The sequence below is a fragment of the Taudactylus pleione genome, unplaced genomic scaffold, assembly GCF_031769625.1.
Source record: "Taudactylus pleione unplaced genomic scaffold, aTauple2 ptg000032l, whole genome shotgun sequence".
In the NCBI taxonomy this organism is placed as follows: domain Eukaryota; kingdom Metazoa; phylum Chordata; class Amphibia; order Anura; family Myobatrachidae; genus Taudactylus; species Taudactylus pleione.
Window position 1 is genome coordinate 30,847,208 of NW_028284434.1, and position 72,089 is coordinate 30,919,296.

The 72,089-nt window shown below is 46.2% G+C and overlaps 2 protein-coding genes across 2 annotated transcripts; one reads left to right on the plus strand and one right to left on the minus strand.

Annotated features, from left to right (window-relative positions):
* Positions 1-41,836: 41,836 nt before the first annotated feature.
* On the minus strand, positions 41,837-43,558 carry LOC148538997 (uncharacterized). The gene is made up of 2 exons (XM_088451919.1): positions 43,448-43,558; positions 41,837-42,775 (listed from the first exon to the last, which is right to left on the minus strand). Exons 1-2 carry the CDS (start codon positions 43,556-43,558, stop codon positions 41,837-41,839), a joined length of 1,050 nt encoding a protein of 349 aa, XP_088308045.1.
* Positions 43,559-53,390: 9,832 nt separating this feature from the next.
* Positions 53,391-60,085, plus strand: LOC148538998 (uncharacterized). The gene is made up of 5 exons (XM_088451920.1): positions 53,391-53,424; positions 54,912-55,247; positions 56,014-56,113; positions 58,688-58,800; positions 59,833-60,085. Exons 1-5 carry the CDS (start codon positions 53,391-53,393, stop codon positions 60,039-60,041), a joined length of 792 nt encoding a protein of 263 aa, XP_088308046.1. The 3' UTR covers positions 60,042-60,085.
* The last annotated feature ends 12,004 nt before the right edge of the window (positions 60,086-72,089 follow it).

The following is a 72,089-nucleotide window of genomic DNA, read 5'->3' on the forward strand; positions in this document are numbered from 1 at the left end:
GTGTGCTCTGGTAGTTTTTGCACCAACCAGCTGCGGCTCTGGAAGAACGTCTGTAAGTGTACTAGAGCAGCTGTCTACGGCAAAGGTGCTATTGCAAAAGATCTATCCAGTGTTGTGTGGTCAGGTGAGGCAGAGCCTTTCCCGTCATACTTAGGTATACTCCACAGTTTTTGCTATAAAATATAATAAAAGTTTAAAGAAAATATAAATATCTTCTTTGTATTATTCTAATAATTTTTATTGTCAAAACTCTGGAGTAAATAGTGTATGGCAGGTGAGGCACTGCCTCCCCTGTCTACCTTTCCTACACATCCCTTAATAAAACACACCAAATTTCCAGCACTATATACTAGAGAAGAGTGGGTCCGGTTTTCCAAGAAATGATCCCACCCAAACATAGTGGAACCGTGTAGGATCCAAGTCCGGCTCGGGGGTTTACGGCTTAACTCTGAATCCAAAACAAGGCAAAACATCATCATCCCGCTGTCGGGTTTTGGATTGTATAAAGGTCCCGGCGATCAGCACTATTTTCATTCCGTCTGTGGAGTGACAGAGCACACATGCTCTGTTCTTCTTGGGTGCATTGTGTGTTGTCAGTGACTTGCCACTATTTGTTCAAGGGTGCAGTGTTGTCAGGCTGGGACTGCAGTACATAAAGTGGGGGGTACACTGCTGTGTCACTCACTGTTGTCCTGTCAATCAAGGGGCAGGGGCTGCAGTACATAAAAGGCTGCTGCTGTGTTGTCCATAAAGGGCCTGGGGCTGCAGTACATAAAGGGGTACTTCTGTGTTGTCCAGTCCATCAAGGGGCTAGAGCTGCAGTTCATAAATGGGTGCTGTGTCATCCAGGGGTGCTCTGTCAATCCAGGGGTGCTCTTCCCCAGTGTATAAAAAATAAAATTAAAATCTTTTTTTTCTTCCTTTTTTTGTGTGTGTGTGCTAGCCAGGTAGTTACTAGTTAGTAACTAGTTACACTATTATTGTTCGGTGACACTGTCGGCCAGACAGCAGTTTATCATCCATGTATTTGTGACTCTGCTGGTGGTCTGTCCACACTCCGCTGCTCCGCAGGGGTGCTTTGTTGTCCATAAAGGGGTGCTCTGATGATCATCAAGGGGCTGCTGCCTTGTCCAGAGTTGGTCTTCCCCAGTGTAAAAAAAATAAAAGTGAAATATAAAATTAGCAATCCTCAAAAAATAAAAAAAGATCTTTTTTTATTTTTTTTTGTGAGTGTGTGTGTTAGCAACTTAGCTACGCTGTTACTGTTCGGTGACACTGCCGGCCAGACCGCAGTTTATCATCCATGTATTGTGACACTATAAGTCGTAGCGCAGTGTGATTCTTATTCATAAAAAATATTGTGACACTGTAACTGGTAGCGTAGTTTTTTACTCATAAAAAATCTTGTGACACTGTAAGTGGTAGCGCAGTGTAATATTCAACTTTTCACCTCTTTCCTCAATCGTGATTAAATTATTAGTCTACATGCCGACTACAAGACCACAACAAAGTGCTAAATAACATAATATATAAAACATAATGACATCACTGTAAGTGACAGGGCAGTGTGTTATTCTTTACTTATTTATAAAAAATCTTGTGACACTGTAAGTGGTATCGCAGTGTGTTATTCTTTTCATATTCATAAAAATTCTTGTGACACTGTAAGTGGTATCGCAGTGTGTTATTCTTTTCTTATTCATAAAAAATCTTGTGACACTAAGTGGTAGCGCATTCTTTTCTTGTGACACTAAGTGGTAGCGTGTTATTCTTTTCTTGTTCATAAAAAATATTATGACACTGTAAATGGTAGCGCAGTGTTTACTCATAAAAAAATCTTGTGACACTGTAAGTGGTAGCGCAGTGTGTTATTCTTTTCTTATTCATAAAAAAATATTGTGACACTGTAAGTGGTAGCGCAGTGTTTTACAGTACTCTTAAAAAATCTTGTGAAACTAAGTGGTAGCGCAGTGTTTTACTAATAAAAAATCTTGTGACACTAACTGGTAGCGCAGTGTGTTATTCTTTTCTTATTCATAAAATATATTGTGACACTGTAGGTCATTGATACCGCAGTGTAATATTTAATATTGGTACAAATTGATGTGTGTGTAACCCACTTCATTTGTGTTTGATGATATGGAGAACAATCAGTTGAGAGGAGAGTAGGAACCACATACTAGGGGTGGAGCTGCTGTCAAATATGCCTTTCACCACACAAAGTGGCAAGGAAAGGCTAAGGCCTAGGTCTTTATTTATGACTGGTGGTTCTGCCTCTTATGATGATGGAAGCCCTTCTCCCTGTAGACGTTTCAAAAAAATGAAAATCGTTAAGGCACAGGAACCAACTGTGCGCTCAGAAATATCACAAATTCCTGAGGAGAGTCTAAGTGTGTTTGTGGGTGACATGTGTGAGCCTGACCATTCCAAAACTATACTCGAAGAAGAGCCTCCTTCCACAACTTGTGCATACTCTGCAAATGTGTGGATGAGCAGCACAAGTCAACATGCTGACAGAGAGATTGAGGATGCTTCTATGGATGAGGATGAGGAGGATATTTGTGTTGCTGATGCTAATAAGGATGTTGATGATGAGTATTCTGATGATGAGGTGGTTGTTGATGAGGATGTTGTTTTTGTAAATCAGGCCCCAGTGGAAACATTTGTTGCCCATGATAAGGAAAAAGCATTGTCATGCCTGGGCAGAAAACCAAAAAATCCACTTCTTATGTGTGGAATAATTTCTACCCAAATCCGGACAACAATTGTCAAGCCATCTGTAACCGGTTGTCATGCCAGAGTAAGTAGAGGTAGGGACCCTAACAATCTAGGAACCTCCTCCCTGTTACATCATCTACAGTGAATCTATCAAAAGTGTTGCAAAATTCCGAAACTTTGGCTAAAAAAGTAACAACAAGCAGTCCAGCGTCATCTAGCTCCCTTCTCTCTGCTAGATCCAAGCACCTGGCATCTTCACCACCAACACCTTCATCAACAAAATTCTCAATCATGATCGGAAGTAGTCCTGCATCCAATTTAATAAGGCTAACTCAGTCCTCCCATATCCTGGATTCCTCAGAAGAATCCTTGAGTGCTACGCCTGCTGCTGCTGGGAGTGGATCTTCATCTCAGAAGGGGACCAAAAAACAATTGCTTATTAAACAATCCTTTGCGAGGGGGAGCAAGTATGACAGCAGTCACCCAATTGCACAGCAGATTACTGACACCATAACATCTATGCTGGTATTATATGTGCATCTGATATCCACCATTAGTGCAGTGGGTTTTAAACAGTTAATTGAGGTCCTATGTCCCTGCTACCAAATCCTGTCTAGGTTCCACTTCACTAGAAAAGCAATTCCCAGCCTGTACAGGGATGTTAAAAAGAACTTAATTAGTGTCCTCTAAAATGCTGTTGTACCCACTGTCCACTTAACCACAGATATGTGGACAAGTGGAACAGGAGACAAATGCAAGATTACATGACTGTAACAGTCCACTGGGTGGGTGTATTGCCTCCAGCGCCACCAACAGCAGCAGCAGCATCTAAGAAACAGCAGTTCATTCAGAGGCAGGCTACTCTATGTATCACCGGTTTTACTAAGAAGCATACCACTGACAACCTCCAGGGAAGTCATTGCAAATGTCTTACCTCGCTTGGACTCTCCACAGGATTTGTGATTTCTGACAACGCCACCAATATTGTAAGAACATTACAGCGGGGTGAATTCCAACACATCCCATGTGTTGCTCACACAATCAACTTAGTAGTGCAAAATAATAAAAATAATTACAGGGCCATGCAGGTGATGCTCTCTCTGGCCCGAAAAATTTCGGGACATTTTTTGCCATTCAGCAGGTGCATGTAGAAGATTGCAGCACATGCAAGAAATGTCGAATTTGCCCTGTCACCAGTTGAAGCAAGAGGTAGTTACAGTGGAACTCAACCCTTTATATGCTTCAGCAGATGGAGGAACAGCAAAAAGCCATCCAAAGCCTACACAACGAATTATGACATATGAAGAGAAGGGGGGATGTAACTTACTCAAGCTCAGTGGAAAATACTTTCCGTGTTGTGCAAAGTGCTGAAACCCTTTGAAGTAGTCACCTGTGAAGTGAGTTCAGACACTGCCAGCTTGAGTCAGGTAATTCCCATAATTAGACTATTGGAAAAGCAGCTTGATAAACTGAAGGAGGAGCAAAGCGATTCCGCTAAGCATGTTGGACTTATAGATCAAGACCTTTATTTGCTTCACCAGGATCCAAGGGTTGGCAGGATCTTACAATCGGATCAATACATTTTGGCGAACATGCTGGATCCTAGGTTTAAGTCATATGTCGTGTCTTTCTTCCCAGTGGACACAGGGCCTGATTCAGCAAGGAACACTCGCAAGCAGATGTACACACCCGTTCGCTGCAAGAATATGCTAATTAATGCATAAGCATGGAGACCGCAGCACAAGGTGCAGATGCCCAGCCCCATATTAAGCCGCCCATCTCCATTTACTCACAGCCTTATCAGCGTGCAAGATAGCATAAACATCGGTAATATCAAGAACCATCTGGCCCATTAGCATAATAGTGGTTGACCTGACCTGCCGCTGGAATTTGGCCGCTTTCTGTGTACAGCTTACGGTATGGCTACATATGATGCCGCACTGCCTTAAGTATGCATTCCCCTATAACGGCGTTATAATGCCCGAGTTCGCCTGACCACTCCCCCCTCATTGCCCCCCACAAACGGCACTTCCTTCAATCATTTTCAGAAGGGTCTGTGTACACACTGCGTGTAGTCTGCGGACCATAATCTAATTGCACTTGCAAGTTCGCGCACGTGCAGTGCAATGCATATGCATGCACAGAGCAAAAACATTGGCCAAGCGCATGCGTTCTCTCCTGTGCATACCTTGCTGAATCAGGCCCATAGATCTGAAGAGATGCAAAGAGCTGTTGGTAAGGAAATTCTCAGTTCAAGCAGCACGTGATGCAGCGATGGCTCCTCCTTCAGTTTCTCCAGTGCGGCTGCTAGGAAAAATCTTAACTTTCCCAAAAAGAGAACCACTGGTGATGCAGATGAGTCAAAACAATCTCGTTTTGACATCTGGTCGGGTCTAAAATAATTGCCTACAATTAAAGAGACCTCTACCATGACTCCATCTGATACGGTCACCATTCAAAGAATGGTTGAGGACTATTTTAATGATAGCATCCAAAGGGGGGCTGTCGCCGAAGCCAGCCGGTTCCCAGCACCTGCACAATGAATTTGTCAGTCGCCAGGACCGACACATACGCATGACCACCGGTGGCGCCGCACATGTGCATAACACCGGCTTCTGGGGACTGCATTGGTTGCAGCCCTGAGAAGCCCTCTGGGGCTGCCCGAAAGGCAGAGCAGCAGCTTCCACTGGAAGTCACCCTCTGCTAATCGCAGCAGCAGCAGTCCCAGTGGGCGGAGTCACTTTCCCCTGGGGCTGCCTGTCCTTTGCATGACTGGCAGGTGGTGCTTCCAATGGGAAGCCACCTCCAGTCACAGTGAGGCCAGTGCAGTCACGGGCTGCAACTGGCTCACTGAACAAAGTAGCAGATTTTACTGGTAAAGTAGCCCCTAGGTAAATCTGCCACTGGTCTCATCCCTTACCCTGGGAGGGTGGGGTTTAGACTGTGCACTGGTCTGAGCACCTTAAAGTCTGATGAGCCAAAGATGTGGTCAGCCAGGAGAGAAGAAGATAATAAGTAATCCAGTGCAGCGATTGGGGAGATCTTGTTGGGGTCAGTCAGATGTGCAGTAGGTGGCATTTAGACACAATGGCCCCGATTTATCAACAAGTGATATTCTCACTCGTTACTAATCTTAAATGGTGCTCCAACCAGTCAGCTCCTGTCACGTGTTTGAAAAAATGACAGGAGCTAATTGTTTGGAGAACCATTTAAGATTAGTAACCTAGTGATAAAAAGAATATCACTCATCAAAAAAACTGGGCCAACATTAGTTAAAAGTTTAGTTAAATTGAGAGAGATGATCTAAAATGAGCTATTTAGTACTCTGATCTTTTCTCAGTCATGTCAGGTGGCATAAGACACCCACTGAAACTCTATATGAATTACATGTGTTACTTATAAAGATTAATCATCAAACATAGGTCTGTGACAGTAGAAACATGATTCAAAGTAAGTCTGGAAGAAGGTCCTTCAAGGGGCCTGATTTATCATGAATAAAACCCGGGAGAACAATAAATCAGGACCCTGGCCTCTATATCACACCCCTGACAGTCCACAGCTTTATATATACACCGCATAATAATAGGAGCAGCCAGGATGACACTTCCTAGGTGGGGCATTATTTCAAGGAAATTCATAGATCTAAAGACAAATGTTCTATAGCAAAACAACATGAACGTTTTCAGACACTTTTGGATGTTTGTAACCTCTAACACACATTGGCCATCAAACTGAAATGCTGAATAGGGCTCTGTGGGTGGCACCAACCCTGCCCCACTGTGCCTGCATGGGGCTAGCAGGGTGCCTGAAGTGGTACCCTGCAGCCAGAGTCACTGCTGCAGCGCCACTGGGGTGTCCTTTAGACACTCCAGACATGCCACTGGCAGCCTGTACAGCATCCCAGAGCATTCTAAGGATGCACCGGCACTGCTGCTGTCCTTACCGGCACTGGTGGTCCTGTCCCTTGGAATGGTCATGTGGTCGGGGGGATGGCCGGCACAGGGCACCATAAAGCCCTGTTATGGGCTCTGGCTGAAACTTAAAATTAACTTTAACTATGGTTTACAATTAAAAATGATTGTATTCCAGATGTGGATTTGGACTGTCCAAGTATGTAGCTTATTACAGAGTGCTCTTTGAGGTGGATAATAAACTAATTACAGTTAATTTTCATTTTTGTGTTGTCTGTAGGGCAAATTTATTTATGAATTACATTTGAATGCTATTAATTTTAATTTGGAAACTTGTTGCAATTATGGAGTCAGAGGTTCTTTAAGAGAGGAGGGGCCCCGTGTACAGGCTCCAATCGGGCCCCCTCCTCTCCAGCGCTGCAGTAGACTCTGGCATTGTGCACAGAGCTCCGGGAACATGGTGCCCATGCCGTGTTCCCGGGACATCTTTACTGTTCATTCACGAATCACCGGGAAATGGCTGCGGTGGCCATTTTCCTGGTGATTTCTGCAGCACTGCAGCCAGCGCCAGGCTGACGGAGAGGTAAGTATATGATATTGGGTGGAGGGTGTGCAGTGTGTGGGCCCCCCTGGACCCATTATAAATACTACTCTGTATGGAGTACTGTTTATGAAGTACTGTATGGGTGCTGTTGATTAGTATGACCCCTCCCTTTCATGCACCTGGAGAGTATTCCCAAACTGATTTGAGCAGCTTCCACTTTGTTATGTATGCTGTTGATGTATTGTCAGGGCTAGTTTGGAGAAGGAGCCTAGTCATATTTCATGCACCTATCACTTTTTCCAAGTACTATTACTATAGAGAGGGTCAGTCTGCCTACTGTCCTGATTCTAGTGGCCAGACTACTCCGGGGACACCTAGCAGTAGTGTATATAACATTACCCCTGTACTTGAAGTGTCTGTGAAGGGTTTAGTCAGCAGCCACACACTGGCTAAAATTATACCCATGCCCCATGCACTGTGCCAAAATAAAAGTAGAATCTCTCAGGTGGGGTTACCGGGGTATTTATTCTTTTTTTCTTCCAACCAAGTAATGGTTGATCACATACTCTCAGGCTGCTGTCCACAAACATTCAGCGGTGTGCCACCCTTCAGTGATCCCCTAGCATTGCATTCTTCTTGTGAGCCCTCAATGCCCCAGTCTGTCACTGTATCCACCTTGCACCGTCTATTTTCAGTCCAACCATAGCACATTACCAGTAGCTGTAGAGAAATGCCAGTCACCAATGGATGAATTATTTTTGGCAGCTGTTTGCACTTTGCCTAACAGACGCTACAATGTATGAAGTGTTCCCTTCACCTTTAGATTGTGAGCTCAAGTCACAGCCTCCACTCCACCCTCATTCATTTGTGTCTGATCCCAATGATTTCCAATACTAGTAAATATTGATTCTGGCAAACCAGGGGTTATAGTGGTTCCTCAGACTTCGCTTGTAGCTCTAAACTCCTTGCTTTTTTTTTTTATTTTTTATAAAAAAGTAGTCAAAGTACTGATGCCATGTAATTAATACAATTGTGAAATGTATCAAAAAGGGAGAGTAGTACCATCAAAAGTAGAAAGCAGTGTGTGGTTTATAAAACAGGGACCCAGAGTCATAACCCGCTTTCATTGATAGGTCAAAATGTAAATTTACTGATGTTGTCTACCAATGATCACATAGTTACCAAGGATCCGATAGACTGAAGCTACAGGGTGAGCAGGGCATGGAATAATCACTGTGGTTGACAGAAGCCAGGGAAAGTATCACTAATAAGTTAACACTGATGCACAGAAATAGGTAACCCTGAAGGAGGGGTGGTTCGGAAAATAGAAACAATAGTAATCTCTTAAACAAATGGTTATCTGTGTTTGTTAAGTAGAACTGCTCAGGGTAAAATAACGCATGGCAAAGTGAGCCAGTTGGTATGATGTTATTTCAGAAGTGATACTAGATGAATAAGCTCAGCTGGATTCCTGCAGCATATTCCAAGTTCTTATCAGGCAATGACATTTGCAGCAGTTTCTGTTATGACATGACTCCAGCAGACCAGTTCCTCCCATATAACTGGCTTCTATTCACAAGTCCTCCTATATCTAATTAATTGGATAATTGAAACTGGCAGGTCTGCATAGCAAGTCAGTGATATCTCGGGTACTGGCAAGTCTCCCATTCATACTTTGTATGTACAATACATGGGTTAATTTTTTATTCTCAAACAAAAAAGGAAAGCATTGATTGCTGCATGCACAGAAAAGTTAAATCAGAGCACATAGTCACCCAATAAACACCTATGTGTTGTACATTCATTATGTAGTGTTTCAGCAATGGTGTACTGTATGTCAAAGCACACAAGATGGGTGTCTTCATTGTAGAGTAGAGGTTAGATGGCATATATCATGGCTATGCTATGGTTTTAGGTAGGGATGTGCGCCGGACCATTTTTGCCGGATTTGGATTTGGTTCTAATTCATCGTCCGGCTTTGGATTTGGATTTGCCTAACTGCGGTGACTGGCTTTGGATTTGGATTTTTTTGCCAAAATTGGCAAAACAATCTAAAATGACATAAATTGGGCTTTTTTTTCTTCCTAGAGTGTTATTTACCTCAATAACATTAATTTCCAGTCATTTACAGTCAATTTAGACCACCTCACAGCTTAAATTATTGCTTTCACCATTATTGGCCAAGGGTTGCAGTGAGCTGACTGGTTACCAAGCGTCAGAGCAGTGGCGCAGTGGCACAGACACCACAGTTTAAAGCACATCTATGAAACTATGCCACACAGCAGTGGCAGAAATGAAAGGTAGTGCTAGATGGAATTGTCCTTGGACCCTCCCACCCACCCTTATGTTGGATCTTAAAAAGGACATGCACACTTTAACAAACCAAGCATTTCAGCGACAGGTACTGCCACTTTGTGGCTGAAGTGCTTGGTTTGTTTGGGCCAACACAAAAAAATCTTCCAATCTACTAAAGGCAACAGGTCTACAGTGGCATGATGTCACCATCATTGCCATCCTCACCCTCATCAGTGTGTACATCATCCGATTCCTCACACAATATCAGTTCATCCCCGCTGGAATCCACCATTACAGAAGTATCTGTACTGTGACGTAATTGGCAGGAAAGGTTTTCCTCGTGAAATTTCCAGTTCATTTTAATGAACATCATTTTTTCTACATTTTTTGGAAGTAGCCTCCTTTGTCGTTCGCTCACAAGGTTCCCGGCTGTACTGAAAACTCTCTCTGAGTACACACTGGAGGGTGGGCAGCTTCAGTAATGCAAAGCCAGTTTATACAATGGTCTCCGAATTGCCTTTTTTTTCTTCCAATATTCGAAGGGACTCTGTGACATGTCTATGTGTACGGTGTCCTGAAAATAATCCTCCACGTATTAGATGGAGTTATGGTAGAGGTGTCACTGGTGTTGGGCAAATCTTTTAGACCCGACCAGATGTCAAAATGTTGATTTGACTTATCTGCATCACCACTGGGTCTTTTGGAAAAGGTGATTTTTTTTTCTGGCTGCTGCTGGAGAAACCGAAGGAGGAGACGTCATCGTAGTGCCATGTGTCACTTCAGCTGCCAACTTGCTCACCAGGAGCGCTTTGGTTCTTTTAAGATCTGGGTCAGTTGTAAAGAAAGACACAGCATACGACTTGAACCTAGGATCAAGCATGGTTGATAAAATATAATGATCAGATTTCAAGATCTTGGCCACCCGTGGATCCTGGCGAAGTGAACAAAGGACTTGATCTATCAGTCCAGCATAATTTGCGGAATCACTTTGTTTAATCTCATCCTTCAATTTCTCCAGCTGCTTTTCCAAAAGCGAAATCATGGGAATCACCTTACTCAAGCTAGCAGTGTCAGCACTCACTTCACATGTGGCAACTTCAAATGGTTTGAGCACCTTGCACAAGACAGAAAGTACTCTCCACTGTGCTGGGCTATGGTACATTCCCCCTCCTCTCCCAATGTCATGGCTTGTCATATAGATATGGATGGCTTTTTGCTGCTCCTCCATCCGCTGAAGCATATACAGGGTTGAGTTCCACCTCGTTACCACTTCTTGCTTCAGTTGATGGCAGGGCAAATTAAACTGCTCTTGCAGGTGCTGCAATCTCCTGCACGCTGTTGCTGAATGCCGAAAATGTCCCGAAATTTTTCGGGCCACAGACAGCATCTCCTGCACGCCCCCGTCGTTTTTTAAAAATCCCTGCACCACTAAGTTTATTGCGTGAGCAAAACAGGGGATGTGTTGGAATTCACCCAGCTGTAATGCTTTCACTATATTTGTAGCGCTGTCAGAAATCACAAATCCTGAGGAAAGTCCAAGTGGGGTAAGCCATGTTTTTATGACATCTCTTAGTTTTTCTAAGAGGTTGTCAGCGGTATGCCTCTTATTGAATCCGGTGATGTACAGAGTTGCCTGCCTCTGAATGAGCTGGTGTTGTTTGTTAGATATTGCTGCTGCTGAAGGTGATTCATCCACCCAGTGGGCCGTCACAGTGATGTAATCTTTAGTTTGTCCACTACCGCTTGTCCACATATCTGTGGTTAAGTGGACAGTGGGAACAATAGCATTTTGCAGGCCAATAATTAGGTTCTGTTTAACGTCCTGGTGCAGCTGAGGAATGGCTTTTCGGGTAAAATGAAACCGAGATGGAATTTGGTACCGGGGACACATGACCTCAATTAACTGTGTAAATCCCACTGCATTAATTGCGGATATTGGATGCAGATCTAATATTAGCATAGCTGTCATGGCGTCAGTGATCCGCTGTGCGACAGGGTGAGAGCTGTCATACTTGCTTCCCCTTGCAAGAGATTCTTTAACAGTCAATTGTTTTTTTTGGTATACTACTAGTAGTCTTCTTGGTCCACTTCTGGGATGAAGATCCACCAACAACAGCAGCAGGCCTAGCGCTCAAAGATTCAGTTTCTTCTGAGGTGTCCTGGAAAGTGGAGGAGTCACGTGACTTAGCATTAACAAATTGGATGCTGTACTACCACTGATCATTCCTGAGGATATTGAGGAGGAAGGTGTTGTCGGCGGAGATTGCAGGTGATGGGATTTAGTAAAGAGAAGGCATCTAGCTAATGCTGGACTGCTTGTTGTTATTTTTTTAGCAGTAGTTTCTGTTATCAAACACCTGTCATGAGCTCGCTGCAGATGACGTAATAGCGTGGAGGTTCCTAGATGCTTAACGTCCCTACCTCTACTAACTGTGGTCCCACAGAAGCTACAAATGGCTTGACAAATGTTGTCAGAATTTGGTAAAAGTAATTCCACACAAAAGATGTGGATTTGTTGGTTCTATGCCCAGGCATGGCAATGACCTTCTTATCTTTGCCAAGAGCTGCTTCCACTGGTGCCTGACTTATACAAACAATATCCTCATCCTCAACATCCTCATTAGTGCCAAGGTCAGCTGCACATATATTCCCCTCATCCTCTTGCAATTCCAGGGTTGTATCCTCAATTTCTATGTCCTCTGCAATACTGCTCATCCCCACAACTACAGATGGAAAAGAAACTGTGGAGGGCGGCTTCTCTGAAAGGTCAGGCTTACACATAGCAATGCCACTCGTGGACCCACTTAGACTCTCCTCAGGGATTTCTGACATTTGTGTTTCAAAAAACACAGTTTGATCTACTGCCTTATTGGTTTTAAATTTGATAGTCTGATTGAAAAGGTCTTTTATCATCATGAGAGGCACAAGATGTTGATGCCAATTTTCTGTTTTTCTGCAATAGTAGTAGTCTTTAGAGGGGTTTTTTTGTCTTTACCCCTGTGAAATCTAAATTTTTTGATTTCAGGTTCCCTAAGTTTTTAAAGCCTCTATGCCCTTGAGCATCAGCTTTAGATGAAAGTGATGGACTTCCAGCCGCTGCAATGCTAGCATTTGCTTGTTGTTTCTGCTCTCCTCTCGGTTCATTCTCGTGATCCATATTAATTTATCACTATGAACTGCAGTCACGGAGCTTGTATACACACAGTGGGCTATGCCCTGTCACGGAGCTTGTATAATACACACAGTGGGCTATGCCCTGTCACGGAGCTTGTATTATACACATAGTGGGCATATGCCCTTTCACGGAGCTTGTATAATACACTCAGTGGGCTTATGCCCTTTCACGTAGCTTGTATAATAGACACAGTGGACTATGCCCTTTCACGGAGCTAGTATGCTCTCATGGGCTTATGCCCTTTCATGGAGCTTGTATAATAGACACAGTGGGCTATGCCCTTTCACGGAGCTTGTATAATAGACACAGTGGGCTATGCCCTTTCACGGAGCTTGTATAATACACTCACTGGGCTTATGCCCTGTCACGGAGCTTGTATAATACACTCACTGGGCTTATGCCCTGTCACGGATCTTGTATAATACACTCAGTGGGCTTATGCCCTGTCATGGAGCTTGTATAATACACTCAGTGGGTTTATACCCTTTCACGGAGCTTGTATAATAAACTCAGTGGGCTTATGCCCTGTCACGGAGCTTGTATGATACACTCAGTGGGCTTTTGCCCTTTCACGGAGCTTGTATAATACACTCAGTGGGCTTATGCCCTTTCACGGAGCTTGTATAATACACTCAGTGGTCTTATGCCCTTTCACCCGTGGGCTTATGCCCTTTCACGGAACTTGTATAATACACTCAGTGGGCTTTTGCCCTTTCACTGAGCTTGTATAATACACTCAGTCGGCTTATGCCCTGTCACGGAGTTTGTATAATACACTCAGTGGGCTTATGCCCTTTCACGGAGCTTGTATAATACACTCAGTGAGCTTATGCCCCGTCACAGAGCTTGTATAATACACTCAGTGGGCTTATGCCCCATCACGGAACTTGTATAATACACTCAGTGGGCTTTTGCCCTTTCACGGAGCTTGTATTATACACTCAGTGGGCTTATGCCCTGTCACGGAGTTTGTATAATACACTCAGTGGGCTTATGCCCTTTCACGGAGCTTGTATAATACACTCAGTGGACTTATGCCCTGCCACGTAGCTTGTATAATACACTCAGTGGGCTTATGCCCTTTCATGGAGCTTGTATAATAGACACAGTGGGCTATGCCCTTTCACGGAGCTTGTATAATACTCACTTGGCTTATGCCCTGTCACGGAGCTTGTATAATACACTCAGTGGGCTTATGCCCCGTCACGGAGCTTGCATAATACACTAAGTGGGCCTATGCCCCGTCACGGAGCTTGTATAATACACTCAGTGGGCCTTGGCCCTTTTACGGAGCTTGTATAATACACTCAGTGGGCTTTTGCCCTTTCACGGAGCCTGTATAATAGACAAAGTGGGTTTATGCCCTTTCATGGAGCTTGTATGCATGCACTGGGCTTATGCCCTGTCACAGAGCTTCTATAATACACTCAGTGGGCTTATGCCCTTTCACGGAGATTGTATAATACACACAGTGGGCTTATGCCCTTTCACGGAGCTTGTATGCACTCACTTGGCTTATGCACTGTCACGGAGCTTGTATTATACACTCAGTGGGATTAATACCCTGTCATGGAGCTTGTATAATACACTCAGTGGGCTTATGCCCTGTCACGGAGCTTGTATAATACACTCAGTGGGCTTATGCCCCTTCACGGAGCTTGTATAATACACTCAGTGCGGTTTTGACTTTTCACGGAGCTTGTATAATAGACACAGTGGGCTATGCCCTTTCACGGAGCTTGTATGCACTCACTGGGCTTATGCCCTGTCACGGAGCTTGAATAATACACTCAGTGGGCTTATGCCCTTTCACGGAGCTTGTATAATACACACAGTGGGCTTATGCCCTTTCACGGAGCTTATATGCCCTCACTGGGCATATGCCCTGTCATGGAGCTTGTATTATACACTCATTGGGCTTATGCCCTGTCACGGAGCTTGTATAATACACTCAGTGGGCTTATGCCCTTTCACGGAGCTTGTATAATACACTCAGTGGGCTTATGCCCTTTCACGGAGCTTGTATAATACACACAGTGGGCTTATGCCCTGTCACGAAGCTTGTATAATACTCTCAGTGGGCTTATGCCCTTTCACGGAGCTTTTATAATACACACAGTGGGTTTATGCCCTTTAACAGAGCTTTTATGCACTCACTGGGCTTATGCCCTGTCACGGAGCTGGAATAATAGACACAGTGGGCTATGCCCTTTCACGGAGCTTGAATAATACACTCAGTGGGCTTTTGCCCTTTCACGGAGCTTGTATAATAGACACAGTGGGCTATGCCCTGTCTCGGAGCTTGTAAAATAGACACAGTGGGCTTATGCCCTTTCACGGAGCTTGTATAATAGACACAATGGGCTATGCCCTTTCACGGAGCTTTTATGCACTCACTGGCCTTATGCCCTTTCACGGAGCTTGTATAATACACTCAGTGGACTTATGCCCTGCCACGTAGCTTGTATAATACACTCACTGGGCTTATGCCCTTTCATGGAGCTTGTATAATAGACACAGTGGGCTATGCCCTTTCACGGAGCTTGTATAATACACTCACTGGGCTTATGCCCTGTCACGGAGCTTGTATAATACACTCACTGGGCTTATGCCCTGTCACGGATCTTGTATAATACAATCAGTGGGCTTTTGCCCTTTCACGGAGCTTGTATAATACACTCAGTGGGCTTATGCCCTTTCACGGAGCTTGTAAAATACACTCAGTGGGCTTATGCCCTTTCACGGAGCTTTTATAATACACTCAGTGGGATTAATGCACTGTCACGGAGCTTGTATAATACACTCAGTGGGCTTATGCCCTGTCAAGGAGCTTGTATAATACACTCAGTGGGCTTATGCCCTTTCAAGGAGCTTGTATAATACACTCACTGGGCTTATGCCCTTTCACGGAGCTTGTATAATACACTCAGTGGGCTTATGCCCTTTCACGGAGCTTGTATAATAGACTCAGTGGGCTTATGCCCTTTCACGGAGCTTGTATGATACACTCAGTGGGCTTTTGCCCTTTCACGGAGCTTGTATAATACACTCAGTGGGCTATGCCCCGTCACGGAGCTTGCATAATACACTCAGTGGGTTTATGCCCCGTCACGGAGCTTGTCTAATACACTCAGTGGGCTTATGCCCTTTCACGGAGCTTGTATAATACACTCAGTGGGCTTATGCCCTTTCACGGAGCTTGTATAATACACTCAGTGGGCTTATGCCCTTTCAGGGAGCTTGTATAATGCACTCAGTGGGCTTATGCCCTTTCACGGAGCTTGTATAATAGACTCAGTGGGCTTTTGCCCTTTCACAGAGCTTGTATAATACACTCAGTGGGCTCTTGCCCTTTCACGGAGCTTGTATAATACACTCAGTGGGCTTATGCCCTTTCACAGAGCTTGTATAATACACTCAGCGGGCTATTGCCCTTTCACTGAGCTTGTATAATAGACACAGTGGGCTATGCCCTTTCACGGAGCTTGTATGCACTCATTGGGCTTATGCCCTTTCACGGAGCTTGTATAATACACTCTGTGGGTTTATACCCTTTCAAGGAGCTTGTATAATACACTCAGTGGGCTTATGCTCCGTCAAGGAGCTTGTATAATACACTCAGTGGGCTTATGCCCTTTCACGGAGCTTGTATAATACACTCAGTGGGCTTTTGCCCTTTCACAGAGCTTTTATAATACACTCAGTGGACTTATGCCCTTTCACGGATCTTGTATAATACACTCAGTGGTCTTATGCCCTTTCACCAGTGGGCTTATGCCCTTTCACAGAACTTGTATAATACACTCAGTGGGCTTTTGCCCTTTCACGGAGCTTGTATAATACACTCAGTGGGCTTATGCCCTGTCACGGAGTTTGTATAATACACTCAGTGGGCTTATGCCCTTTCACGGAGCTTGTATAATACACTCAGTGGGCTTATGCCCCATCACAGAGCTTGTATAATACACTCAGTGGGCTTATGCCCCGTCACGGAGCTTGTATAATACACTCAGTGGGCTTATGCCCTTTCACGGAGCTTGTATAATACACTCAGTGGGCTTTTGCCCTTTCACGGAGCTTGTATAATACACTCAGTGGGCTTATGCCCTTTCACGGAGCTTGTATAATACACTCAGTGGGCTTACGCCCTTTCACGGAGCTTGTATAATAGACTCAGGTGGCTTATGCCCTTTCACGGAGCTTGTATAATATACTCAGTGGGCTTTTGCCCTTTCACGGAGCTTGTATAATACACTCAGTGGGCTTATGCCCTTTCACGGAGCTTGTATAATACACTCAGTGGGCTTATGCCCTTTCACGGAGCTTGTATAATACACTCAGTGGGATTAATGCACTGTCACGGAGCTTGTATAATACACTCAGTGGGCTTATGCCCTGTCAAGGAGCTTGTATAATACACTCAGTGGGCTTATGCCCTTTCACGGAACTTGTATAATACACTCACTGGGCTTATGCCCTTTCACGGAGCTTATATAATACACTCAGTGGGCTTTTGCCCTTTCACGGAGCTTGTATAATAGACTCAGTGCGCTTATGACCTTTCACGGAGCTTGTATAATACACTCAGTGGGCTTTTGCCCTTTCACGGCGCTTGAATAATACACTCAGTGGGCTTATGCCCTTTCACGGAGCTTGTATAATACACTCAGTGGGCTTATGCCCCGTCACGGAGCTTGCATAATACACTCAGTGGGTTTATGCCCCGTCACGGAGCTTGTCTAATACACTCACTGGGCTTATGCCCTTTCACGGAGCTTGTATAATACACTCAGTGGGCTTTTGCCCTTTCACGGAGCTTGTATAATACACTCAGTGGGCTTATGCCCTTTCAGGGAGCTTGTATAATACACTCAGTGGGCTTATGCCCCGTCACAGAGCTTGCATAATACACTCAGTGGGCTTATGCCCCGTCACAGAGCTTGCATAATACACTCAGTGGGCTTATGCCCCGTCACGGAGCTTGCATAATACACTCAGTGGGATTATGCCCCGTCACGGAGCTTGTCTAATACACTCAGTGGGCTTATGCCCTTTCACGGAGCTTGTATAATAGACTCAGTGGGCTTTTGCCCTTTCACGGAGCTTGTATAATACACTCAGTGGGCTTATGCCCTTTCACGGAGCTTGTATAATACACTCAGTGGGCTTATGCCCTTTCAGGGAGCTTGTATAATACACTCAGTGGGCTTATGCCCTTTCACGGAGCTTGTATAATAGATTCAGTGGGCTTTTGCCCTTTCACGGAGCTTGTATAATACACTCAGTGGGCTTTTGCCCTTTCACGGAGATTGTATAATACACTCAGTGGGCTTATGCCCTTTCACGGAGCTTGTATAATACACTCAGTGGGATTAATGCACTGTCACGGAGCTTGTATAATACACGCAGTGGGCTTATGCTCTGTCAAGGAGCTTGTATAATACACTCAGTGGGCTTATGCCCTTTCACGGAATTTGTATAATACACTCAGTGGGCTTTTGCCCTTTCACGGAGCTTGTATAATAGCAAAGTGGGCTATGCCCTTTCACGGAGCTTGTATGCACTCACTGGGCTTATGCCCTGTCACAGAGCTTCTATAATACACTCAGTGGGCTTATGCCCTTTCACGGAGCTTGTATAATACACAACAGTGGGCTTATGCCCTTTCACGGAGCTTGTATGCACTCACTGGGCTTTTGCCCTTTCACGGAGCTTGTATTATACACTCAGTGGGATTAATACCCTGTCACGGAGCTTGTATAATACACTCAGTGGGCTTATGCCCTTTCACGGAGCTTGTATAATACACTCAGTGGGCTTATGCCCCGTCACGGAGCTTGCATAATACACTCAGTGGGTTTATGCCCCGTCACGGAGCTTGTCTAATACACTAACTGGGCTTATGCCCTTTCACGGAGCTTGTATAATACACTCAGTGGGCTTTTGCCCTTTCACGGAGCTTGTATAATACGCTCAGTGGGCTTATGCCCTTTCAGGGAGCTTGTATAATACACTCAGTGGGCTTATGCCCCGTCACAGAGCTTGCATAATACACTCAGTGGGCTTATGCCCCGTCACGGAGCTTGCATAATACACTCAGTGGGTTTATGCCCCGTCACGGAGCTTGTCTAATACACTCAGTGGGCTTATGCCCTTTCACGGAGCTTGTATAATACACTCAGTGGGCTTTTGCCCTTTCACGGAGCTTGTATAATACACTCAGTGGGCTTATGCCCTTTCACGGAGCTTGTATAATACACTCAGTGGGCTTATGCCCTTTCATGGAGCTTGTATAATACACTCAGTGGGCTTATGCCCTTTCACGGAGCTTGTATAATAGACTCAGTGGGCTTTTGCCCTTTCACGGAGCTTGTATAATACACTCAGTGGGCTTTTGCCCTTTCACGGAGATTGTATAATACACTCAGTGGGCTTATGCCCTTTCACAGAGCTTGTATAATACACTCAGTGGGATTAATGCACTGTCACGGAGCTTGTATAATACACGCAGTGGGCTTATGCTCTGTCAAGGAGCTTGTATAATACACTCAGTGGGCTTATGCCCTTTCACGGAATTTGTATAATACACTCAGTGGGCTTATGCCCTTTCACGGAGCTTGTATAATACACTCAGTGGGCTTATGCCCCGTCACGGAGCTTGCATAATACACTCAGTGGGTTTATGCCCCGTCACGGAGCTTGTCTAATACACTCACTGGGCTTATGCCCTTTCACGGAGCTTGTATAATACACTCAGTGGGCTTTTGCCCTTTCACGGAGCTTGTATAATACACTCAGTGGGCTTATGCCCTTTCAGGGAGCTTGTATAATACACTCAGTGGGCTTATGCCCCGTCACAGAGCTTGCATAATACACTCAGTGGGCTTATGCCCCGTCACGGAGCTTGCATAATACACTCAGTGGGTTTATGCCCCGTCACGGAGCTTGTCTAATACACTCAGTGGGCTTATGCCCTTTCACGGAGCTTGTATAATACACTCAGTGGGCTTTTGCCCTTTCACGGAGCTTTTATAATACACTCAGTGGGCTTATGCCCTTTCACGGAGCTTGTATAATACACTCAGTGGGCTTATGCCCTTTCAGGGAGCTTGTATAATACACTCAGTGGGCTTATGCCCTTTCACGGAGCTTGTATAATAGACTCAGTGGGCTTTTGCCCTTTCACGGAGCTTGTATAATACACTCAGTGGGCTTTTGCCCTTTCACGGAGATTGTATAATACACTCAGTGGGCTTATGCCCTTTCACGGAGCTTGTATAATACACTCAGTGGGATTAATGCACTGTCACGGAGCTTGTATAATACACGCAGTGGGCTTATGCCCTTTCACGGAATTTGTATAATACACTCAGTGGGCTTTTGCCCTTTCACGGAGCTTGTATAATAGCAAAGTGGGCTATGCCCTTTCACGGAGCTTGTATGCACTCACTGGGCTTATGCCCTGTCACAGAGCTTCTATAATACACTCAGTGGGCTTATGCCCTTTCACGGAGCTTGTATAATACACAACAGTGGGCTTATGCCCTTTCACGGAGCTTGTATGCACTCACTGGGCTTTTGCCCTTTCACGGAGCTTGTATTATACACTCAGTGGGATTAATACCCTGTCACGGAGCTTGTATAATACACTCAGTGGGCTTATGCCCTGTCACGGAGCTTGTATAATACACTCAGTGGGTTTATGCCCTTTTACGGAGCTTGTATAATACACTCAGTGGGCTTATGCCCTTTCACGGAGCTTGTATAATACACTCAGTGGGCTTATGCCCTTTTCCGGAGCTTGTATAATGCACTCAGTGTGCTTTTGCCCTTTCACGGAGCTTATATAATACACTCAGTGGGCTTATGCCCTTTCACGGAGCTTGTAAAAAAACACTCAGTGGGCTTATGCCCTTTCACGGAGTTTGTATAATACACTCAGTGGGCTTATGCCCTTTCACGGAGCTTGAATAATACACTCAGTGGGCTTTTGCCCTTTCACGGAGCTTGTATAATACACTCAGTAGGCTTATGCCCTTTCAGGGAGCTTGTATAATACACTCAGTGGGCTTAGGCCCCGTCACAGAGCTTGCATAATACACTCAGTGGGCTTATGCCCCATCACGGAGCTTGTATAATAGACTCAGTGGGCTTATGCCCTGTCACGGAGTTTGTATAATACACTCAGTGGGCTTATGCCCTTTCACAGAGCTTGTATAATACACTCAGTGGGCTTATGCCCCATCACAGAGCTTGTATAATAGACTTAGTGGGCTTATGCCCCGTCACGGAGCTTGTATAATACACTCAGTGGGCTTATGCCCCGTCACAGAGCTTGTATAATACAGTAAGTGGGCCTATGCCCTTTCACGGAGCTTGTATTATACACTCAGTGGGCTTATGCCCTGTCACGGAGTTTGTATAATACACTCAGTGGGCTTATGCCCTTTCACGGAGCTTGTATAATACACTCAGTGGACTTATGCCCTGCCACGTAGCTTGTATAATACACTCAGTGGGCTTATGCCCTTTCATGGAGCTTGTATAATAGACACAGTGGGCTATGCCCTTTCACGGAGCTTGTATAATACTCACTTGGCTTATGCCCTGTCACGGAGCTTGTATAATACACTCAGTGGGCTTATGCCCCGTCACGGAGCTTGCATAATACACTAAGTGGGCCTATGCCCCGTCACGGAGCTTGTATAATACACTCAGTGGGCCTTGGCCCTTTTACGGAGCTTGTATAATACACTCAGTGGGCTTTTGCCCTTTCACGGAGCCTGTATAATAGACAAAGTGGGTTTATGCCCTTTCATGGAGCTTGTATGCATGCACTGGGCTTATGCCCTGTCACAGAGCTTCTATAATACACTCAGTGGGCTTATGCCCTTTCACGGAGATTGTATAATACACACAGTGGGCTTATGCCCTTTCACGGAGCTTGTATGCACTCACTTGGCTTATGCACTGTCACGGAGCTTGTATTATACACTCAGTGGGATTAATACCCTGTCATGGAGCTTGTATAATACACTCAGTGGGCTTATGCCCTGTCACGGAGCTTGTATAATACACTCAGTGGGCTTATGCCCCTTCACGGAGCTTGTATAATACACTCAGTGCGGTTTTGACTTTTCACGGAGCTTGTATAATAGACACAGTGGGCTATGCCCTTTCACGGAGCTTGTATGCACTCACTGGGCTTATGCCCTGTCACGGAGCTTGAATAATACACTCAGTGGGCTTATGCCCTTTCACGGAGCTTGTATAATACACACAGTGGGCTTATGCCCTTTCACGGAGCTTATATGCCCTCACTGGGCATATGCCCTGTCATGGAGCTTGTATTATACACTCATTGGGCTTATGCCCTGTCACGGAGCTTGTATAATACACTCAGTGGGCTTATGCCCTTTCACGGAGCTTGTATAATACACTCAGTGGGCTTATGCCCTTTCACGGAGCTTGTATAATACACACAGTGGGCTTATGCCCTGTCACGAAGCTTGTATAATACTCTCAGTGGGCTTATGCCCTTTCACGGAGCTTTTATAATACACACAGTGGGTTTATGCCCTTTAACAGAGCTTTTATGCACTCACTGGGCTTATGCCCTGTCACGGAGCTGGAATAATAGACACAGTGGGCTATGCCCTTTCACGGAGCTTGAATAATACACTCAGTGGGCTTTTGCCCTTTCACGGAGCTTGTATAATAGACACAGTGGGCTATGCCCTGTCTCGGAGCTTGTAAAATAGACACAGTGGGCTTATGCCCTTTCACGGAGCTTGTATAATAGACACAATGGGCTATGCCCTTTCACGGAGCTTTTATGCACTCACTGGCCTTATGCCCTTTCACGGAGCTTGTATAATACACTCAGTGGACTTATGCCCTGCCACGTAGCTTGTATAATACACTCACTGGGCTTATGCCCTTTCATGGAGCTTGTATAATAGACACAGTGGGCTATGCCCTTTCACGGAGCTTGTATAATACACTCACTGGGCTTATGCCCTGTCACGGAGCTTGTATAATACACTCACTGGGCTTATGCCCTGTCACGGATCTTGTATAATACAATCAGTGGGCTTTTGCCCTTTCACGGAGCTTGTATAATACACTCAGTGGGCTTATGCCCTTTCACGGAGCTTGTAAAATACACTCAGTGGGCTTATGCCCTTTCACGGAGCTTTTATAATACACTCAGTGGGATTAATGCACTGTCACGGAGCTTGTATAATACACTCAGTGGGCTTATGCCCTGTCAAGGAGCTTGTATAATACACTCAGTGGGCTTATGCCCTTTCAAGGAGCTTGTATAATACACTCACTGGGCTTATGCCCTTTCACGGAGCTTGTATAATACACTCAGTGGGCTTATGCCCTTTCACGGAGCTTGTATAATAGACTCAGTGGGCTTATGCCCTTTCACGGAGCTTGTATGATACACTCAGTGGGCTTTTGCCCTTTCACGGAGCTTGTATAATACACTCAGTGGGCTATGCCCCGTCACGGAGCTTGCATAATACACTCAGTGGGTTTATGCCCCGTCACGGAGCTTGTCTAATACACTCAGTGGGCTTATGCCCTTTCACGGAGCTTGTATAATACACTCAGTGGGCTTATGCCCTTTCACGGAGCTTGTATAATACACTCAGTGGGCTTATGCCCTTTCAGGGAGCTTGTATAATGCACTCAGTGGGCTTATGCCCTTTCACGGAGCTTGTATAATAGACTCAGTGGGCTTTTGCCCTTTCACAGAGCTTGTATAATACACTCAGTGGGCTCTTGCCCTTTCACGGAGCTTGTATAATACACTCAGTGGGCTTATGCCCTTTCACAGAGCTTGTATAATACACTCAGCGGGCTATTGCCCTTTCACTGAGCTTGTATAATAGACACAGTGGGCTATGCCCTTTCACGGAGCTTGTATGCACTCATTGGGCTTATGCCCTTTCACGGAGCTTGTATAATACACTCTGTGGGTTTATACCCTTTCAAGGAGCTTGTATAATACACTCAGTGGGCTTATGCTCCGTCAAGGAGCTTGTATAATACACTCAGTGGGCTTATGCCCTTTCACGGAGCTTGTATAATACACTCAGTGGGCTTTTGCCCTTTCACAGAGCTTTTATAATACACTCAGTGGACTTATGCCCTTTCACGGATCTTGTATAATACACTCAGTGGTCTTATGCCCTTTCACCAGTGGGCTTATGCCCTTTCACAGAACTTGTATAATACACTCAGTGGGCTTTTGCCCTTTCACGGAGCTTGTATAATACACTCAGTGGGCTTATGCCCTGTCACGGAGTTTGTATAATACACTCAGTGGGCTTATGCCCTTTCACGGAGCTTGTATAATACACTCAGTGGGCTTATGCCCCATCACAGAGCTTGTATAATACACTCAGTGGGCTTATGCCCCGTCACGGAGCTTGTATAATACACTCAGTGGGCTTATGCCCTTTCACGGAGCTTGTATAATACACTCAGTGGGCTTTTGCCCTTTCACGGAGCTTGTATAATACACTCAGTGGGCTTATGCCCTTTCACGGAGCTTGTATAATACACTCAGTGGGCTTACGCCCTTTCACGGAGCTTGTATAATAGACTCAGGTGGCTTATGCCCTTTCACGGAGCTTGTATAATATACTCAGTGGGCTTTTGCCCTTTCACGGAGCTTGTATAATACACTCAGTGGGCTTATGCCCTTTCACGGAGCTTGTATAATACACTCAGTGGGCTTATGCCCTTTCACGGAGCTTGTATAATACACTCAGTGGGATTAATGCACTGTCACGGAGCTTGTATAATACACTCAGTGGGCTTATGCCCTGTCAAGGAGCTTGTATAATACACTCAGTGGGCTTATGCCCTTTCACGGAACTTGTATAATACACTCACTGGGCTTATGCCCTTTCACGGAGCTTATATAATACACTCAGTGGGCTTTTGCCCTTTCACGGAGCTTGTATAATAGACTCAGTGCGCTTATGACCTTTCACGGAGCTTGTATAATACACTCAGTGGGCTTTTGCCCTTTCACGGCGCTTGAATAATACACTCAGTGGGCTTATGCCCTTTCACGGAGCTTGTATAATACACTCAGTGGGCTTATGCCCCGTCACGGAGCTTGCATAATACACTCAGTGGGTTTATGCCCCGTCACGGAGCTTGTCTAATACACTCACTGGGCTTATGCCCTTTCACGGAGCTTGTATAATACACTCAGTGGGCTTTTGCCCTTTCACGGAGCTTGTATAATACACTCAGTGGGCTTATGCCCTTTCAGGGAGCTTGTATAATACACTCAGTGGGCTTATGCCCCGTCACAGAGCTTGCATAATACACTCAGTGGGCTTATGCCCCGTCACAGAGCTTGCATAATACACTCAGTGGGCTTATGCCCCGTCACGGAGCTTGCATAATACACTCAGTGGGATTATGCCCCGTCACGGAGCTTGTCTAATACACTCAGTGGGCTTATGCCCTTTCACGGAGCTTGTATAATAGACTCAGTGGGCTTTTGCCCTTTCACGGAGCTTGTATAATACACTCAGTGGGCTTATGCCCTTTCACGGAGCTTGTATAATACACTCAGTGGGCTTATGCCCTTTCAGGGAGCTTGTATAATACACTCAGTGGGCTTATGCCCTTTCACGGAGCTTGTATAATAGATTCAGTGGGCTTTTGCCCTTTCACGGAGCTTGTATAATACACTCAGTGGGCTTTTGCCCTTTCACGGAGATTGTATAATACACTCAGTGGGCTTATGCCCTTTCACGGAGCTTGTATAATACACTCAGTGGGATTAATGCACTGTCACGGAGCTTGTATAATACACGCAGTGGGCTTATGCTCTGTCAAGGAGCTTGTATAATACACTCAGTGGGCTTATGCCCTTTCACGGAATTTGTATAATACACTCAGTGGGCTTTTGCCCTTTCACGGAGCTTGTATAATAGCAAAGTGGGCTATGCCCTTTCACGGAGCTTGTATGCACTCACTGGGCTTATGCCCTGTCACAGAGCTTCTATAATACACTCAGTGGGCTTATGCCCTTTCACGGAGCTTGTATAATACACAACAGTGGGCTTATGCCCTTTCACGGAGCTTGTATGCACTCACTGGGCTTTTGCCCTTTCACGGAGCTTGTATTATACACTCAGTGGGATTAATACCCTGTCACGGAGCTTGTATAATACACTCAGTGGGCTTATGCCCTTTCACGGAGCTTGTATAATACACTCAGTGGGCTTATGCCCCGTCACGGAGCTTGCATAATACACTCAGTGGGTTTATGCCCCGTCACGGAGCTTGTCTAATACACTAACTGGGCTTATGCCCTTTCACGGAGCTTGTATAATACACTCAGTGGGCTTTTGCCCTTTCACGGAGCTTGTATAATACGCTCAGTGGGCTTATGCCCTTTCAGGGAGCTTGTATAATACACTCAGTGGGCTTATGCCCCGTCACAGAGCTTGCATAATACACTCAGTGGGCTTATGCCCCGTCACGGAGCTTGCATAATACACTCAGTGGGTTTATGCCCCGTCACGGAGCTTGTCTAATACACTCAGTGGGCTTATGCCCTTTCACGGAGCTTGTATAATACACTCAGTGGGCTTTTGCCCTTTCACGGAGCTTGTATAATACACTCAGTGGGCTTATGCCCTTTCACGGAGCTTGTATAATACACTCAGTGGGCTTATGCCCTTTCATGGAGCTTGTATAATACACTCAGTGGGCTTATGCCCTTTCACGGAGCTTGTATAATAGACTCAGTGGGCTTTTGCCCTTTCACGGAGCTTGTATAATACACTCAGTGGGCTTTTGCCCTTTCACGGAGATTGTATAATACACTCAGTGGGCTTATGCCCTTTCACAGAGCTTGTATAATACACTCAGTGGGATTAATGCACTGTCACGGAGCTTGTATAATACACGCAGTGGGCTTATGCTCTGTCAAGGAGCTTGTATAATACACTCAGTGGGCTTATGCCCTTTCACGGAATTTGTATAATACACTCAGTGGGCTTATGCCCTTTCACGGAGCTTGTATAATACACTCAGTGGGCTTATGCCCCGTCACGGAGCTTGCATAATACACTCAGTGGGTTTATGCCCCGTCACGGAGCTTGTCTAATACACTCACTGGGCTTATGCCCTTTCACGGAGCTTGTATAATACACTCAGTGGGCTTTTGCCCTTTCACGGAGCTTGTATAATACACTCAGTGGGCTTATGCCCTTTCAGGGAGCTTGTATAATACACTCAGTGGGCTTATGCCCCGTCACAGAGCTTGCATAATACACTCAGTGGGCTTATGCCCCGTCACGGAGCTTGCATAATACACTCAGTGGGTTTATGCCCCGTCACGGAGCTTGTCTAATACACTCAGTGGGCTTATGCCCTTTCACGGAGCTTGTATAATACACTCAGTGGGCTTTTGCCCTTTCACGGAGCTTTTATAATACACTCAGTGGGCTTATGCCCTTTCACGGAGCTTGTATAATACACTCAGTGGGCTTATGCCCTTTCAGGGAGCTTGTATAATACACTCAGTGGGCTTATGCCCTTTCACGGAGCTTGTATAATAGACTCAGTGGGCTTTTGCCCTTTCACGGAGCTTGTATAATACACTCAGTGGGCTTTTGCCCTTTCACGGAGATTGTATAATACACTCAGTGGGCTTATGCCCTTTCACGGAGCTTGTATAATACACTCAGTGGGATTAATGCACTGTCACGGAGCTTGTATAATACACGCAGTGGGCTTATGCCCTTTCACGGAATTTGTATAATACACTCAGTGGGCTTTTGCCCTTTCACGGAGCTTGTATAATAGCAAAGTGGGCTATGCCCTTTCACGGAGCTTGTATGCACTCACTGGGCTTATGCCCTGTCACAGAGCTTCTATAATACACTCAGTGGGCTTATGCCCTTTCACGGAGCTTGTATAATACACAACAGTGGGCTTATGCCCTTTCACGGAGCTTGTATGCACTCACTGGGCTTTTGCCCTTTCACGGAGCTTGTATTATACACTCAGTGGGATTAATACCCTGTCACGGAGCTTGTATAATACACTCAGTGGGCTTATGCCCTGTCACGGAGCTTGTATAATACACTCAGTGGGTTTATGCCCTTTTACGGAGCTTGTATAATACACTCAGTGGGCTTATGCCCTTTCACGGAGCTTGTATAATACACTCAGTGGGCTTATGCCCTTTTCCGGAGCTTGTATAATGCACTCAGTGTGCTTTTGCCCTTTCACGGAGCTTATATAATACACTCAGTGGGCTTATGCCCTTTCACGGAGCTTGTAAAAAAACACTCAGTGGGCTTATGCCCTTTCACGGAGTTTGTATAATACACTCAGTGGGCTTATGCCCTTTCACGGAGCTTGAATAATACACTCAGTGGGCTTTTGCCCTTTCACGGAGCTTGTATAATACACTCAGTAGGCTTATGCCCTTTCAGGGAGCTTGTATAATACACTCAGTGGGCTTAGGCCCCGTCACAGAGCTTGCATAATACACTCAGTGGGCTTATGCCCCATCACGGAGCTTGTATAATAGACTCAGTGGGCTTATGCCCTGTCACGGAGTTTGTATAATACACTCAGTGGGCTTATGCCCTTTCACAGAGCTTGTATAATACACTCAGTGGGCTTATGCCCCATCACAGAGCTTGTATAATAGACTTAGTGGGCTTATGCCCCGTCACGGAGCTTGTATAATACACTCAGTGGGCTTATGCCCCGTCACAGAGCTTGTATAATACAGTAAGTGGGCCTATGCCCTTTCACGGAGCTTGTATAATACACTCAGTGGGCTTATGCCCTTTCACAGAGCTTGTATAATACACTCAGTGGGCTTTTGTCCTTTCACGGAGCTTGTATAATAGACAAAGTGGGCTATGCCCTTTCATGGAGCTTGTATGCACTCACTGGGCTTATGCCCTGTCACAGAGCTTCTATAGTACACTCAGTGGGCTTATGCCCTTTCACGGAACTTGTATAATACACACAGTGGGGTTATGCCCTTTCACTGAGCTTTTATGCACTCACTAGGCTTATTCTCTGTCACGGAGTTTGTATTATACACTCAGTGGGATTAATACCCTGTCACGGAGCTTGTATAATACACTCAGTGGGCTTATGCCCTATCACGGAGCTTGTATAATACACTCAGTGGGCTTATGCCCTTTCACGGAGCTTGTATAATACACTCAGTGGGCTTTTGCCCTTTCACGGAGCTTGTATAATAGACACAGTGGGCTATGCCCTTTCACGGAGCTTGTATGCACTCACTGGGCTTATGCCCTGTCACGGAGCTTGTATAATACACTCAGTGGGCTTATGCCCTTTCACGGAGCTTGTATAATACACACAGTGGGCTTTTGCCCTTTCACGGAACTTGTATAATACACACAGTGGGGTTATGCCCTTTCACTGAGCTTTTATGCACTCACTAGGCTTATTCTCTGTCACGGAGTTTGTATTATACACTCAGTGGGATTAATACCCTGTCACGGAGCTTGTATAATACACTCAGTGGGCTTATGCCCTTTCACGGAGCTTGTATAATACACTCAGTGGGCTTTTGCCCTTTCACGGAGCTTTTATAATACACTCAGTGGGCTTATGCCCTTTCACGGAGCTTGTATAATACACTCAGTGGGCTTATGCCCTTTCAGGGAGCTTGTATAATACACTCAGTGGGCTTATGCCCTTTCACGGAGCTTGTATAATAGACTCAGTGGGCTTTTGCCCTTTCACGGAGCTTGTATAATACACTCAGTGGGCTTTTGCCCTTTCACGGAGATTGTATAATACACTCAGTGGGCTTATGCCCTTTCACGGAGCTTGTATAATACACTCAGTGGGATTAATGCACTGTCACGGAGCTTGTATAATACACGCAGTGGGCTTATGCCCTTTCACGGAATTTGTATAATACACTCAGTGGGCTTTTGCCCTTTCACGGAGCTTGTATAATAGCAAAGTGGGCTATGCCCTTTCACGGAGCTTGTATGCACTCACTGGGCTTATGCCCTGTCACAGAGCTTCTATAATACACTCAGTGGGCTTATGCCCTTTCACGGAGCTTGTATAATACACAACAGTGGGCTTATGCCCTTTCACGGAGCTTGTATGCACTCACTGGGCTTTTGCCCTTTCACGGAGCTTGTATTATACACTCAGTGGGATTAATACCCTGTCACGGAGCTTGTCTAATACACTCAGTGGGCTTATGCCCTGTCACGGAGCTTGTATAATACACTCAGTGGGCTTATGCCCTTTTACGGAGCTTGTATAATACACTCAGTGGGCTTATGCCCTTTCACGGAGCTTGTATAATACACTCAGTGGGCTTATGCCCTTTTCCGGAGCTTGTATAATGCACTCAGTGTGCTTTTGCCCTTTCACGGAGCTTATATAATACACTCAGTGGGCTTATGCCCTTTCACGGAGCTTGTAAAAAAACACTCAGTGGGCTTATGCCCTTTCACGGAGTTTGTATAATACACTCAGTGGGCTTATGCCCTTTCACGGAGCTTGAATAATACACTCAGTGGGCTTTTGCCCTTTCACGGAGCTTGTATAATACACTCAGTAGGCTTATGCCCTTTCAGGGAGCTTGTATAATACACTCAGTGGGCTTAGGCCCCGTCACAGAGCTTGCATAATACACTCAGTGGGCTTATGCCCCATCACGGAGCTTGTATAATAGACTCAGTGGGCTTATGCCCTGTCACGGAGTTTGTATAATACACTCAGTGGGCTTATGCCCTTTCACAGAGCTTGTATAATACACTCAGTGGGCTTATGCCCCATCACAGAGCTTGTATAATAGACTTAGTGGGCTTATGCCCCGTCACGGAGCTTGTATAATACACTCAGTGGGCTTATGCCCCGTCACAGAGCTTGTATAATACAGTAAGTGGGCCTATGCCCTTTCACGGAGCTTGTATAATACACTCAGTGGGCTTATGCCCTTTCACAGAGCTTGTATAATACACTCAGTGGGCTTTTGTCCTTTCACGGAGCTTGTATAATAGACAAAGTGGGCTATGCCCTTTCATGGAGCTTGTATGCACTCACTGGGCTTATGCCCTGTCACAGAGCTTCTATAGTACACTCAGTGGGCTTATGCCCTTTCACGGAACTTGTATAATACACACAGTGGGGTTATGCCCTTTCACTGAGCTTTTATGCACTCACTAGGCTTATTCTCTGTCACGGAGTTTGTATTATACACTCAGTGGGATTAATACCCTGTCACGGAGCTTGTATAATACACTCAGTGGGCTTATGCCCTATCACGGAGCTTGTATAATACACTCAGTGGGCTTATGCCCTTTCACGGAGCTTGTATAATACACTCAGTGGGCTTTTGCCCTTTCACGGAGCTTGTATAATAGACACAGTGGGCTATGCCCTTTCACGGAGCTTGTATGCACTCACTGGGCTTATGCCCTGTCACGGAGCTTGTATAATACACTCAGTGGGCTTATGCCCTTTCACGGAGCTTGTATAATACACACAGTGGGCTTTTGCCCTTTCACAGAGCTTGTATGCACTCACTGGGCTTAAGCCCTGTCATGGAGCTTGTATTATACACTCAGTGGGCTTATGCCCTTTCACGGAGCTTGTATAATAGACAAAGTGGGCTATTCCCTTTCACGGAGCTTGTATGCACTCACTGGGCTTATGCCCTGTCACAGAGCTTCTATAATACACTCATTGGGCTTATGCCCTTTCACGGGGCTTGTATAATACATACAGTGGGCTTATGCCTTTTCTCGGAGCTTGTATGCACTCACTGGGCTTATGCCCTGTCACGGAGCTTGTATTATACACTCAGTGGGATTAATACCCTGTCATGGAGCTTGTATAATACACTCAGTGGGCTTAAGCCCTGTCACGGAGCTTGTATAATACACTCAGTGGGTTTATGCCCTTTCACGGAGCTTGTATAATAGACAAAGTGGGCTATGCCCTTTCATGGAGCTTGTATACACTCACTGGGCTTATCCCCTGTCACACAGCTTCTATAATACACTGAGTGGGCTTATGCCCTGTCACGGAGCTTGTATAATACACTCAGTGGGCTTATGCCCCTTCACGGAGCTTGTATAATACACTCAGTGGGCTTTTGCCCTTTCACGGAGCTTGTATAACACACTCAGTGGGCTTATGCCCTGTCACGGAGCTTGTATAATACACTCAGTGGGCTTATGCCCTTTCACGGAGCTTGTGAAATACACTCAGTGGGCTTATGCCCTGTCACGGATCTTGTATAATACACTCAGTGGGCTTATGCCCTTTCACGGAGCTTGTATAATACACTCAGCGGGCTATTGCCCTTTCACGGAGCTTGTATAATAGACACAGTGGGCTATGCCCTTTCACGGAGCTTGTATGCACTCACTGGGCTTATGCCCTGTCATGGAGCTTGTATAATACACTCAGTGGGTTTATACCCTTTCACGGAGCTTGTATAATACACTCAGTGGGCTTATGCCCTTTCACAGAGCTTGTATTATACACACAGTGGGCTAAGTCCAGTCACGGAGCTTGTATAATACACACAGTGGGCTACGTCCAGTCACGGAGCTTGTATTATACACACAGTGGGCTAAGCCCAGTCACAGAGCTTGTATGCACTCACTGGGCTTTTGCCCTTTCATGGAGCTTGTATTATACACACAGTGGGCTAAGTCCAGTCACGGAGCTTGTATAATACACACAGTGGGCTAAGTCCAGTCACGGAGCTTGTATTATACACACAGTGGGCTAAGTCCTGTCACGGAGCTTGTATCATACACACAGTGGGCTAAGTCCAGTCACGGAGCTTGTATAATACACACAGTGGGCTAAGCCCAGTCACGGAGCTTGTATAATACACACAGTGGGCTAAGCCCAGTCACGGAGCCTGTATAATACACACAGTGGGCTAAGCCCAGTCACGGAGATTGTATAATACACACAGTGGGCTAAGTCCAATCACGGAGCTTGTATAATACACACAGTGGGCTATGTCCAGTCACGGAGCACACAGTGGCAAGAACTACTCTCTCTAACTGTAATCTAACTCTAGTCTCACTTTTCTCCTCTCTATCACTAACTAACTAAGCGTGACTGTTCCGTCTGACGCAGTCACGCGAAATGGCGCCGACAGCCGGGTGCCGCACCTTTTATAGAGGCCGAACGTCACCCGGCTCTCATGAGGTCTCGCGAGAATCCGACGCCGGCCGTTCGGCCTTGAGGTGGAATCCGAGTCAGGCGGGAACACCCGGTGGACTCGGATTCCACCTGTTCGGACCGGTTCAGATTCCTCAGAGTCCGAAGCGCTCATCATTAGTTTTAGGTTAGCACTATGGTGACAGAGCCTATTGCAGTCTTGCCAAAGAGTTTACAACACATAACCAAGAACCCATAGGCTGTGAGTCTGATTTAGATGAACAGACTTTACACACTGCAATAGAGGTATTATTAGGTAAGTATATAGCTCCTCTCCCAGAACGGCCTGGGAGGCTCCCGAAAATCATGGAAAATCCCAGACAGCCGCCACATCCCCCCCCCTACAGTCGCTCATTTACCGGGTGCAAGTGGTCAATCTGGGGGAAAAGGCGATAACTTGATTCACGCTGAAATCTATAGCGGGGGCGGGGACAATGATGATACAATTGCGCAGCCATGCCCCACGCATCGCCCTCCATTGCCGCCTCCTGGTGAGTGAAGCCAGAAAGTCGGCAAGTATGGGTATGTACAAATGGTCTAATAAGGTATTCTTCAATGTACAAGGCAATAGGACATATATGAGAAATATAGGCGATGACAATGGGACACCTGTTTCAGAAGGATCCTTAGCACACAGTATGGAGTGGGTGCAAGTGCCGATATTAATGAAGACAGATGGAAAAACATTGGGCAGTGCGACCATACGCACAAAAAATTTACTGATACTCACATAAACAGATACTCACTTTAACCTAATGTAGTAAGTCTGACTGCCATGGACTATCGCACTTGTGCCCACTTTGCACCCGAAATCAGAACCATTACAGCCCCATCCCTAAATGCAACATGATTTTTTACAAGGTGCAAATTTGCATCTAACTCTAAATGAGGCCCTGAATGTCTTTGCTCGAGGGCATAGCTATAGTGGGTGCAGGGGGTGGCATCGGAATGGAGCTCAGAGGCTTAGTGAGCCCGGGAACCAGATTATGTAGTTGTCTACCAAGTTCCACAAATTGCCTGCTAAGAAATTAGGTCTGGCCCTTTTGCAGGATCTGAAAAGGGGAACTTGTCAGTGGTGATCTGTCTCTCTCTCTCTCTCTCTCTCTCTCTCTCAGTAAAGCTCCCCACTGATATGATCCATCTCCCATACTCCTCTCTCATGCTCAGAGATACAGCTGAGCTAATCAGTAAGCCCAGCACTGTCAGAGAGTAGGCTTCACCTTGTTTACAGCCTCTGTGAAGCTGGGGAGAGGGAATTGAGGTCCGAGGTTAGGACTGTCCCAGAAAGGAATAGTGTGCCTAAATTACGAAGATCTCTACTCAAAATGCAATGTCCTGCATTAAGAAATATCCCCTCAGGTAGGAGCTGGTTGGTCCTTGCCCCCTGGGTTGCATAATTTGAACTGGAGGCACTGTGTACTGGCAGCACTACATTGTGAACTCAGGGCCTGATTCAGAGTTGGGAATAGAGAGAGATCTCTCTCTCAACTGATCATCTTGGTGAAACCATGCTGCACTGCAGGTGGGGCAGATTTAAAATGTGCAGAGAGATTTAGATTTGGGAGGGAGGTGTCCAAACTGACATCTAAAGTGCAGTGTAATAATAAAGCTATGCAGTATTTGTGGGCTACATGTAAAGGCAGCCAGTATTTTCCCTACATGTAAAAAGAATATTATGTATTTACACCCCTTGCATTGCAACATGGTTTGTCCAGGTACACAATTAAGTGCTATCTCTCTCTCTATTCCCAACTCTGAATCAGTCCCTCAGGGTAATACAATGTGGCATAATATGAACTATTGGCACTGCAAGGGCAGAAGTATGGGAGACAATGGAGGCGCCTGTCCGCCGGGCGCCAGCACTGAAGGGGCACCTCCACCATCACCCACAATATATTCACCCCACTTAGGGCTGTAAATATAGGGGATGGGAGGGCACTAAATGATAACTTGCCTCCGGGCGTTTTGGACCATATGTGGCACTGTTTGGTATAATGTGACCTAGGGCACTAATATGGGTCATAAAATAAACTAGGGCACTAATATGGGTCATAAAATAAACTAAGGCTCTACTATGGGTCATAAAATAAACTAGGGCACTAATTAGGGTCATAAAATATACTAGGGCACTAATATGGGACATAAAATAAACTAGGGCACTAATATGGGTCATAAAATAAACTAGGACACTACTATGGGTCATAAAATAAACTAGGGCACTAATATTCATCATAAAATAAACTAGGGCACTAATATGGGCCATAAAATAAACTAGGGCACTACTATGGGTCATAAAATATACTAGGGCACTAATATGGGTCATAAAATAAACTAAGGCTCTACTATGGGTCAAAAAATAAACTAGGGCACTAATATGGGCCATAAAATAAACTAGGGCATTACTATGGGTCATAAAATAAACTAGGGCACTAATATTCGTCATAAAATAAACTAGGGCACTAATATGGGCCATAAAATAAACTAGGGCACTACTATGGGTCATAAAATAAACTAGGGCACTAATATGGGTCATAAAATAAACTAAGGCTCTACTATGGGTCAAAAAACAAACTAGGGCACTAATATGGGTCATAAACTAAACTAGGGCACTACTATGGGGCATAAAATGAACTAGGGCAATATTATGGGGCATAAAATGATAAATCACTGTGGAGAGAGGCGTCTCTCTGGAAGCATTGGGGTGGGGCCCCTTAATAAAGTTGCTTTGGGGCCCACATAGTTCTGGCTACGCCCCTGTCTTTCCTTATGAGCTCCTTTTCCGTTCAAGGAGCTGATTCAGAGTTTCTGCTGTGACCGCTTTAGCGTCTTTTTAAGTTTGAGCGTCTTTAATACGGTATACAATCGGGAAGCCAGCTGCCGGATTCCCGACAGACGGTTTCCCGACTGCTTTATCCCGGCGTGGGATAAATGACCGGGCGTCTATATCTAGACGCCTGTCAGTTCCCCCGACGCCGGTAGACCGGCACCCGGCATCCCGATTGAAGGGATGCCGGGCACTGCGAGCAGACAGCCGCGTGGGGGGAGGGTTAGGTTTAGGGCACCCGGGGGGGACTTAGGGGTAGGCACCCCTCCGGGAGGGTTAGGCTAGGGGGAGGGTTAGGGTTAGGCACCCCCAGGGGGGATTTAGGGTTAGGCACCTCCCAGGGGAGTTAGGATTAGGCAGCGGGGAAGGGAGGGTTAGGGTTAGGCACAGGAGGGGAGGTTAGGGTTAGGCACCCCTAAGGAGGGTTAGGGGGGTTAGGTTAGTTTATACTTACCTTACCACGATCGGGATTTCCAGCACTGTCGGGCTTCTGCTGCCGGGCTCTGCTGATCTGTCGGGCTGCCGCTGCCGGGATTCGAACACCCGGCCATGCGGCAGCCGGGATATCATACCGATTCCCTTTAATACAGCTGTAACACTGCTCAGTGTATCTTTAGGCACAGCCTTTGGTCGCCCCATTGAACTTGCACATCCCTATGGTAGGTGCAGGTTCCCTGGCAGAGTATGACCTTCAATGTGAGTAACTACCTGTAATTGTCTGTGTACACAACCACTTCAGCGGCACAGCCTGTAACACTCCCATAACATGCCCATAAGACCATCCATTTCCGTGCATGGGGATGCATGCGCTGTGCGACTGAGACACATGCGCTGTGCAAAAAATCTCCCAACTGCATGCAGCATCGACATTGCGCGCGAATCAGAATCAGACCCCATATGTCATACTCAGGCTTGGACTGGGTTGCCGGGGATTCGGGGGATTCCCCGGTGGGCCCCAGTGATTTATAGCCACTCCCTCTGCTGTGGGAGCGCGGGGCCTTGCCCATGTCACTGGCACCCTAGCCCATGTCACTGGCACCCTAGCCCATGTCACCGGTACCCAAGCCCATGTCACTGGCACCCAAGCCCATGTCACCGGCACCTTGGTACAAACTGCAGCTTCTTGTCGGGCAGTCAATTTAGTTGACTGACCCGACGGCTGCAAGTGGGGAGTGTGCGCTGGTTTCAGATGACATCATGGGGAGGAGTCATCGCAGTGCAGACGTTCCCCTCTTGCCGGGCTGTCAGAGAGGCTCCCTGTTTACTGACCCGGCTGACGGCTGGGAGGTTTGCGGCGGCAGGAGCCGGGAGGTGAGCGCTGGCTTATATTCATGTTGTGGCAATCTGTATGTTTTATAAAAGCAGCAGCTGCCCACTGATTCCTGTGGTAATGTCACGTGCAGCCAACAGGGGGAGGAGCCCAGGCTGCACAGACACAGAGCAGAGGAGCCAGGTCCATTCCTCACTGACAGACATATCTTGCCTCTGGGTAGGTAAGTGCATGTGGTGGTGTGAAAAATGTTGTGTTACCTAAGAAAGTAGGTATATGGGGGGGAGTGGGGTGATTTTTCTTTCTGGGGGTGTTATAGTTTAATATTGTCTATGGTGGTGTGGTGTATTAATGTTGTATGTGTGTGGGGGTGTATTAATGTGTGTGTGTGTGTGTGTGTGTGTGTGTGTGTGTGTGTGTGTGTGTGTGTGTGTGTGTGTGTGTGTGTGTGTGTGTGTGTGTGTGTGAAGGGTGTATTCTTATTATGTGTGGGCCACTGATGCTCTCTGTATTATATCACGTGCACTGTGACACTCTATTATATAGTGAGCACTGCAACACTCTGTGTTATATGGTGGGCACTGCGGTACTCTCTGTATTATATGGCGGTCACTACTACATACTGCATTATATGGTGGGCACTGCGGCACTCTCTGCACTATATGGTGGGCACTGCGGCACTCTCTGTATTATATGGCGGTCACTACTACATACTGCATTATATGGTGGGCACTGCGGCACTCTCTGTATTATATGGCGGTCACTACTACATACTGCATTATATGGTGGGCACTGCGGCACTCTCTGCACTATATGGTGGGCACTGCGGCACTCTATTATATGGTGGTCACTACTACATACTGCATTATATGGTGGGCACTGCGGCACTTTCTGCATTATATGGTGGGCACTGCGGCACTCTCTGCATTATATGGTGGGCACTGCGGCTCTTTCTGCATTATATGGTGGGCACTGCGGCACTCTTTGCATTATATGGTGGGCACTGAGGCTCTTTCTGCATTATATGGTGCGCACTGCGGCACTCTGCACTATATGGTGTCTACTGCGGCACTCTCTGCATTATATGGTGGGCACTGCGGCACTCTCTGCATTATATGGTGGGCACTGCGGCTCTTTCTGCATTATATGGTGGGCACTGCAGCTCTTTCTGCATTATATGCTGGAAGGGTTAGGTTTAGGGTGCTGGGAGGGAGAGGTTAGGTTTAGGCACTAGGGAGGGTTAGGGTAGAGCAATGGTTCTCAATCTCGGTCTTCAGGACCCCACACAAATCACGTTTTTCAGGTCACCCAGCCGGTGCACAGGTGTATTCATTACTCACTGACACATTTTATAGGATCCATAGGTGGAGGTAATTATTTCACTTGTGATTCTGTGAGGAGACCTGGAAAACATGCGCTGTTTGGGGCCTGAGGACCGAGTTTGAGAACCGGTGGGGTAGAGAGAGGGGGAGGGTTAGGATACCGACCATTAGGTCGGGATTCTAACCGCCGGGATACTGAGCGCTGGTATGCCGTACCCTATCCATTTTTCCCTCACCGTACATACATTTCAGACTTTAAAATGCTGATAGCTGTATCCAAGCTAGCTCAGTGTGAGCGCTGCAGCTTCTAATTCCTGCCTCCTGGAGACTGGACATAAAAATTATTACTTACCTGGTTTTAAACTATAACTATAATAACAGATTCAGCATTATTGTTATTTTTTTATTTTTAATTTGGCTCTGGACCTGTGCAGTTTTTTTATTTTACTTAATGCTCCTCTGTTAGCTAGCCACACCCCCAGCTGGCCACACCCCTTGAGCTTTGTGCGGCTCCCTTCAGTGGGCCCTACCATTGCATTCCCCCTGTGGGCCCTTCATGTCCCAGTCCGACACTGGTCATACTGTAGGTTTGAACTCTCATCTAAGGACACACACAAGTATACTTGTTCTAGGTGGCAGCACTGTTATATACTGTATTGTAAACATAGCACACTGTTGATTTACAGGTGTAAAGAAACCTTAGGAGTCAGTTATATACCTGTTAAGTGAATTGACAAATCCTGGAACAATTAGCAGTTTATTGTTATAAAATAAAACTGTAGTGAAGGTAATAGTCCCTGGTGAGTCTCAGTCTCTGCTCTGTAGCTTGCTTGAATAAACAGGATGTGCCTTTTGTCAGCGTGCCACTGTAAATGTACCTCTGTACATAAAGTTCAAGAACAATTATAGTTCAGAATTATTTAAAATCCCTGGCTCCAGGTAGTAAAACATATGTATTTGCATGCCCAGGAGGAGTGTAAAACTTTGCACCATTCATTAGGAGGAGTTGGGCAGATTGCAGGCACTCATTGCTAGATTGCATGTTAGGCCCCTCTGAGGCATGGATGGATAAGGATGGCAAACCAGTCCGTAAAAATGTTGAAAGCACCCCTAATAAGGGCGGGTGTGTGGAGGGGACAGGGTCTATGGAGAGGGACGGGATGCTCCCTCCCAGAGCCAGCCCTAGGCATAGGCATTCCAGGCGAATGCCTAGGGCATTTGGAACGCCTTAGGGGCATCCTGCAGCTCGGCGACTGCGGCAGGAGCAGCGGAACTATCGGCAGTGAAGCCAGTGCATTGCACCGTGGCCCGCGTCAATGAAGACAGTACTAATAAGGAGTCAAACTGACTCATCATTAGTACAGTACTTTGCGCTGCGACCGGCCTCGGGCAGTATTGAGGAAGGAGGTGGTCTGGCCAGAGGAGGAGGGTGCTCCTCTCCGTCTTATCCTCGCTCTGACCAGGCTGTCACTAGACTGCGCACAGAAAAATAAATTGCTGCACTATGCGATCATTACTGTTCAAATTTAAATGTATATTATAATTAAATATCATTTCAGAGGTAGTTATCATTAAGTCACCCATAGTTTTATTATTTTACCATACTTAATTCAAACTTATCACTAAAATAAAGACACTGACAACGATATAGATTGCAAAAAAGAGGTCGCAGCCAAATTTATTGAAATCAGATTATGAATTAAGATTGTAATGATCGAGCATGGTGGCGAAAAAGCAGTGCTACCTCGGCTACAGCCCATCTAAGAGTATTACTAAGAAGGAGGTGGATAATCCACCACCTGATGTGAGCTGCCTTGAGTAGTACCATCCCCCCTTAATCTAGCACAGTGCTGATCCCTCCATAAGATGGAGACCTGGTCCTCCCCTAAGGCAGCAACCGACTCGCCTCTCTCAAAGGGGGGATGCTAGCCAAGTTCAGCTGCACTAAATTGAGCCGTCGAGGAGCACTGCTTTCCGCCAGCTGCGCCTCCCCTGTTGGAAGAAAAACATATAAAACAACATTCCAACGAAACACATCGGCCCAAGCCGATTCAATAAAACCTAGGGTGGGTGGGTGGGATCACAACTGGAAAAGAGAAAGCTGACTCCTCCCAGCACCCTAATATTCATAAACAGAGCCCGCCCAAACAGGTCTCTGATAGGCTGACACAACTGATTGACCCACTAACCTAACCTATAACGAAACTGCAACCCCCCAAACCATTTTTAACCAGTATTAGCACAATAAAAAACAGGGTGCTTATGTCCTCTCATGCTTATTCTAGCATTCGCGTGCTTTAAGTCACCCATAGTTTTATTATTTTACCATACTTAATTCAAACTTATCACTAAAATAAAGACACTGACAACGATATAGATTGCAAAAAAGAGGTCGCAGCCAAATTTATTGAAATCAGATTATGAATTAAGATTGTAATGATCGAGCATGGTGGCGAAAAAGCAGTGCTACCTCGGCTACAGCTCATCTAAGAGTATTACTAAGAAGGAGGTGGATAATCCACCACCCGATGTGAGCTGCCTTGAGTAGTACCATCCCCCCTTAATCTAGCACAGTGCTGATCCCTCCATAAGATGGAGACCTGGTCCTCCCCTAAGGCAGCAACCGACTCGCCTCTCTCAAAGGGGGGATGCTAGCCAAGTTCAGCTGCACTAAATCGAGCCATCGAGGAGCACTGCTTTCCGCCAAATGGTGTCCCTAGACAACGAACCGCCACCAGCTAACAGGACCACTAACTTCTAGCAATGCCCGACAAAAGAGCCGAAACAAACAATGTCAAACCTTCCCCTGCCAAATGCACTCCATCATCCCTGTAAAATTCAACCTCCTCGAAACGTATACGGGGGTGTTTAATGACGCGCCCCCCCAAACCCTCTACAAAACGAGACACTGCGGCATTCAATTTCCTCCTCACCCTATCCAAAGCCGCGCCACCCTGCTCCCCTCGCCAAAACCTACGAGGGATAACTTCCGACCACACCAAATGCACCTGCGGCCAACGTTCGGCAATTACTTGGAAATCTTTTTTAATGGCCAGGATAACCTCAACGCCCTTACAAGTGCCCAAATCATTGCCGCCTAGATGTATAACTAAGCAATCCGGGGCACCCCATTTCCTCTCTGAGTCCCAAAGAAGAGACAAAAGACCGCTCCAACGAAGTCCTCGCACCCCTATCCATCGCACATTACCGTGGCCAACATGAGCAAGGGGGTGCCTGCAAGCCCAAAAAACATACGAATGGCCTACTTTCCACACCCTATCAAACACCCTACCACCACCTGTAAGGAAAATTATTAAAAAGAACATTAGTATTTAAGCCGCATCACAAATAACCAACAACAGGTCGGGGAAACTGAGTTATTTGAGTGACCCAGATGGAGGTGAACAACACCAAAACCTCAATGGAGGGCAAAAGGTGAAAAGAACTCCAATCCCCCCTAGCGGCGGGTAGCATAAGGCACTGGGTTTCCCAAACAACAAACTCGCCAGAAGCACTGTCTAATTTGGCAGCATGTCGCCTCTCACATAACCTTTATAAGCGGAAGACCTCCAACGACCCAACCGTTTGATTGCGTCGCTGGAAGAGCCCGCTGCTGCCGCACAAGTAGCCGCGCCAATCCTAAACGAGTGTGTGCCGTAAAGCTCAACCGGCAGATCCAACGCCACCAAACATCGCTTAAAAATTGCAGCAAACTGAAAACGTGTCAGTGGCGAAAGGTCCTTATGAACAAGCCATTGCAAACCGCCTTGCGGCCGCTGTAAGTTGTATCGCCTAGCTATGCTTACTGGACATATGCTCGGGTCCGGATGCGCAGGGATCGACAGCCAATGCCCCCTACCTAACTGGTCGGTCTTTGATCTTTGTACTTTTAGCAAGATCAAATCCGACTTAACCATCACGTTCTTAAGCAGAATCCCCGAGCCTGTTGCCCTCTTGCTAGCTGCCGCTAACTCGCCTACCCGCAGCGCTCCGAAGAAAGCCAAAACAAAAGCTAATTGAAACAAGAATGCCTCATACTGTCCTAATGCTACTCCCGATACTGCCACCAGTAGATTTCCCAACAAACCGGTGTCAACCGGCCTCCGAGAATCACCTGGCCCTGCCTGTTCTCTAGCCCATCCTTTCAAAGCCTTGGTCAAAAGGAATGATTTAGTTGGGTCTACCAAACCCCGCAAGCGCGAAAAATATGAGATGCCGGCTAATGCGCCGGACATTGAGGCCCTAGACCGGCCCCTCTCATGCCACATCCAAACAAATTGCAACATGCTATCGACAATATTCTTACCCCGATCTACTTCGGCTAAGAAAGCCAGCCACGAATCCCACGCTGCCGTATACGATTTTAAGGTGCTTGGTGCCAAAGCTCTCAATGCGAGTCCATCGATGCCGGCCCGATGATCTGCCAGACATGAGCGGGACAAGGTAAGCCATTTACGCTAGCTGCAGGCGCTAATAACCTAAACCTAGTCCATTGAAAACGAGATAAAGCATCCGCTATCTCGTTGTCAACGCCCGGGACATGCCGCGCCCTGAAATCGATGTTCCCCTGGAGACACAAGAGTATCAGATGCCTCAGTAAACTGAGAGCCTGAGGGCAGACTGACCTCTGATTGTTAATGGCCTGGACTACCCCCAAGTTATCACACCAAAAACTTATGCTCCGATTGCTAAGCTGCGCAGCCCAAATCTCCACTGCCACCACGATCGGGAAAAGCTCCAAAAGGAGCATATTAGATGTCCAACCGGCATCCTGCCAGCGTTTTGGCCATGGCTCGGCGCACCACTGCCCCTCAAAAAAGGCCCCAAAGCCGCAAGCCCCGGACGCATCAGTGTAAAGCTGGAGCTCGGAGTTGGCCACCAATTTGGGTAACCAAATGCTAACACCATTGAAATCCCGTAAAAAGGCACACCACAACCGTACGTCGTCCTTAAGGTCCTTGTTCAAACGAATTAAATGGTGTGCCTTTTTAACGCCCGCCGTGGCCCTCTCCAACCGACGGCAGAAGATCCTACCCATGGGGATCACTCGGCAAGAGAAATTAAGAAGGCCGAGCAATGACTGCAACTGCCTCAAGGCATAGCTCTAAGTACTCGCGCGTCTTAATTACTTTATCCTGTGGCAACCGACATAAACCCGACGCGGTATCGATCTCGATACCTAAATAGGACAAAACTGTGGTCGGCCCCTCCGTCTTTTTCGACGCAATGGGTACGCCCATGACGCGAAAAAGAGCCTGCACCGATAAAAGCAGCTCCCCGCAAACAATGCTATCAGCTGGCCCAACTAACAAAAAATCATCTAAGTAATGAGCTATCCCAGTTTCTCCCGAACCCGCTCGAATGCACCATTGCAGGAATGAACTAAAGCATTCGAAAAAGGCACAGGAAATGGAACAACCCATTGGCAAACATTTGTCCACGAAATACGAACCCTCGAACTTAAAACCCATGAATCTTTAAGAGGCGGGGTGCAATGGAAGTAATCTGAAAGCCGCCTCTATATCTATTTTTGCCAGTAGCACTCCCCTACCAAACCCCTGCACCATCTGGAGGGCGTCCTCAAAAGACTGGTAAACGACGCTGCAGTCCTTTGGGTCCAAAGCATCGTTAACCGATCCTCCCTCTGGGTAGGACAGGTGCTGAATCAACCGAAATTTGCCCACCTCCTTCTTGGGAACAACTCCCAAGGGAGCAATGCACAAATCCGCCAGAGGAGGATATGAAAAAGGGCCGGCCATGCGGCCCAAGTCCACCTTCGCCATTACTTTGGCCCTCACGATATCAGGATAGACCCTAGCCGATTTAAGGTTCCTTTTTGCCAACGCCGCAACTGACCTAACTATTGGTAAACGAAAACCTTCCCGAAAACCTTGCAACAAAAAGGCTGCTTCCGTCCTAAACGGATAGCGGCCCAACCAACGCTCCAACACATCTAACTGTATTGGTGAAAGGGCTCTATTTAGCATTTCGCTGCTCGCCCTGTCCAGCTGCCTGTCCGCCCGTGCGCTTGCACTCTTTAACCGCGTGATTGCTTCCACACGACAGACAGATGTGCTTAAAACGGCAGTTGGCTCCTCTGTTACATTGCCCGTTATTAAAGGCAAAGCACTTTCCCTTTCCTGCCGTGTTAAAACCTGGACGGGCAACAAAGGGCTGCTTACGGCCCACTGGTGCCTCTGTGGTGGGTTTGTTCTGCTGAGTGACCTCAAGCCAGACCTCCACATCCTTAAAGCCGAGGCTAAGAATTTTCTGGCCATCCTGTTTTTTACGGAAAGCCTCGTCGTACTGACGCCACACGTTGTGCCTAGCGGACAACTGGATGCTATGCACTAGGTGTAAATACTTCAGGATGTTCAGGAACTCGGCAGGCCTAGTTTCGGTATAGCAAGCCGCGAAAATATACATCCCGCAAAGCCAATTGGCGTAGCTGCGCCGCGCTTCCTCCGCTGCCGCCCCCCCGGATTTAGCTGTATCCAACGCTTTTTTGGCGTCATGCGTAATGGCAAACATGTCTACGTATTTGCCTTTTCTAATACGCTCCCTCACTTTCGACCTAACTCCTCTTAAAATGGCCGTGTTAGAGCAGTGGACTGCGTCACCCGTCGCGTCCGGAACCGAGCTGCTTGCAGAACTACGCGTTCTATTCGGGCTTTTACGCTTCACTTTCAACTGCTGAACGAAATAGCGCATTAGCTTACGCGGTTTATCAGCTGAACTGGAGGAGTCGGAGGAATCCTCCGAGTGTGACAACTCAATGTGGCTGTGGTGCAATGGTAGCTGACACCACTGCGGAAACCGCCTCCTGACTTGCGTTGCCCGTTCGATCCATCACGTTCGGGGTTGACGACGGCTGGGCATCCTCTGTAGGCACAGTGTCACCAGCAATTACGGCCGAGGTAGATGAACCCTGTGGACTTGGGACGACAGCGTTAGACACAATGTTGTGCGCAACCGCGGCCGCTGCAGGGGCTTGGGTTGGGACCACAGCTAACGGGGAAGCCCTCGCCTGCGCGTGGTTTACGAAAGGGGGGGTGGGTGGCCGAACCGGAGGGGGGGCCGCCGGCAGAGGGGGCTGCTGCATTGGTTCCCGCCGTACAACATAGTCCGGCGCCTGGTGTGAAACCGGATGTTGCAATTGGAACCATGAAGGGGCAGAATAAAATTGCTGCCCCGCATAGGGCGGCATCACCTGATGCGTGAACTGACCCGCGGCCTGGGACAGTCGCGGGTCGAAACCTTGCTGCGTAAACGCTGGCGGGATGGTTGGAAGCACCTGCTGCGCTAGGCCCTGAGCAAAATAAGGGGACCACTGCGCCCCCAATGCCGGGCTGTGCAAAGACAAATTATGCCGCGCCGGGCCATAAAACGCGACGCTGGGAGCCTGCGGCAATGGCGCAGCGAGAGGTAACCCATATTGTTGATTTATGGGGGTGCTGCGAGCGGAGACACCACCGCGTCCATCCGCCGCAGCACCACGCCTAATAGAAGGCGCCTGCAGCCCAGCCGGGCTGGAAAAAAGCACCATACCCGAGGGGGTTAGCGCTCTGCCAGGGGTGCTGCGCTCTGTCCTCCCTGCCCCTAAAGCAATGGAGGTCGCAGAAAAAGGGGTGCGCAAATAATGTGGCACCGCGGACGCTTGTGGACTAAAACCTGCGGGGCCGTGTGGTGGGGTCAGCGATCCCGCCCTCCCCACATCCTGACAGCCGGCGGCCATTAACTGTGGGCTCTGCTGTCCCTGCCTATCTAAAATGGCCGCCGCTGCAATGTGGGCGGGGCCAACGACGGGAGCCGCGGCTACCGCTGCCAGTCCCTGGTGTGTTGTTAACTTGGGGGGAAGGGCCCTCCCGGCGGAACAGCCAGCCATGTGGGCCCGGCGGTGAGGGCGCAAATCCCCTCATTCCGGCGCTGCCAGCCGGGTCCTGTTGGCCGGCGGCCATTAACGCAGGGCTCTGCGAGCCCTGCGCACCTAAAATGGCCGCCGTCGTCACCAGGGCGGGGCCAGCGACGGGAGCCGCGGCCTCCACAGCGACGCTCCCGCCGCCAACCCCTGATGCCTGGGATGAGCTCGGGGAAGGCCCACCACCGCGGGCCAGCCATGCCTGCAGGCCCGACGGTGAGGGCGCCAATACACCGCTGCCTTCGTTGATAGCGGGCGCCGCGCGTGTAAGGGTAGGCAGAAGCTAAGGCAAGCGGCCTGGCTGCATCTGCCAGCCGCTGGGGGGGGGCATTGCGGCGCGGGTGCGGCATGGCGGATGGGGCACAGGAGTGGGGGTATCAAGGGCTGCCAAGGGCAGTCAGAGGGAGCTGAAAAGCGTGTGGGGGGGGATACAGAGGAAGGATGAAAGGTAGAGGGGAATACAGGATAGGCAGAATATATAGGATAGCAAAAGAAGGTAGGCAGAATATATAGGATAGCAAAGGAAGGTAAACACGACAGTGGCAAGAATTACTGATAATTATTAAGACACTGAGGTACTGAGGTACTTATCCAGAGGAGATCACAACTGGAGAAGAGAAAGCTGACTCCTCCCAGCGCCCTAATATTCATAAACAGAGCCCGCCCAAACAGGTCTCTGATAGGCTGACACAACTGATTGACCCACTAACCTAACCTATAACGAAACTGCAACCCCCCAAACCAGTTTTAACCAGTATTAGCACAATAAAAAACAGGGTGCTTATGTCCTCTCATGCTTATTCTAGCATTCGCGTGCTTTTAAGTTTAAACAGTAATGATCGCATAGTGCATCAACAATTTCTTTTTCTGTGCATAGTATTTTATAATCTCAGCTTGATAGCACCTTTCATTACTATTAGAGTGTGCAGTCTAGAGCCACTCCTCATGTCACTAGATTGCCCAAGACCCAGCCCCTTCCACCAAGACTCCGCCCCCTCCTCTCTGTTTATTCCACATGCACACTCCTTTCCCTGCCCGAGACCCCGCCCCTTCCTCTCTAGTCTAGCCCTCTGTCACAGTCTCTCCTTTCCTGGCCTTGGAGCCCAGCAGGGACTGCACAGAACCTCTTCTTGGATAGGTTAGTGCCAGTGTCACTAGGGGGTGGTATCTGTATGCAATGGGGAGGGGGGTGTTCTATGTAATGGGGAGGAGGGGGAGTTGGAGTGTGTTTTAATACAGTCTATGGTAGGGTGGTGTATTAATGTAGTGTGTGTGTGTGTGTGTGTGTGTGTGTGTGTGTGTGTGTGTGTGTGTGTGTGTGTGTGTGTGTGTATATTAATTTTATGTGTGTGAGGGGCTGTATTGACATTATCTATGTTACAAGTTATATGTGGGTCACTGATGTTCTCTGCATTATATGGCGCACACTGCGATACTCTATAATATGGCGCTCTCTGCATTATATGGCGCCTTTGCATTATATGGCACTCACTGTGACTCACTGCATAACATGGCGCTGTGATGCTTTCTATATTATACAGTGCTCTCTGCATTATATGGTGCCTCTCCATTATATGGCGCACACTGCTACGCTCTCTATAATATATGGTGCACACTGCGACGCCCTCTGCATTATATGGTGCTCTCTGCATTCTATGGCCCTCACTGCAACGCCCTCTGCATTATATGGCGCTACTGATACCCTATGTGCTGTGAAGCCAGGCCCCTTCTCCACAAGTCCACGCCTATCTTTCAGCTGTGCACCTACAGAGCGCGAAGATAGTCCCCTTGGCCCACTACTCACTAGTTCTGCCACTGGGCTGTGGCAAGTAAAATGACCAAGGGAGGGTATGGTACACATGCCCAGCCACAGCCACTCCTCACACCTCATGGCTCTGTCCCATCAGCCTCCCCGCGCCCACCAAGTCCAGCAGGGACAGTCTAGGAGCTTAAAAAGCAAGCAGGGGTGGCCGCGACTGCCTCCCTGGCCCTGAAGAGAGTGAGTCTAATAGCCCCATTTATTAATGAAGCTAAACACCAGTAGCAGTTTTTAATTTAGTATCACAGTGATACAAATGAAAATGCCACTGGTGTTTATCAATATTTACCCCGAAGGTAAATATTGTCATCCTCGTCAGCGAGGTCCTCTGCTCAGCTGCTGGCAGCCCAACGCTGCCAGGGACGGGCTTCTGTGTAATGCGTATGCACAACAGTCCATCTGCGCATGTGCATTGCACTTAACTTGGCAGGGACCTGAAAGTGCCTGGAAGCCGGAAAGGCAGCGCTGCGTCCCCATTGCCGGCAATGGGGACAGCATCGCTCTCGCTATCTAAAGATGGTGAGAAGGATGCTGCGACAGCAGTAATCATAGATTTCCGCTGTTTGTTGAATCTAGAAAGGATGATAAGCTCTTTAGCAATTGCTAATGGGGTTATCCATCATTGAAAAATGGGTCTCTAAGTAAGTTAGTTGAGATCTCAGCTGGTAGAGGGGCGCTGCTGGATGACTGAGAGGTGCTGACTGTGCTGGGAAAGGGGTGCATAGAGGCCAGCCTGACCAGGGGTGCTGACTGTGCTGGATGACTGAGGGGTGCTGTGCTGAGAAAGGGGAGCATAATGAATGAGGCCAGGGGTGCTGTGCTGAATGAGGGGTGCTGACTATGCTGTATAAGGAGTGCATAAAAATGCCAGGGGTGCTATGCTTGATGACGGGTGCTGTGCTGGGAATCCGGTGCTATTTTGGATGAGGGGTGCAGGATGAGGCCATGGGTGCTGTGCTGGGAAAGGGGTACTGGATGAGGCCAGGGGTGGGGTGCTGAGAGGGGTGCTGCTATGTTAGGCTGGCAATGAAGGGGGCAGTATGTGGTTCTATGAAGTGGGTAATAGTAACTGGATCAGTGTGTGTGTGTGCGCATGTGTGTACACACATGTAGCTATCTATAGATATTTAATAGATGTGTTCATTTAAAATGAAGGCAAATTAATCACAAATATGTGTCCTCTGCCAGACTCCTAAAGGAAGAAAGAAGATGATGAATTCCAACAGGATGTAAAGTATGTAAAAATCAAAAGAGAAACAGGGGACACTCTATACTGCATAAACAATGTATTTATAAAATAGCATTTGTATGGAAAAACTAATTGAACAAATTACATTCGTACTGTGAATAAAATATTACAGCGCATATCACTGCATAAAGCGGGATCCGGTTGATCACTCGAATACATATATATCGACAATGGAAAGATTGACCAACAGAAGATCGACAAACATTACATTGACAGGTTTCATACATAGGCATCAGGAACATCGACACTGGCAAAAGATCAACAAAGACCTGCTTGACAATCAAAATAGATTGACAGCCAAAGATCGACAAATGCTAGCTCGACTCAAATAACGTCCGAAAATATAAAAGATCGAAATTGAAACTAATAGACTCATATTCAATCGACAAGCACATGATAGACAAATCAAACATTCCAATAACAAGTAGTGTGACAATATAAATGCTGACAAATGATCCATTTACTGTCTAACAAAACTATATCAAAAATTCAATCCACATCCGCATACAGCAGTCTCCTCAGTCACAGAAAGTCTTTAGTCTTACATTACCGCGAGCCGCCACTGTATAAATCTCCATTACGTATGTTCGCTAAAGTATTCACAGCAGCGTCACAGGCTGCGCCGCAAAATGTTTTGTCATGGACTTCGTCAGAGGGCTGACTTTAGTGACGCTCGTGATAGCTTTTAAGCTGCTGGCGGCCAGTCACAAATTTTATAATTTTGCTATGGTTCTGAAATGCCGCACAATCATCTTTAACCTTATACAGTGCATCCGGAAAGTATTCACAGTGCTACACTTTTTCCACATTTTGTTATGTTACAGCCTTATTCCAAAATGGAATAAATTCATTATTGTCCTCAAAATTCTACACACAATACCCCATAATGACAACGTGTAAAAAGTTTTTTTGAGATTTTTGCAAATTTAGTTTAAAAAAACACTAAAGCTGCATACACACACAACGATTTTTTGAATGAGTATCGTTAAACGATATCGTTTAACGATAATTGATTGCAAAAATCGTTCACTTTCTGAGTCAAACGATGAACGATTATCGTTCATGCGCGTTCACGTTTGTAGTTTGTCGTTTGTAGTTTGTCGTTCAGTCAGACTTGTCAACTCAACGATTTTCATTAAGGGAATATGCAAAAATCGTTTGTAGTGCATAAAAATCGTTCATGACATTTAGTAAATGAACAACTTTAGTAAACGATTTTAGTAAATTTTTTCAAGGGAACAAATCGTTTACTAAAATCGTTCATTAAAAAAATCGTTGTGTGTGTATGCAGCTTTTGAAATCACATGTACATAAGTATTCACAGCCTTTGTTCAATACTTTGCTGATGCACCTTTGGCAGCAATTACAGCCTCAAGTCTTTTTGAATATGATGCCACAAGCTTGGCACACCTATCTTTGGGCAGTTTCGCCCATTCCTCTTTGCAGCACCTCTCAAGCTCCATCAGGGTGGATGGGAAGCGTCGTGTAAAAGATATCTTTCAGTGAAGTTATTCTGCCAAATCACTGAACAGGCAAAGTTGATGATATCGTCCATGTTGGCCTGCATGCGTGGACGATAAAAGATATCTTTATCGTTCATGCGGGAACGCGCATCATAGGTTGTTGACAGGTTGGTAAGTACATAAAAATGAACGACAACGATTTGAACTATATTGTTATCGTTCAGTTTTTTCACTCCGTGTACGCACCTTAAGACTTTACCTGGAGTCATTACCTGGAGGATAAGTCCCACATGTACACTAAAGCTGCAGATGAAGAGTGGGACTTAACATCCGCTGCAAGGGGGGTATAAAACTATTTAAAAGTAATTATACTCCGGCAACTGGCGGTGGAGTCCAGAAAGTGCCAACAATGCGCGTATGCCTGCTGACCGCACTGTAATTAAAAAAAAAAAAGTGGGAGAATTCACTTTAAGTCCTTCTATCTCCCCCACTATATAAGATAGAATGATGGGATCCTCGTTGGAGCTTTTCCTCACATGGGCCTAGATCTCCCTCATATTGTGTCAGAAAAAAAAAAAAAAGGTTTATTGCAGTAGCTTTCCCAGTTTAATAGTAAGCCTTGTTGGGCTAAGATACTATACTTACACATAGTGAATGTTTAAATTGGATGGTGAATATTCATCTAATTTCATCACTATCATTTTCAAGTGTACTTTTTTTTTTGTGAAAAACAGAATAATGCCAAAACAAGAACAACAAAGTATATATTTATGGTGTTTATTAAAAAGTAAAAACCACGATGACTTTTGGATTCACTTTTTGAACTTTCAATTAAAAAAACAAACACTTATTTGGCCATTTTAGTTACATTTTATTTGATGTGTTATATTAACCAAAAAGACTTATGGTGTTTTCTGACAATACAAAGTCTTCTCAGAAAACACGGTGTAATGTGTGTGGGTACGGTATATAAAAAGTCTGATGTTGATGTCGGAATGTGAGGAGCGCTAACTAGAGATGTGCGGTTTGGTTTTACACGGATATGTTTGGATCTGAAGAACGGCATCATATTGGCTATCCAGCTGTCACATATTTTGGATAGCCAATAAGAGAAGAGAAATCAGAACTAATCCGAACTTGCGATAATTTGGCAATAAGAATTGAAAAAAAATGAACCCGCACATCTCTAGTGCCAACGTCGGAAAATGGCCTCAGCTCAAGGGTGAGAAAACCCTCAGCAATAAAGGGGTTACATAAAAATGCTTTGAAAGACAGTGTACAGTTTCCAGCAAACCATGGCTGCCAAGGAATGCTGTCATTTGTAGTTTCCCAGGTTTCAGAATTCTCCAGCAGCTATAGGTATGATGACACTAATGGTACTATGTATGAAATACTAATTTAGACAGGTATGTTATATTATTACAATATAACATTATAGGGAATGGTGTGATGCAGTAATATTATATGCCGGGTGTCATGATAATGCTTGTTACATCTGTAGTATAAGTATAACCTCTCTGTGTCATTTATTAATGAAGTGATTTTCCTGGTTGTCCATGTTTCACCGCTGTAATATGAGGTGCATCAATTGTCCTTTAAGTATTAGATATTAATGCTAGTTTTACCCCTACACTTGTAATTAATACAGTGTATATAACTATCTGCCACAAAGAGACCATTTGTGTCACTGGATTTGGTATTGTTAGATAATATCCAATTATTTTCTGAATAAGCAGCATACCTAACCATGTGCTACTATCAGGATTTATAGAGAAGTCTATGTTAATATTTTCCATCACTATGATAAAGGACCCTATATATATTTTATATATATATATATATATATATATACACATACATACATACACACATTATATACATACCTCCCAACATGACCCTCTCCAGGAGGTCCACAATGCTCTGGTCCTGGACTTCCCTGGTAATTTATGATTGGTGGCGGCTCCAGAGGTGGGGCTGCAGTTCAGTCCAAAATTTAAATAGGGGAGTCACACCAACTGCCAGTGAGTCCCAGCCAGTGATGTTTGGCAGTGTGTGAAATGACAGTTGGTGTGGCTCCCCTATTTGAATCTTGAACTGCGCTGCAGCCCCGCCTCCTACCAGGGAAATCCAGGGCCAGAGCATTGTGGACCTCCTGGAGAGGGTCATATTGGGAGGTATATTTTATATATATATATATATATATATATATATACATATATATATATATATATATATATATCTTATCTCTATGATGAGAGGTCATCTAGATACAAAAGATAGGTATGGATATATTTTTTGCATAGCCCTAAGAAATATAAATGACACATATGTTGCTTGTACTAAACTAATACTTAGTAGATTGATGAGAAACATATTTGTCAGTAATTGTAAATCACACCATATAAACCTATGGGACCCAATCCAGGCCAGCTGGCTCCATGCAGTAGCTCATAGGTGCCATTATTACATCACAGACACTAGGTGGGAATAAATTGCTGCTGCTGTGTGGGGTGACTCTGATAACGGGTTAGGAAGTCGTGGTTATCTGGAGTGGAGGAAGTACTGGAGCTGCATTATGGCATTTGTGATTTTGAAGAGGTTTCTTTTGGTGACAATTCTCATCATGGGGACCCAAGGCCGTCCAATTCCAGCTAAAGGTAATTATTTCTATGAATTTCTATTATTAAAGATTGCTAAACTATTTCATATAGGATAACAGGCCAATGTATTATAGGAGAGCATTTACTCACCCATATTACATGTCACTATAATACAAAGTACCGCTGCAATTCCTGTTCTGGTAACACCATCCCATTATGTCACTGCCAGAGCACATTACATGTCACTACAATACAAAGTACCGCTGCAATTCCTGTTCTGGTAACACCATCCCATTATGTCATTGCCAGAGCACATTACATGTCACTACAATACAATTACAGCTGCAATTCCTGTTCTGGTAACACCATCCCATTATATCACTGCCAGAGCACATTACATGTCACTACAATACACAGTACAGCTGCAATTCCTGTTCTGGTAACACCATCCCATTATGTCACTGCCAGAGCACATTACATGTCACTACAATACAAAGTACAGCTGCAATTCCTGTTCTGGTAACACCATCCCATTATGTCATTGCCAGAGCACATTACATGTCACTACAATACAAAGTACCGCTGCAATACCTGTTCTGGTAACACCATCCCATTATGTCATTGCCAGAGCACATTACATGTCACTACAATACAAAGTACAGCTGCAATTCCTGTTCTGGTAACACCATCCCATTATGTCATTGCCAGAGCACATTACATGTCACTACAATACAAAGTACCGCTGCAATTCCTGTTCTGGTAACACCATCCCATTATGTCACTGCCAGAGCACATTACATGTCACTACAATACAAAGTACCGCTGCAATTCCTGTTCTCGTAACACCATCCCATTATGTCATTGCCAGAGCACATTACATGTCACTACAATACAAAGTACCGCTGCAATTCCTGTTCTCGTAACACCATCCCATTATGTCATTGCCAGAGCACATTACATGTCACTATAATACAAAGTACTGCTGCAATTCCTGTTCTGGTAACACCATCCCATTATGTCACTGCCAGAGCACATTACATGTCACTACAATGCAAAGTACCACTGCAATTCCTGTTCTGGTAACACCATCCCATTATGTCACTGCCAGAGCACATTACATGTCACTATAATACAAAGTACAGCTGCAATTCCTGTTCTGGTAACACCATTCCATTATGTCACTGCCAGAGCACATTACATGTCACTACAATACATAGTACCGCTGCAATTCCTGTTCTGGTAACACCATCCCATTATGTCACTGCCAGAGCACATTACAAATGCTTTATTCCAGTCATAAGGATTTTTTTTTAATGTAGTAGTATCATACTTGTCTACTCCTCTGACCCCTAGTGCTCAGACTCATGATTGAGGGAATTAGGGATTAGGATTAGGATTAGGAAAGAGGTTCAGACTAAAATAGCAAAAGAGGTATCAGACTAGTAAAGCACTGGCACTGCCATCCTAGTTTGAATCCTCTTTTGCAATATTAGTCTAAAGCTCCTCCCCATTGGTCGGAGAGTGCCACGCCCCCTCCCCCACAGCCCCTGGTGACTGCTCTGCAAGTATAGCCACTGGGCCTGCCATTAACTCGGCTGGTGCCAGCCCAGGGGCAGGAAATAGGTTTCTGCTAACAATTCTCTTCCACCGCCCTGATGTTGGCAGGGGGGGGCTGCTATTAATTTATTTCATTAAGCATTATGTTGGCAGCAGGTGGGCACCAGGGCCCCTAGGACAACCAGGCCCTAGGCACTCATTTGTACCTCCTTGTCGCAAATCCAGCATTGTATACAATGTATGTATTTCTGTTTATTTTAAAGGACCGGCAATAGATATATTGGATCATTCCATAACAAAAAGGAGCTTTGACTGGGATATAGGTACAGTAATTATTTTATTTTCTTCTCTACCCCAGTTTTCTTGATGCAAAAGTCTAAATTAATATATTTACCTTGTTGGTTTAAATTACATTATTAGTCCTCTAAAGTGTACATAATTCCTATATGGGTGCTTATGGTAGTGTGTATGATACCACCTCAGGCAGTAAAACAGTTCTACAGGCACCACGCATAGGTCTCTATATGTCACTGGGGTCTATTTACTAAGCAGTGTTAGGAGACAGAGTGAAAAGTGATAAGAAAGTGATAAGGTGCCAGTCAATCAGCTCCCAACTGTCATCTCACAGGCTGTGTTTGAAAAATTACAGTTGGGAGCTGATTGGCTGGCACCTTATCACTTTCTTATCACTTTTCACTCTGTCTCCTAACACTGCTTAGTAAATAGACCCCTCAGTCTCTTACACATCCTGTGACAGGACTATCATTCATATTCTGAATTACATAAGATTCAGCCATTCTTAGGATTGTAATAAATAACCACACGCGATAGGCTGACAGCAGTGATACAGTAGTGTTGTCCACCTTCTCATTATCGGCACATCAGCTGGGTTCAGGCTACACGTGCTGCGGTACCAGGCCATCTGCCAGATATCAGCTGCAGTATCACAGCATATATAGGCATCTTACACAAATCCCAGTCTTACAGATATGATGTGTCTCTCTATATGTAATATTTTCCCATATCCATTTTCTCTATACACATGTAACAGTTTATCACACGTCTCTCTCATCTTTCTTTCCTGAACAGTTATACCGCATCGGAGAATCCTAGCAAAGGTGACGGTGGCTGGTACCTTTTTCCTCGGCATCGCAATATGCTCAGGAGCATGGATTTTCTTCCGCATCTTGTAAGTTACTAACAGTCTCTACACATTATATTACATTTTATAGGCTCTCTAACCTCAAATATTTAAGAGAACTTGTCACACAGTGAGGAAACCATTTTGCAGATTTAACCAATATTCATAAGGATGCAGCCTAACACAACAGGAACTATTGCCTTGTGACCATTGGTCATGAGGTGCCTCAGTGATGTCATTGGTGCCCAATGAATTGATAGGCTGCATTCTAATGCATTTTGGTTTAACCGTCAAATGTCTGCCTCCAATATCAATAGGTGACTGATACACTTTAATTATGTTTAGTACAGGAGGACACATCTGCTAGATTTATGCTAAGTACACACTATATGATATATCTGATATTTCCTTCACACATGGATTGAAACAATATATCAAATATCATACACATCATATAGTGTGTATGTCCAATCCATTGTTCTTGGCCGTCGTTCATTGAATCATCCCATCTGCCGTACTGCACATCAGATGGGACGATTCCACGGCAGATGGAATCCTGTACATGCAGTATGTAGCAATACATTGCGCCAACGTTTGGCAGATCGTGTAGTTTGTACAGCCGCACAATGTATCATTACATCACGGTGTCGCATCGCCGTAAGGTGTGTAACCAGCATAAGATTTATATTATCTCTCTGGTCAGGAGATGGATAATTAAGAGTCAATGACTGCTTCCCATGGCATATAGGCCCTCATTCAGAAGCGCTCGCAAGAAGCGAGCTCTCGTTCTGAATGAGGGCGGCCGCTTATATTTTTAAGTGCGGCCTCCTGGTCGCTAGCTAAGCTGTGGGTTACCACCCACAGCTTTAGCGACTGACCAGGTTGATGGTTGCAATGGTCAAGACCATCGCGACCATTGGGGCTTGCGACGAGACCCTAAGGTTGGGTCTCGGCAACCGTAAGCCCCAGGGAGCTTCCTGCTCTGATCGAGCAGGAAGCTCCCCACTGACATCACTGCTGATGTCAGTTATGCCACCCACAAAACGGCAGGCGTTCCATTTGTGAAACCACCCCCCGCCACGCCTTCAAAATGGGCCGAACTGTCGATCAACTTCGACAGCTGGCCCTTTTGTAGTGAGCTCCGGAGCGAGAGAATTTTTCTCTCGCTCCGGGGCTTGCGCACGCGCAGTGCGGCCGCTGCGCCTGTGCAGGGCCTAAACATTGACCCAGTCGCGAGCGCTCAGCGCTCGCGACCGGGTCTGAATGAGGGCCATTATCCCTATATGTGCCAGTTACACATGATTGCACAGACACATATGGATTAGGATGGTAAGATGGAGTCCTTTATGGCGGGAGTTCATTTTAGTGTTTATGATTAGAGGAGCTGAACAATTGTGGGTGGATCAGGACATTCCATGCAAGCTAATGGCAGTAATGCGCCTGTTTCTGTACACAGATGCAATAACAAATGCTTTGTGGAGAAGAGTGAACATTTTTTGAGGTTTTGAGTATTTGGGGACTATTTAACAAACAACAATTGCTGAATATCTCCCTGCAAACATCAGTTTTCGGGGGATACCTGCAAATATTAAGGGATCGCAGCAAATATCTACATTTCTGACCGCAGAAGCAGCACCCTATGGGGCTGTCTGACTGTCGTATTTACCAAGCTCCAGCATGCAAAGTACTTTGGAGCTTGGTAGTGGCAGCTAACGTCATCTTTAGATAGCGTTGATTCCCAGAGACCCGCTACTTTAAATGGGAAGGAGGTCAGTGGTTGTAAAGTGGATCCCTCCGCCATGGACGCACTTAGTGCCCTGCGGCCATGCACATGCATCACTTAAGGTCACGCATGTGCAGTCAGCCGGCACTTCCATGGTAAATAACACGGCTACTTTGGTGGCACTGTTACTGATCGCGGGGACAACTGCTGTTCAGGGCAGCTATACCAGCACCAGAGCAATCCTGAGTTCCTCTGGTGATTAAGTATCCACCGCTGCAACCCATGGGGATTGGATACTTACTCATCAGGGGTCTTCTGTCTTCTGATGATGAATATGCCCCTTACACTCAAATCTGTCTGGAATATGTGAAATTATAGTAAAAATGCAAATCATAGAATCTCACAACATCTTGTATTATTTTGCTAATCTGTATATATTTGTGAAAAAGATGAAGATATATATTTGTGTGTTCACTAGTTTAATATGTTGTGTAGCCCAAATAAATGTCCTTAGCCAATCAGACTAATGGAATTATCAAAGTCTCTTATTTTCCTCAAATGTAAAGCACAATTGCCTGTATTCTGTATATAGCATGTAATTCGCACTATACATTTTATTCCTGGGGTTTTATAAGTGACCATCTATTGCTGTGGAACAATGAAAATGAAAAAAAAAACAATATATTATAATCACCTCCAATGAAGGTGTCATTATGGGAATTGCAGAACTTCAATAGGACAATGAGTAAGACAATGAATAAGGTTGAAACTTGAGTAGAACACAAAGATACTGAGAGTAAGATTATAGCTCAGTGATGGATAAACTGGGGGAACAAGTATCTGGGCTGTGTTGTGTTGCTATCAGCAACTGACATCTTCTCATTATTTTTACAATTCAGCTTTAAAGTGCTAAATGGGAATCTCAATGAAAAGTACGAACATCTACCAGGAAGACTCTCAGATCACAACTTGGACATAGAGGGAATGCTAGAGCATCACCTATCTAAACTAGGTAATACTTATTTCTTTCTTTTACAAAGTGGTAAATACTAGGTATTTCTTATACTAAGGGAACCAACACTTGTTATCACTACAATTGTCAGTAATAGTTCTGTACATTTATTTACATAACACATCTCCACCAATAGGACAGAAATAGCTTTGCATTATTGCAGCGGGTCAGGCAGCCATCTTGGGCACCCTCAGTTGCTGTTCTGTTCAATCATTCACATCACTCCCTGCACCATACGAGCTTACAGTCTAAATGTATTACCACCCCCACAAATACACATAAGGATCAATACACATATAAGGTCAAAAGCTATTCATTCTACCAGTATGTTTTTGTCAGTGCATGCTGATACTTGTAGTGCCATAAGTACTTACACTTTTCTATTTTTACAATATTAGCATTAGGCTGGTGATCTTTTGGTGTGTGTCTGTGTGAGCTCTCCCCTACAGGACAGTCCTGATGCTCAGTAAAGGTGCCCACACACATAGCGATATTTTACCCCATCTGGCCGACTCCGACACATTGGAACCACAGATCGTGTAAAATATGGCCAAATCGTGAGGAAATCGTGAGTCCCCACTCATGATCACGATGTGATGCGCGTCCCCGCAGGTCGCACATCGCATCTTCAGCTCTGCCGCGCTGTAGGGCAGATCTGACAATCTCAAGTTTGGATGCACTGGAGTAGTTAGGAGGCACGATAGATCGTGTGCCACATTGGCAGCATTTTCAGACCAAATCGTGTGCAGGACTGCCAGGGAGCTCCCGGGGAGAGTTCAGGGGGAAATCGTACACATCGTGTGATTGAGCTCACATCGCTATGTGTGTGGGCACCTTTAGGGAGGGAGGATTTATTTTGCCAATTCTTTATTACTGCATGTATAATTTACAGTTCTGCCAGACAAGATAGCTCATACAGCACCTCCTAGCATCTCCAGGTTAAACATTACACTTACACATTCTATTGTGCTGAGATTAGAATGTTCCATGTTTTTGCTATTCTGCACTTACATTTCTCATGATTTCTTTTAGGATCAAAAGCGCATGAACATTCTGAGGAAGAGATTGAGAAAACAAGGCACACCATCGGAAAGCAGCAGAAGCAGAAAATACCAAAAATTGGCAAAATAGCAAAAGCACAATTCAAGAAACTAAACATCAAAAATATAAAACCAAATATTACCAAAATGAAAAAAATTAAATTGAAGACACCTAAATTAATGAAAAAATTTCGGCGATAAAAAAAGAAAAGACCACCGAGTATAATTTGGCATAATTGGGCAAAATTGGCATAATTTATTATTTTTATTCATCATTTTTATTTAATTAAAAACACAATTATTCCCTATATATAATTGATGGAATAAAGAAAGATCTTTGTGTTTATAAAATATGTTGAGTGTATTTGTGAAGCCTTGTGCTGATCGTGCTCCTCTCACTAAGGGGTAAAAATCCTGCCTTGTATTTGAGCTAATATGTTCCTGAGATTGGACACATTTATACATAAAGGCGATGTTGTTCAGAGGTGTTAGAGTTTAGTTTGTTCCACATTATCTCCTCTTACTACTATACATGCTGGGTACAAGGACCCAGAGTCTGGGAGGCATGATATGGTATTGGGGTCTGAAATCAAGACGGGTAACAATGTACGTATTGGTTCAAATGGCAGTTCAAACCAATGTATGGTAAATGCTGTTTTTTTAAGACAGCAATCTGATGTTGATACCCATCGTTGACCATCGGTTTTGAAATAGGCTCAAACCGATGGTTAGTAAATTTACCCCAAAGTCTCCTGGTGGTTTCTGTGCCATGCACACATAGTGGTGGCTAGGGACACAGTGGGTTGCTTTCTGCTTACTATCTGGCGGATGACCTAGTAGTACAAACAGGTATGCCATATATGAACGATGGTAAACTCATATGATTCCCAGTCGGTTTCACAAAACGATTTTGATACAGAATTTCTAGAGTTTGAAAACTCTAATTTCAAGGAAGTTGAACCCTTTGAGTATCTCAGTATTCTTTTAACTGCAGTCTAGTGTTGTTTTCAATTGATTAATTGGGGTAAGGTGGGTAATGGGTTTGTTCCGGAGACTGGGGGGGGATAGGGTGGATACTACATGTCCCCCACCGGAACCAGTGCCTGGAGCACCCAGATTTGCCCGCTAGGCGGAGTGGATGACAACTTTTGGTTTGAGTTCCATTTGAGCCGGCTCCCCCTGGTGTCTCTACAGCAGTCTATGCCTCCTTTTCCCATATCACTGCAGCAGCCTGTGTCTCTTCCCCTGTAGCGTGTGTGATGTCATGCCCCTTATAACATTATGCCACACACAGTAATGCTCCTTACACATTAACACATGCCCCTTGTGTCCCTCCAGCAGCATCTCAGCTCACTCCCCCTGTGCCTATCCAGCAGCCTCTCACCTCATCCCCCTGTGTCCCTTCAGCAGCCTGTCACCTGCATTAGCAGGTGTGGATTTGGAGCCACATGCACGCAGAGGCAGACAGGCACCCAAAGCCCTTGAAATACACAGCGCCAGCGTAATTTTAATGTGGCCCTGGTCATGAGCCAATCAGAGCTTTTGGACCAGCAGCCAATCAGCAGTGGCTGCTGGTCCGTGACCAGTGCCGGATTCGAATGACAGTGTATCTCAAGTGCTGCAGATGGCTGCCTGCCGGTGCGCGTGTGCAGCTCCAAATCCACAAAGCCACCCGGGCCCCCAACGGTGGTACTGGCTGGACCAGCCCATCTGGCCATCGACCGTTCTGGCATTTGCGAGAACTGCCAGATGGCCAGTTCAACCCTGTCTCCAACCGTCTCCTTGGCGCCCCCTCAAATCCGGTGCTTGACGCACGTGGCCTCCTTGCTCCCCCAGTTGCGGCCATGTCACTGGGGATACCAAGTGGATAAATCTCCCTGCTCTCAAATGCATGGCCTAGGCCATCTCACCAAGATGTGGCTATAACCAGAGACTCTAACAGGGTCACAGATCATGGGAAGGGTTGTTATGGACTGCAACCTGCGGTCACTACCTGCAGCTCTGTGCAAGTGGGTGAGCCACGGGGACCCTAAAACAGCAGAACAGCTCATGGAAATGATGGAGAGGTATGGGCAATGGCCCTTAGTCTCTAGCCCACTTGGTGAACCCCTGAAAACATCAGGGAAAAACGGTTAGTGAAACCTGTATACACAGGGATACTCCTTATTATGATACATCTGAGGTGAACATAAAAAGTGTGATCCCACTGTAGCCACTATAGGATTAGTTCCTTCTTTGATGTATGATGCCCTATTATAGTTTTATCCACTTCTGGAAGCTGTGGGAAACCCAATTTACTACAGAAGTAAATCAAACCCATTTGATAATGTTACTTATACAGTGGCAGTGGGAGTCTGAATGTTCCCTTTTCAAAGCGTGAATGGGGAGTCAGAAAATCATGAGAGCAGCAGTCGGTGCAGAATGATGTACCTCCTACTGAAGTATAAAATGTTGTTGAATCAGTTGAATCAGTTGACTGTATGCCTGATCTTGAAGTGAGAAATTATATTTTTGCCTCAGAACAGTTAAAAGAACCTACTTAAATGTCCAAAAAGGGAAAAGATATTGTGGAACGAGTAATAGTTCCTAAGACATTTAGAAGAATGGTGTTGGACCTGACTTATGATCACATAACCGCTGTACACAGGAAAATTCTGCTACAGCAGCTTGTCAGTGGATGTCTGAGGCCTTGCGGCCACGGCCCGCGACACCCCTCCCACGCTCCGCTGCCGACATAAATAGGATAAACATGGCGGCGCAGTGGAAGGTTTCAACAGCCCTCCCTGCTCCACACACACTGACCTGGCGTCTTCTGTGCGCCATGTGACATCAGGAGGTGTGACATCAAAAGGTGCCACCATCACCGTGCCCTGAAGGAAGCAGCAGCACAGCAGTCATAGGCAGCTCCATGAGAGCAGCCCCAAGTCCAGCAAGGTAACTGAACCTCCTGAGGTGAGGTGTCAGTTCTGCTGACCGCCAGCCTCGCTGCTGCTAAAATATTAGGTGTCTAAGTTTAATGCGCTGCAGGCTGTAATATATATATATATATATATATATATATATATATATAGAAATCACAGGGGCTTTGCACTCACCATAATAACTAACAATAATAATAATAACTAGTTATCTAACTTGTGTCAGCTGTTTTCCTAGGTGCTTTGCAACAGGTGTGCTTGGTAACTGTCTCACATTTAAAAGCAAAGTTGCTGTGAGCTTTAAACCTTGATAGCATACCCTGAGTTTAACACTAATGTGATGGCTATGTCCATGTTATAATTCTGAGCAATAGATTAGGGACTTGCAGTAAAGTGGGGTCCCGTGAGGGGCTGCAAGCTTAAATGCATTGATCAATACATGAACCAAAGCCCCACTGTTTATTATTGTTAGTTATTATGGTGAGTGCAGAGCCCCTTTGATTTCTATTTAAGCAATGTGGTCACATACCATGTTGCACCCCAAATCTAGGAATGGTGAGTGCCGTGGATTACTGCTTTATATATATATATATAAATATATATATACACTATATATATATATGTGTGCGTGTGTGTAAGTCCTGGTCTGAATTAATCATAGGCCAATTTTTTTGGGCTGATGTTCTAATATTGGGACTGGCTGTAGAAAGCTGATTTACAAAAATAGTCGAATTTTCCACTTTCTTCCTTTATTTTGTTATTTATTTTTTTTAGGAGATCCTCCCTTGGAATGTCCAAGGCCTTTTCTTTGGCCAATGTCAAATTTCTTTTGGAGTACCCTCTTTGCAAACATTTTTGGGTCATCACATTTAATTGATAGCTCTCTTTTTTATTATCATAGATTCTCCTCACCCGGAGAAATTGAGAGTAAGGAAGACCATTTTTTAAGGCCATTGGATGATGACTTGACGCAGATAAGAGAGCATTACAATCAGTAGGTTTGTTGTAGATGGTTGTGGACAACTTTCTTTTGTTCAATTTTATCAAAACATCTAAAAAGTGAATACATTCATTACTGGTAGCATACGTAATGTCAGGACTTTGCAGTTGTTTAGCGCTGGTTTGCAGGGGTTACCTATCCGGGCGTTGGTGATGCGGTGGTGTGTCATGCGGGGGTCCTCAAGGACGGCGGGTCAAATCTTTGTATTAGGACTACCGTGGCTTCCAGAAACACAATCTACAGATTGACTGGAGTACTTCACAAATCATAGCCTGGAGTCCTTTTTATTTTAAAAATTGTTTAAAGTCTGTCAGACCATTGAGGACTATTGAACTAGGATCTCTAGAGGGTATTCCCTCTGCCTATCAGCCCATCCAAGACGTTTTTAGGAAACAAGGTGCTGAACTCCTGCCTCCCCATCGCGAATGGAACTGTCCTATTGACTTACAACCTGGCAAACTCCACCCCGTGGGAGAACTCATACACTATCCCTTTCACGGGCAATGTCTAAATATATTGAAGAAGTATTAAAAAAAAAAAAAGGGGTTTATACGACTGTCATCTTCTCCGGCAGGAGCCGGGTTCTCCTTTGTGAAGAAAAGAGATAGAGGTTATGCCCCTGCATCGACTACAGGGGAATCAACTGAATTACTCTTTAGCCAGGTAAAAGGAGTAATTGTAATTACAAAACTAGATCTCAGAGGTGCCTATAATCTAATTCATATCAGAGCCGGAGACAAATGGAAGACAGCCTTCAACACAAGAGATGGTCATTATGAGTATTTTAGTAATGCCTTTTGGATTGTGTAATGCCCCTGCCGTCTTCCAGCATTATGTCAACGAGATATTCAGAGACCTCCTTTACAAGTGTGTAGTAGTTTACTTAGACAATATCTTAAATTTTACCAAAGATCTGTCTACTCATTGTGCGCAAGTCTGTGAAGTACTTACCAGACTTGGGAAGAATCAGCTCTACTGTAAATTAGAAAAATGCACCTTTGAGGTACCAACAATACCTTTTCTAAGGTACATTATCTTTGAGGTTGACTTGAAGATGGTTTCAGAAAAAGTCCAAGCTATTAAGCATTTGCCGGCACCAACCACACTAAAAGGGGTACAATGGTTCTTAGGGTTCACTAATTTTATCGAAAATTCCTTAGAGGATTCTCTACACTAGTGGCACCCATCACTGAACTGACAAGGAAAAAGAAGGCCTCTTTCACCTGGTCCTCACAGGCAGACGCTGCTTTTAAATCCCTAAAGCAAGTATTCACGTCCGCTCCCATACTATGTCAGCCAGATGTTTCTCGTCCATTTATAGTTGAAGTGGATGCATCCACTGTGGGCATAGGAGCAGTCTTATCCTAAAGATCAGAAGAAGATGATAAACTTTATCCCTGCACTTATTATTCATGAAAATTTTTACCAGCTGAATGCAACTATGGAATCGGAGATCAAGAGCTTGTAGCCATAAAAGCCGCATTTGAAGAATGAGTCCAGTTTGTAGCCAAATTTTGGAGATCTGGGAGTGCAGCTATAGGAATCAAATTGAAGCTTTCTTCAGCGTATCACCCCAGACAAATGGACAAATGGAGAGGGTAAATCAAGATTTGGAGACACTTCTTCAAATGTTTATTTCTTCTTCGCAAGATGACTGGATTAATCACCTGCTCTGGGCTGAATTTGTCCACAATAACCAGTATCATACCTCTGCCTCTACTACTCCATTTTATATTAATTTCGGATTCCATCCACAAGTCCCTGAGTTTCAGCCTTTTCCATCTTCTGAGGTTCCTGCTACTGATCTCACCCTTCATCATTTCATAAAGATTTGGAAACGAGTACATTCTTGTCTGAATCATGCATCAGTATGATACAAAAGTTTTACGGATCGTAAGAGAAAAGCTATTCCTAACCTACAGCTTGGTGGTCAAGTATGGCTATCAACTCGAAATTTAAAGTTAAAAGTGCCATCAATGAAGTTTGCTTCACGAATTATCGGTCCTTATCCGATTGAAAAAGTAAACAATCCAGGGGTCTACAAGGTAAAACTTCCTCATTACCTTAACATTCTCAATGCGTTCCATATTTCTTCTCTAAAGCTACTGATATTAAATTGGTTCTGTGCAACTCTCCCAAAACCTCCTCGTGTTCAGACTCAACGTGGGACTGAGTTTGAAGTAAAAAAATTGTTGATTCACGTAGACAAAATGGTTGACTACAGTATTTATTAGACTGGAAGGGCTATGGTCCAGAGGAGAGGGCATGGGTTAATGCCAAAGATGTTCACGCTCCGCAACTGATCCGACGTTTCCACGCAAAACACCCTAATAATGTCAAAAGGTGTTTGGAGTCCACCCTTAAAGCGGGGGGTGCTGTCAGGACATTGCGGGTCTTTAGCACTGGTTTGCAGGGGTTGCCTATCCGGGCGTTGGTGGTGCGGTGGTGTGGCATGCAGGGTCCTCATGGACAGCAGGTGAGATTGCAGAGATTTTGGCCATTACAGCTGGCAGCACTGGCTGGTGTAACAGTGGCCGGAGATCTAGGGTAGTTTTGTGCATGTTCCATGTGGCTGGTGTTCCTGTGTGTCTACATGAAGGGCTCCGCCATGTTGGAGACCATCAGCTGACTACCAGTAATCCAATGGTCAGCCAGAGGGAGCTCCTGGGCCAATCAGTGCACTGCTATGCCTATAAAGCCAGTCTGGCCCAGAGGGGAATTGCCAGTGCAACAAGTCACTATTCCTGTAACCTGCTTGTTACTGTGCTCCCTGCTGCGGTTGTTTGTTCGGTCCTAGTGCTCTGTGGAAACCCTTATTGGTGTTGTGCTCCGCTAGTACTTGGTTGAGTCTCGGTCCTCCTGTGTCAATACTGTTGATCCTATTGTTTACCCCTACTGACCACGTTCAGTCTGGTGACACCTGTATAGCTGGTTCTACATTCCAGTACATCCTGAATAGCTGTTTCTGCTCTGCATCCCAGCACATCCTGTCTTGCTGGGTCTGATCCGCATTCCAGCATATCCCGAATAGCTGCTTCTGCTCCGCATTTCAGCACATCCCAAACAGCTGGTTCTGCTCTGTGTTCCAGGACATCCCGAACAGCTGGTTCTGCTCCGCATCCCAGCACATCCCGAATAGCTGGTTCTGCTCCACATTCCAGCACATCCTAAATAGCTGGTTCTACTCCGCATCCCAGCAGATCTTGTATAGTTGGTTCTGCACCGCATCCCAGCACATCCCGAATAGCTGGTTCAGCTCCGCATCCTAGCACATCCTGAATAGTTGGTTCTGCTCCGCATCCCAGCACATCCTGTATAGCTAGTTCTGCTCCACTTCCAAGCACATCCTGTATCGCTGGTGCTGCTCCGCATCCCAGCACATCCTGTATAGCTGGTTCTGCTCCGCATCAAAGCACATCCTGTATAGCTGGTTCTGCTCCGCAACCCAGCACATCCCAGGAATATCCTGTATAGCCCTCACCTTGTCGGTGACAAAACTTACCAAGATCTGACAGCAGATCTGACACGTAAATTTGATGTTGGCATCCAGCGTAATAACCTTCTCTATCATTAATATGATGTCTTCACAAGCCCCCTGCCAAACCATAAACACATCTTCAATATAACGTGTTACTAATAAAAAGATATCTTTTTCCACTGAAAACATGAATGCATTAGCGTAAGCAGGGGCCACAAGGAGCTGAATGTATATCTTTCCATTAAACAAAAAATTGTTTCTTGTCAAAACTAAATTGAGCAATACCAGAAAAAAAAATTAAATCAGGGCCATTGTAGCTCATGTTGTTAGTCAATAACCCTCTGGTGGCATCAAGCCTCCTATTATGTGGTATACAAGCAATCAGAAGGTACATTCCCAAATCTACACACCTATTATCTACTTTCTGTAACTACATCTGAGGAAGGCACCAAGGTGGATGTGTGGGCTGAACAGAGTGCCGAGAGACTTTGGGTCTCATTCAGACTCGGTCGCAAGCGCTTGCAACCAGGTCGATGTTTAACCCTGCGCACACACAGCGGCCGCACTGCGCGTGCGCAAGCCCCGGAGCGAGAGAGAAATTCACTACAAAAGGGGCGGCTGTTGATGTTGATCGACAGCTCGCCCAATTTTGGGGGCAAGGGGTGGCTAGACAAACGGAGGCGTTCCTTAAGGAACGCCTGCCGTTTTGTGAGCGGCCGCACTGACATCAGCAGTTATGTCAGTGGGGAGCTTCCTGCTCGATCAGAGCAGGAAGCTCCCTGGGGCTTGCGGTTGCCGAGACCCAACCTTAGGGTCTCGTCGCAAGCCCCGATGGTCTTGACCATTGCGACCATCAATCTGGTCGGTCGCTAAAGCTGTGGGTGGTAAGCCACAGCTTAGCTAGCAACCAGGAGGCCGCACTAAAAAAAACAAGCGGCCACCCACATTCAGAACCAGAGCTCGCTTCTTGCGGGCGCCTCTGAATGAGGGCCTTTGTGAGATATATATATATATGTGTGTGTGTGTACATATATATATGCATATCTAAAATATATTATGACAAGGATCACATAGACAGGGTAGAATCCAACTTTTATTTTCCACCACAGGCAGGATGCACAGGACAATGCAGGTATCACAGGTCAGGTATTGCAGCCAGTTTACAACGTCTTCAAACAGCAACACAGGTCACAGCATAGCAGGTTACAATCTTCTTGGCAAAGTTGGTACATAGGGCCTGATTCAGAGCCGGACGCTCTGACCAGAGCGCTCGCTCTGAATCAGGGCCCTCCTACCTAAAAATGGAGCGGCCTCCTGGCCGCTCGCATAGCTGTGGGTGACCACCCACAGCTTATGCGAGCGGCCAAAAAGATGGTTGCGGTGGTGAAGACCATTGCAACCATCGGGCTTGCGACGAGACCCTGCGTTAGGGACATCCACCTTGGAGCTCCCTCCGTTGTGCGCATGCGCATTAGGGCACCATCGACCCGCTTGCGAGCGCTCAGCGCTCGCGAGCGGGTCTGAATCAGGCCCATAGTACCTATGGCCCCTAATGTAGCCCAAACCCGCAGCCTATTGCCTGGCCGGCTTGTCCAGTGTCGAGTACTGTTTTTTGTGTCTTAAGCTTTTTTTACCAGTCACTGACAGGCGCTTGCAAACAAGTCTGCTGTTCAGAGTTGCACACATAATACCTGGCCTGGAACTGACACCCTGCATTCTTACATCCCTGTCAATTCTGTGCTAACCCTGCCACAATATTAGAGATGAGCGGGCCCGGTTGTCTGGGAACCGGACCCACCCGAATTTTGGGATCCAGGGGGATCTGAGACAGCTCGGATCTCCCTGCCTGATCCCTAAACGAGGCAAAACCTTGCCATCCCGTGCCCATTTTCGAAGGTCCCATTAAATTCAATGGGCTAAACGCTTATTGCCAATCAGTGTTAAGCCCATTGCCCATTGAATTCATAGGGCACAGGGAGGTAGGAAGATGCCGCCCAACCCCCTTGCCTGACACCGCCAGCACCCCCCGTTGCCGACACCCCCAGCTGCTGACCCCACTGGTGGCACCCCACACTCCCGACACCCCCGCTGCCAACACTGCTGGCACCCTGCATTGAGGACACCATCACCCATGCACTGCCAATACCGCCAGGACCCCCACACTGAGGACACTGCTGGCACCCTCGCTCTGCCGGCACCCTGCACTGAGGACACTGCCAGCACCCCTGCACTGCTGCCCCACGTACTGAGGACACCGTCAGCAAACCCATACTGTCGGCACACCCACACTGAGGACACCACCGGCACCCCTGCACTACCAACACTGTCAGCACATGTGCACTGAGAACACAGCCGGCACCCTGCACTGAGGACACTGCCAGCACCCCCACTCTCCCCACGTACTGAGGACACTGTCAGCAACCCCACACTGCAGACACCGCTGGCACCCCCACACTGCCAACACTGTCGGCACATGTGCACTGAAGACACCACTGACACCCCCTTTTTACTTGGATGCTGTCACCGATGTAATCCTCCACCATTCTGTCAATGGTGACAGTATCATATGCAGTGACAGTAGACATGTCAGAAATTGTTGCCAGGTCCTTCAGTCCGGACCAGATGTCCAAACTTGGTCCTGCCTGCCCTGCATCACCGCCAGCGGGTTGCTTAGGATACCTAAGTTTTTTCCTGGCAGCCCCAGTTGCGGGAGAAAATGAAGAAGGAGCCGTTGACGTGTCACGTTCCGCTTCAGCTGACAGTGTGTTCACCAGCAGGTCTTTGCACCTCTGCAGGCTTGTGTCGGCCGGAAAGAGAGACACCACATAGGCTTTAAACCTAGGATCGAGCACGGTGGCCAAAATGTAGTGGTCTGATTTCAACAGATTGACCACCCTGGAATCCTGGCAAAGCGAATGAAGGGCTTCATCCACAAGTCCCACATGCCGAGCGGAATCGCTCCGTCTTAGCTCCTCCTTCACTTTCTCCAGCTGCTTCTGCAAAAGCCTGATGAGGGGAATGACCTGACTCAAGCTGGCAGTGTCTGAACTGACTTCACGTGTGGCAAGTTCGAAGGGCTGGAGAACCTTGCACAACACTGAAATCATTCTCCACTGCGCTTGAGTCAGTTGCATACCCCCTCCTTTGCCTATGTCATAGGTGGATGTATAGGCTTGTATGGCCTTTTGCTGCTCCTCCATCCTCTGAAGCATATAGAGGGTTGAGTTCCACCGCGTCACAACCTCTTGCTTCAGGTGATGGCGGGGCAGGTTCAAGAGTGTTTGCTGGCGCTCCAGTCTTCGGCACGCAGTCGCTGAATGGCGAAAGTGGCCAGAAATTTTTCGGGCCACCCAAAGCGTCTCCTGCACGCCGTTCGCTTTTCAGAAAATTCTGCACCACCAAGTTTATTGTGTGAGCAAAACATGGGACATGCTGGAATTTGCCCAGATGTAATGCCCGCACAATATTGGTGGCGTTGTCAGATATCACAAATCCCCAGGAGAGTCTAAGTGGGGTAAGCCACTGGGCGATGATTTCCCTCAGTTTCTCTAAGAGGTTGTCGGCGGTGTGCCTCTTACTGAAACCGGTGATACACAGCGTAGCCTGCCTTGTAACGAGCTGGCGTTTCTGAGATGCTGCTACTGGTGACGCTGCTGCTGTTGCTGAGTAAGGTGATACATCTACCCAGTTGGCTGTCACAGTCATATAGTCCTTAGTCTGCCCTGTTCCACTTGTCCACATGTCCGTGGTTAAGTGGACATTGTGTACAACAGCATTTTTCAGGACACTGAGGACACTTTTTCTGATGTTTCTGTACAGTCTCGGTATCGCCTGCCTAGTGAAGTGGAATCTAGACGGGATTTGGAACCGGGGACACACTACCTCCATCAATTGTCTAAATCCCACTGCACTAATGGCGGATACCGGACGCACGTCTAACACCAACATAGCAGTCAAGGCCTCAGTTATACGTTTTGCTTCAGGATGACTGCTGTCGTACTTCATCCTCCTCGCTAAGGACTGTTGGAGGGTCAATTGTTTAGTAAAAGTAGTGGTGTTCCTACTTCCTCTCTGGGATGATGAACGACTCCCAGCAGCAGCAACAGCAGCAGCGGCAGCAGTAGGCGTAGCAATGCAGGATCCTCCTGAGGAATCCCGGATAGGAGAGTCAGTCATGCCAGTGACATGGCCTGCAGGACTACTTCCGATCCTGACTAAGGAGGAAATTGACGAGGAGGGAGTTGACGGTGTGGTTTGCAGGCGCTTGGATACAACAGGACAACAGGATTTAGGTGTCCCTGGACTGCTTACGGTCTTAGCCAAAGTTTCTGAACTTGACAGTAACTTTTTATGAACGCGCTGCAGGTGCCATATAAGGGAGGATGTTCCTAGGTGGTTGACGTCCCTACCCCTACTTATTTCACCTTTACATATGGTACATATGGCAAGACAGTTGTTGTCCGGATTTGGATAGAAATATTGCCAGACCAAAGAGGTGGAATGTTTGGTCTTCTGCCCAGGCATGACCGTGATGGGCTTTTTCATCCCACGGACAACAACTGTCTCCCCCGGAGCCTGATTTAAACAAACCACATCACCATCAGAATCCTCCTCGCCAACTTCCTCCTCAGCGCCAGCTACACCAGTATCCTCATCCTGTTGTACTTCAACAGTGACATCTTCAATTTGCATATCAGCAAGTGGACTGTGGGTGCTCCTTTCAGCACTTGCAGGGGGCGTGCAAATGGTGGAAAGAGCCACCTCTTCCCGTCCAGTGCTGGGAAGGTCAGGCATCGCAACCACCACCACACTTGGACTCTCCTTGGGGATTTGTGATATCTTCTTAGAAAGCA

Excerpts from the sequence above, each read along its gene's own strand:
- LOC148538997 (XM_088451919.1), bottom strand. The coding sequence starts at position 43,558 with ATGGGCGTACCCATTGCGTCGAAAAAGACGGAGGGGCCGACCACAGTT. Across the intron at positions 42,776-43,447 it reads GTCGGTTGCCACAGGATAAA|CGTAAATGGCTTACCTTGTC; the intron begins GTAATTAAGACG and ends GCCTGCAGCTAG.
- LOC148538998 (XM_088451920.1), top strand. The coding sequence starts at position 53,391 with ATGGGGACCCAAGGCCGTCCAATTCCAGCTAAAG. Across the intron at positions 56,114-58,687 it reads TGGATTTTCTTCCGCATCTT|CTTTAAAGTGCTAAATGGGA; the intron begins GTAAGTTACTAA and ends TTTACAATTCAG. Across the intron at positions 58,801-59,832 it reads GCATCACCTATCTAAACTAG|GATCAAAAGCGCATGAACAT; the intron begins GTAATACTTATT and ends GATTTCTTTTAG.